At 36.3% G+C, this 68857-nt stretch overlaps 12 protein-coding genes and 1 non-coding gene across 16 annotated transcripts; 4 read left to right on the top strand and 9 right to left on the bottom strand.

Annotated features, from left to right (window-relative positions):
* The first annotated feature begins 12216 nt into the window (after positions 1-12216).
* On the top strand, positions 12217-13222 carry LOC140894303 (glucosamine 6-phosphate N-acetyltransferase). The gene is made up of 2 exons (XM_073302811.1): positions 12217-12468; positions 12738-13222. The coding sequence occupies exon 2, from the start codon at positions 12744-12746 to the stop codon at positions 13215-13217; it is 474 nt and encodes a 157-aa protein (XP_073158912.1). The 5' UTR covers positions 12217-12468; positions 12738-12743; the 3' UTR covers positions 13218-13222.
* Positions 13223-13980: 758 nt separating this feature from the next.
* On the bottom strand, positions 13981-16131 carry LOC140894044 (myb-related protein 2-like). Of its 2 annotated transcripts, none has more exons than XM_073302763.1 (7): positions 16032-16131; positions 15735-15953; positions 15574-15647; positions 15407-15464; positions 15260-15332; positions 15087-15156; positions 13981-14727 (listed from the first exon to the last, which is right to left on the bottom strand). In XM_073302763.1, the coding sequence occupies exons 2-7, from the start codon at positions 15943-15945 to the stop codon at positions 13990-13992; spliced, it is 1224 nt and encodes a 407-aa protein (XP_073158864.1). In that variant the 5' UTR covers positions 15946-15953; positions 16032-16131; the 3' UTR covers positions 13981-13989. The 2 variants fall into 2 exon arrangements, with proteins under 2 accessions (XP_073158864.1, XP_073158858.1); XM_073302757.1 differs by having other exon boundaries at positions 15574-15650.
* A 4313-nt stretch (positions 16132-20444) lies between these two features.
* Positions 20445-23863, top strand: LOC140874825 (uncharacterized). Its single transcript, XM_073278250.1, has 12 exons — positions 20445-20800; positions 21563-21627; positions 21771-21843; positions 22000-22018; positions 22173-22292; positions 22450-22519; positions 22752-22795; positions 22887-22928; positions 23010-23069; positions 23164-23231; positions 23389-23446; positions 23571-23863. The coding sequence occupies exons 1-12, from the start codon at positions 20511-20513 to the stop codon at positions 23658-23660; spliced, it is 999 nt and encodes a 332-aa protein (XP_073134351.1). The 5' UTR covers positions 20445-20510; the 3' UTR covers positions 23661-23863.
* A 1669-nt stretch (positions 23864-25532) lies between these two features.
* Positions 25533-26471, bottom strand: LOC140866937 (uncharacterized). Its single transcript, XM_073272001.1, has one exon. The coding sequence runs from the start codon at positions 26469-26471 to the stop codon at positions 25533-25535; it is 939 nt and encodes a 312-aa protein (XP_073128102.1).
* Positions 26472-28128: 1657 nt separating this feature from the next.
* Positions 28129-29678, bottom strand: LOC140876075 (replication protein A 14 kDa subunit B-like). The gene is made up of 2 exons (XM_073279931.1): positions 29275-29678; positions 28129-28418 (listed from the first exon to the last, which is right to left on the bottom strand). The coding sequence occupies exons 1-2, from the start codon at positions 29531-29533 to the stop codon at positions 28354-28356; spliced, it is 324 nt and encodes a 107-aa protein (XP_073136032.1). The 5' UTR covers positions 29534-29678; the 3' UTR covers positions 28129-28353.
* A 169-nt stretch (positions 29679-29847) lies between these two features.
* Positions 29848-34338, bottom strand: LOC140890166 (ABC transporter B family member 29, chloroplastic). 2 transcript variants are annotated; one of them, XM_073297934.1, is made up of 10 exons: positions 33048-34308; positions 32856-32942; positions 32653-32760; positions 32277-32543; positions 31875-31958; positions 31337-31553; positions 31129-31214; positions 30545-30732; positions 30341-30470; positions 29850-30238 (listed from the first exon to the last, which is right to left on the bottom strand). In XM_073297934.1, exons 1-10 carry the CDS (start codon positions 33648-33650, stop codon positions 30101-30103), a joined length of 1908 nt encoding a protein of 635 aa, XP_073154035.1. In that variant the 5' UTR covers positions 33651-34308; the 3' UTR covers positions 29850-30100. The 2 variants fall into 2 exon arrangements, with proteins under 2 accessions (XP_073154028.1, XP_073154035.1); XM_073297927.1 differs by having other exon boundaries at positions 29848-30238; positions 32856-34338.
* Positions 34339-34723: 385 nt separating this feature from the next.
* On the bottom strand, positions 34724-36429 carry LOC140890181 (probable small nuclear ribonucleoprotein G). Its single transcript, XM_073297939.1, has 4 exons — positions 36300-36429; positions 36185-36207; positions 35058-35179; positions 34724-34953 (listed from the first exon to the last, which is right to left on the bottom strand). The coding sequence occupies exons 1-4, from the start codon at positions 36332-36334 to the stop codon at positions 34891-34893; spliced, it is 243 nt and encodes an 80-aa protein (XP_073154040.1). The 5' UTR covers positions 36335-36429; the 3' UTR covers positions 34724-34890.
* Positions 36430-36605: 176 nt separating this feature from the next.
* On the bottom strand, positions 36606-36685 carry TRNAL-UAG (transfer RNA leucine (anticodon UAG)). The gene has a single exon. It is a non-coding gene; the product is annotated as a tRNA-Leu (tRNA).
* A 1206-nt stretch (positions 36686-37891) lies between these two features.
* On the top strand, positions 37892-38738 carry LOC140876064 (protein S40-7-like). The gene has a single exon (XM_073279918.1). The coding sequence runs from the start codon at positions 37923-37925 to the stop codon at positions 38577-38579; it is 657 nt and encodes a 218-aa protein (XP_073136019.1). The 5' UTR covers positions 37892-37922; the 3' UTR covers positions 38580-38738.
* Positions 38739-40248: 1510 nt separating this feature from the next.
* On the bottom strand, positions 40249-43712 carry LOC140885518 (vacuolar protein sorting-associated protein 55 homolog). 2 transcript variants are annotated; one of them, XM_073292513.1, is made up of 5 exons: positions 43522-43712; positions 42278-42329; positions 41372-41411; positions 40940-41024; positions 40249-40684 (listed from the first exon to the last, which is right to left on the bottom strand). In XM_073292513.1, the coding sequence occupies exons 2-5, from the start codon at positions 42308-42310 to the stop codon at positions 40501-40503; spliced, it is 342 nt and encodes a 113-aa protein (XP_073148614.1). In that variant the 5' UTR covers positions 42311-42329; positions 43522-43712; the 3' UTR covers positions 40249-40500. The 2 variants fall into 2 exon arrangements, with proteins under 2 accessions (XP_073148614.1, XP_073148604.1); XM_073292503.1 differs by lacking the exon at positions 43522-43712 and adding an exon at positions 42407-43515.
* A 1343-nt stretch (positions 43713-45055) lies between these two features.
* On the bottom strand, positions 45056-48133 carry LOC140875382 (peptidyl-prolyl cis-trans isomerase CYP18-2). The gene is made up of 6 exons (XM_073279048.1): positions 47979-48133; positions 47804-47899; positions 47643-47704; positions 47128-47261; positions 46682-46766; positions 45056-45417 (listed from the first exon to the last, which is right to left on the bottom strand). The coding sequence occupies exons 1-6, from the start codon at positions 48045-48047 to the stop codon at positions 45372-45374; spliced, it is 492 nt and encodes a 163-aa protein (XP_073135149.1). The 5' UTR covers positions 48048-48133; the 3' UTR covers positions 45056-45371.
* Positions 48134-48503: 370 nt separating this feature from the next.
* LOC140875955 (small RNA-binding protein 11, chloroplastic-like) lies at positions 48504-50927 on the top strand. The gene is made up of 4 exons (XM_073279788.1): positions 48504-48728; positions 50162-50230; positions 50328-50434; positions 50539-50927. The coding sequence occupies exons 1-4, from the start codon at positions 48596-48598 to the stop codon at positions 50644-50646; spliced, it is 417 nt and encodes a 138-aa protein (XP_073135889.1). The 5' UTR covers positions 48504-48595; the 3' UTR covers positions 50647-50927.
* A 1894-nt stretch (positions 50928-52821) lies between these two features.
* On the bottom strand, positions 52822-54030 carry LOC140875086 (probable F-box protein At2g36090). Its single transcript, XM_073278631.1, has one exon. The coding sequence runs from the start codon at positions 54013-54015 to the stop codon at positions 52936-52938; it is 1080 nt and encodes a 359-aa protein (XP_073134732.1). The 5' UTR covers positions 54016-54030; the 3' UTR covers positions 52822-52935.
* Between the last annotated feature and the right edge of the window lie 14827 nt (positions 54031-68857).

Consider the following 68857-nt stretch of genomic DNA (forward strand, 5'->3'; position numbering starts at 1 on the left):
TATTGTTATTCACTAAACATATATTTTATCAACGAAGCAGCGTATGAAGTAATGTCAAAAGCATTCTCTTCTCGACAATTTTATCTCCTTTAAGGATATAATCAACGACAATTAAAAATATTAAATTATACATGCATTAATATCTATTTTTAAAATATATATCTCTAAATTTATTTGTGCATATAACACACCAAACTGTACTCATAAAAAAATTTACATGATTCTGAAATTTCAACCAGTTCAACCTCAAAAATCGCACTGATATTATTGATTTAACATGTCATATATATATATAAGTATCATCTATTAAGAATTCATCGATCCCATGGAACTAAAATCAATTTTCAATCATGGTCAGTTGTAAGTCACCGTTTCTAGAGTTACAAATCCTAAATAATTTAAAATTTTAATATGCGATAATGATGGTAACCAAAGAAACTCAACGACGAATGTCGTATTTAAACAAATTTTTCAAAATTTGTAATAATACTTTTACACAATTTTTTGATTTAATTAGAGTTAGTTTAGCTTTTGTATTTAATTTTAATTACAAACTCAAATTTTCATTCTTAATCATTTTATACACAATTTAAACCGTGCATCGCACGGGTGAAACATTAATAATAATTAATGAAAGAAATTTCTAGAAGTAGCATTCAGATAAAAGATACATTGGCGAGTCAAGTTGCTGGACCTAAGGTGTGCTATCTCATAATTAATTGAGGGACAATTTGCGAGGTAGGTAGTTCAAGACATTAATTATATATTGCATCTATGAGTACAAAAAAACATTGATTAAATAATTGAAGGAAAAAACTTAAAGCGGTGGAGCCAAAAACGAAACGAGTATGCACTGCCACTCAGTATAATGCATTATTTTTTTCTTTGTTTTTGTAAATTTACATATTATTAATAAAAATATATAATTTAAAGTTATTAAAATAATAAAATGTTCAAATAAATTTTCTCCTCAAAATTCCAAACTCCATTTTTCGAAAATATCTCGATGAAGTTTGCTTCCAAACAAGTCACATCTCTCATTTAATGATTCGATGCATCCATGCAAGAGTTGCAGCAACAAATGAACAAATGGCCTTATATTCTATTCTTATATATATATATATATATATATATATATATATATATATATATATATATATATATATATGTAAAATCAAATTCCCCATCATTATTGGTCCAAAATTATTTAATAAATACAGATCAACATCAACCTCACACACCCACAAAAAATCCTTTCCAATGAAAAATACGTCTCATTTTCTGTTTTCTTCTCTCACAAAATTCCACATGGGGTTTGTCCCTTTGTGGGATTTGATATTTAATTTAAATATATACGGTAAAATCGATGTTACCCATGAGATATTATCCATGAATAGATGTGAATCTCACGTGATTTGAACCAGTTATTAAGCTCCACGCTACCCATAAGATAGTACTCCATAGGTAGCATCCACTTTACCAATATATACATACAAACACTCTTGAAATTATATATTGCATTATGATAAATTCAACCGTTGGCAACAATAGTAGGAAATTGCTACTCCATGGTGCCTTTTGCAAAAATTCAATATTACCATAGAGTTGCTAATCAAGTTGTTCATGTATTCGATCTGATTTATATTTATAATAAAAACTAATAATTTGGACACATATAAACTAGTATATATTCAGGAGTCGAGTCAAACAAGAAATTTATTTCACAAAATCGATTTTTTTTAAGGGAAAAAAAAAAGGAGCGAGGACAAAGAACAAGTAGCAATTAGATGAAAAGGCAGCAGAAAATGAAACCACACAAATTGGAATCGAAAATCTCAGAAAAAGACACGTACACTTGTCGCCTACCATACAAAAAGCTACACTTTCCATTGACGTGTAACCAAACATTCCATTCGTTCCCCGTAGACACCCAAATCTCCCACACTCGATAAATTTTCGCATTCAGCTTCGGATTCAGCTTCAAATCTCGAATCTGTTCCATCCCATGCAGAAAGGTAAACAATCCGCGGCCATGCCTCTTCAGATCTCAACCGATTCCCGCAAAAAAATTGAGAAAAATCCTGGATCCGATCGAGCGACGGCGGATCCATCGGAAATCAAACCCGCGAAGTCGAAGAAGATGAAGTCAGTTGAATCGGTCGTAATCACTCCGCAATTGGCGTTGCCGTCTTCACCCTCGAGCACTAGATTTCCCAAGGACAAGGAGGGAGCGGCGAAAATCACGAGTAGCATCGCGCCGGATTACAGCGAAGAAACCGCAGATCAGGAGGGTTGCAGCGGGCGCGAGAGGCTAAAGAGGCACCGGTTCGAGGTAGCGGGTCGGGTTTGGATACCGGATATGTGGGGGCAGGAGGATTTGCTCAAGGATTGGACCGATTGCACGGCGTTTGATTCTAATCTGGTGAGCAGTAGCATCATGTCCGCTAGAGCAGCTTTGATTGAAGAAGCCAGGAGAGCTAATTCATCCCGATTCAGAATAGAGAACAGTTGTTGATTTGTGAGTTCGTCCATTTTTTTCTGGTTGAAATTAAAAATAAATCAAACTTTACATTTATTATTGTTATTATTATTTTTTCCTTGTGGTGAATATAATTAATTAAACTCTTGAAGAATGCATGTTACTCATTTTCTCATGTACTTTTCACTTTCTGTGGCCTACGATTTCACTTTGAAGGTATCATATGATATAATAACTTAAACAAATTAATCTCCATCAATCTTTAGAAGAGTTTAACACACAAGTAAACTTTGATGTTGCTCACTTTGTGTTACTTTGATATTGAGATATTTTTCTAAATATATGCAGTATATACCCTCTCAAAAAAAAAGAAGGTAATTATACAAACACAACAGCAAACATATTTTCCTATTGGCCGTGAAAGGACTTGTGCTAAAAACTTCTGCACTGCACCTATATATCTTCCATTATTTATCAAATCCGAAATTTCTAGTTCCATCCCTTGTAAGTTGTATCTTATCAACCACTGTAAAATTAGGATATATGCTCCTAAATGATATTTTACTTAATTTCTCCTCTGATTACCTCCACCTTTCATGTCCATTTACAGTAGTAGGCCCTTATCCTTATCAGTCAAAAAATTTCACATTTATACGAGTGTTTGTGGTAGTTTTACGCCATCATAGTGCTGGGTTTCTTGCTCCAACCTAGCCCTAGCGCTGTGTTGGTGCAATGCCACGGTGTTGTACCAGCTATGCCATACATTTTTCTCTCTCCTTTTTTTTTGTTTTTTGTTTTTTGTTTTTTGTTTTCTAATTTTTTATTATAATATGTATTAAGATTATTTATAATATAATTAATTATATTATTATGTAAAATTTTTAAATATTTATTTCAAAATTTTTATTTATTAAATAATCAACTAAATTTGCGTTTTGATTTATTCAGATTACTTTTATGTGTGATTTTAATTTTTATATTCAATTAATTAATAATTTTAAGTTTTTAAAATAATTAAATTTAAATTTAATTTTTTTAAAAAAATATCTCGTAAAATAGTTTAATTTAAAATTTTAATTCATTAATATTTATAATGAATATCTATATAGAAATTATTTTAGATATTATTGGTATTTTAATTATGATGTTTAAAAATATTTTGTGTAATAAATTAGTTGTTGTGAATAAAATAATAAAAAAATTTCTGAAAATATTTTTTTTAATGAAAAATTTAGAGTTAGTTAGTGTTACACAAATATACGTAATAAATTAGAGATGACATTAGTGAGTTTGATTTTGTTGGGAAATAAAATGAGAATTTGCTTAATTCGGGGCTTTTAATGACGTGAATATGAAATATGTGGCTTCGGCTATGCTTATTCGAACCGTCAATTTGGGTTAGGCCCGCCGAGTTGGCCCGGTCCGCCACACAATTTAACTGGGTTGGGTTGAAATTTTTTCAACCCAACAAAAAGTGAGCCTAGATGGGCCAACCCGCCTAGGCCCGCGACCCGCGCGGGTTGGCCCACTGCGGGCCAACGGTGCCTGAGTTGGCCCGCGGGCCTAGAGAATTAATAATTTAATTTTATTTTTATTGTTATATATGTATTTTTTAACAAAAGTTGTGAATTTTTTTTGTATTAATTATTTTATATAAAATTTACACACCTGAAATCAATAATTAAAATTTTTATTAATATGTTTATATTAATATTTATTTATGAAATGATTTTTATAATTAATTATAATATTTTTTATTTATTTTTATTTATTGTGATTCAACCCGCGGACCGACCCGCCTAACCCGCAACCCACCTTGGGTTGGGTTGGGTTGAGGATTTTGAGCCTGCCAGGATGGTGGGTCGGCCCGCCATCGACCCGCCAAAAGGTGGGTTTTTGGTGGGCCGGCCCGCCATGGGTTGGCCCGTTTAACAGTTCTATCCAGGAGTAGAGCTCTCGCCTATTATTTGCATGATGCGTGTCCATATAACACTATTTTTTACATTTAATTTTATATCTCATTTTTTAACTGGAGTTAAGCTTACTGGATAAAACTTTCCCACCCATTTAACATATATTCTTCCCAACTTCCCGCCACAGTGCCATTGAAGTTTCCATCACCGCCAGCCCACCCATTTAAAATTTAATGTCCTATAATTGCTAAATGAAAATGTATCTTATAATTAAAATCATTTTTTTTTGTAGAAGAATATGTATCTATTTGTGTATGTGTGAGTATTATATCGGTTAAATTTAATTAAATGATAAAACCGAATGAATTCAGAAATTCGATTGATGTTATAAAATTTCGATTAAATCGGTTAATAATTTGGTTCGGTTTTCAATCAATAATTTTTTTAAAAAATTATTATTTTTTAAAAAATTGGTTAACCGACAAAATTAACTCGGTTGGTTAATTTTTTTTAAAAAAAAGTTTGGTTAATTTCCTGTCGGGGAAAAACATGTATTTCTAATTTTTAGTTTTTATTATATAATTTGAAAAAATAATATATAATTTTAAAAAATAAAAAAATTGTGAGTTAGATTTTTTAACTTTACCTACTCTCATTTTCCGTTCATGGTTAGAAGAATTTAGATTAATTTATAATAATAATAATAAATAATGGACAAATAATGGACACATGTCACCATTTTCTCCCGGAGTGTATATCTACAGGAGTAGCATAGCATAAGCCGAAATATGTGGTATTTGCAACATGTGCAACGGGAAGTGCATACGATATACGTCCATGCATTAAGGTCAAGCTTTCCGCTATTGGAAATTGGAATGTGTATTCATGGACTCATTGATTTAATTTATTTATTTATTTTGAAGCCGATACGTCTATTCAATCATGATACTTTATTCTAAATAATAATAATAATAATAAAATATCTTTGGAAAATTCAATCATCATATCTTATCTAATCATATACTAGTCGTGTTTACACACATAATACGTGTGTAATTAAAATATAAATATTATTTATTATATATATATATATTATATTTTAATTTCAAATCAATTTAAATTTGAAAATAAAATGAAGGCATACAAAATTACAAACGGAGAAAATCACGAACAAATGAAGTTTGGAGTAAAGATAGAGATTTTGTTTTATTTTTTGGTTTTTTCGTAGGGTATTTTAGATATTTTATTTTGGACTTCACCAAATTAATTTTAGTTCGATTACTAAGTGATGCACTTTTTTAATAAAATAATAATAATAATAATAAGATAGTGCTACTTCGGTGTTTCACGAATAAATATATTTTTGTGATATTTTAAATTAATCTTCAATAAAAATACATGAATGCAATATTTGCATAATTTATATAATATATAAAGATAAATTAATATTTTAATTATTTTAAAAATTGAAAAAAGTAAAATATGAAAGATTATATTTATAAGTGATAAATAATAAATTTATTGAAATATAAAAATAAGAATATTTTTATCTATATATTAAAATGATCAATACAGTTTATTCATTCGACCGAAAAGCTCCATCAAATTTAACATTAATTAGATGCTAATATTCGTCGGAACATCCAAAATCCAAATGGAAGTTTATGATACCTCCATCCATGCACTTCCGATTTCAAATCTTTTTCTACCAAGCCGTTGATTTCAAGTATTTTTAGGACCATATATATATATATATATATATATATATATATATATATTTATATACATATATAGAGTTTTGATATGGTGAGCACCTATCATGTGCACTTATGTGTGCACCTGCTGATGTGATGTTCACCTATTGGATGTAAAGAATGTCACGTCAGCGGTGCACACAAAAGTGCACATCATGAGTGTTTATAATATCAAATCTATATATATATATATATATATTTATAAATATTTATTTATGTTGTTTTCAATTCGTGCTTGCGAGCTAGCATCATATCATTGATCTTTTTTTTCACTTTCAAAATTTGTTCCCTAGCTACTTCTTGTTTTTTTTTTTTTTTTTTTACTGCATTAGCATATATTATTGTTATCCATTATGTCGTATAATTAATTTTGACAATGAATAGGGAATTAATTAAAAATCAAACCCAATAAGAGTGAAGAAATAAAAAAACTTAATTAGACATTGTTGGTGAATTTTGCGTTTACCCATTCAGTTGAAGTGCAGCAGAAATGGTTGAAATAGTCTAGAATGGAAGATTTTCGGAATTGCAGAAATGAAATCAAAATTTCGAGCTCTTAAATTAGATATAGGCAGTGTTTGATAGAGCTTCTGAAAAACAGTACTTCTCAGCTTTTTTTTCATAAAATTTTAAAATTTTATAAAATTTTATTAAAAAAAAAACTAAGAAGTGCTTCTCAAAAGCTCTCTTAAACACTACCATAGAATCACATACATGTATCATTAACCAAAATCATTACACAGCCATGATTTCACTTAATCGTAATACCGTTTTCAATAGATGAGTATCAAAATGTAATCTATGTTTGGACATGATTTTTTTTTATCTGTATAAATAAATTAAATTAATGATGCCCATTCGCTACCGTGGAATTAACCCCGTCTAGGATAGTTAACATGCAATATTTTAGTCCTTCAAACCCGTAAATTTGGATACCTTTGGTTGCAACGACGACGTTTTGCCGGTCGCGCTTTCGATCGGTATGTTTTATGCTCTCTCCATAACCATTAGAACTGAATTTATCTTTTTGTGTAATCCTTGAGACTAGCTTAGCTTAGTTACTTGTGGAACATGCGTGTTATGCCAACTGAAATCAATAATTAACTCAGATTGCAATATCTATATCTCCACCCTCATCTTGTAAATCTTTTCGTAAAAATATCAATTTTCCAATTTTTTTAAAAATCAAATAATTTGTGAAATTGGAGTTAGAATCCCCGATTTTTGGGACGAGACGATTCAAGATATCATCAACCCAACTCATTTATGTAGAAACTGATGGAATAATATTTCTCTGATATATTCTCAAGAATGAATTCGTAGAAACTGATGGAATAATATTTCTCTGATATATTCTTAAGAATGAATACAAGAATATTTATATACAACTAGAAGACCTAAGAGATAAAAGGAAAAATATAATTACAAAATATACAAAAGATAATATAGAATATATTCCAAAATATATAATATATTCCAATAGGCCCCCTCAAGATGGTGAGCTCATAGAGACACCAATCTTGGAACAAAGTAGACGCAGTCGTGTACTGGGAAGCGGCTTTGTTAGAGCATCAGCCAACTGATCAGAAGAAGAGAAATGAGAACATCGAATTTGATTACTCTGAACAAGCTCTCGAACAAAGTGGTAATCCAAGGAAATATGTTTCATGCGGGAATGAAAAATAGGATTAGCACAGAGATACATAGCCCCAATGTTGTCACAGTATATAGAAACTGGGGAGGACCCAACATCAACCCCAAGTTCTTGAAGAAGCGATCGAACCCATTGGATTTCGGCAACTGTAGAGGCAATGGCACGATATTCAGCCTCAGTAGAAGAGCGAGCAACAGTTCTTTGCTTTTTGGAGCTCCAGGAGATAGGAGTAGAGCCCAAGAACACAATATATGCACCAGTGGAAGTGCGATCATCAAGATCACCAGCCCAATCCGCATCACAATAGACATGCAAAACCAGAGAGAAACTTTTCCGAAGAAGTAGACCATAGAAACGTGTACCATTTAAGTAGCGTAGGAGACGTTTAACTGCACCCCAGTGAATGGAAGAAGGCGAGTACATGAACTGTGATAACTTGTTGACAGCAAAGGCAATGTCGGGACGAGTAAAAGATAGATACTGCAGACTGCCCACTGTTTGACGATACAGTGTAGCATCAGCAGGGGGAGAACCGTCCAGCAGGTGCAGAGACGTCGACGTGGCAAACGGAGTAGAAACTAGTTTGGAGTCAACCATGTTCGTGCGAGTGAGAACATCAAGTAGATATTTTTTCTGCGATAGACAAAGGCCCCCTTCATAGGGAGCAACCTCCACACCTAAAAAATAAGATAAGGAACCCAGATCCTTGACAAAGAAACGACTGCTGAGGCAATCAATGAAGGTCTGGAGAGCACCAGAATTATTTTCTGCGAGAATGAGATCATCAACATAGACAAGAAGATACATAGTAATGCTGCCAGAGCGAAAAACAAATAGAGAGGTGTCAGCAAGAGAGCAAGTGAATCCAACACTGAGTACAAACTGACGAAGCGCAGTGTACCAAGCGCGGTGCCTGTTTGAGACCATAGATTGCCTTGTTCAATTTACAAACATAGGCGGGGAGCGAATTATCAACAAAACCAGGCGGTTGCGCCATATAAACACAATCGGCCAGATCACCCTGCAGGAATGCATTGTTAACATCCATTTGACGAATAGACCACCCATTGGAGATAACCAGAGATAGGAGAATGTGAACAGTAGTGGGTTTCGCCACAAGACTAAAAGTGTCCGAGTAATCAAGACCAGGACGCTGATGAAAACCTTTCGCAACAAGGCGAGCCTTGTAGCGATCAACAGAGCCATCCGATTTTTGTTTAATCCAAAACACCCATTTGCAACCGACCACATTTTGAGAGACGTCAGAGGGAACAAGATCCCATGTGTGATTGAGAATAAGAGCATCAAACTCGTCAGACATGGCGGCACGCCAGCGCGGGTCCTTGAGCGCAGAAGTATAAGTGGTGGGTTCAGATGCAGTGGAGTCAGGAATAACCGCGATGGCAAAACTTGGGTTTGGTTTGAAGATGTTGTTTCTGGACCGGGTGACCATAGGATGAGTGGGGGATGTATGGGTAGGTGGCTCGGCCGTGGCGTTTGGTAGGGGTGGTGGTTCAGATGGGATAGGAGTAGGGGTCGGGATTGGGTTAGCAGGGGTGCAGATGGGGGGCGCAGGGCATGGTTCAGAGGGATAAGGTAGTGAAGGATCAGCAACCAGGGAGTCCTCCATCGGCACATCAGACGGCACACTCGGAGACGAGCCAACACCAGAACCACCACTGGCAAAAGAAAATTCAGACTCGACAAAGACAACATGACGCGAAACGTATATTTTGCCAGAAGAGAGCTCGTAAGACAGATAAGCACTCTGAGTGAGAGAGTAACCAAGGAAGACACAAGGGGATGAGCGCGAGGTAAGTTTTTGGGGAGAATATAGACGAAGCCAGGGGTACAAAGACAACCAAAGATACGAAGTTTAGAGAGATTGGGAGGGGCACCAAGCAAGCGCTCGAAAGAGGACTTGTAAGACAGGTTGCATTTGGGAATTCGATTTATGAGGTAAACCGCGGTGGCCAAGGAAAAGGGTCAAAACTTAGTGGGGACAGACGCATGATGGAGAAGTGCTAGACCAGTCTCAACAACATGACGATGACGGCGTTCAGAGAAGCCATTGTGTTCGGGAGTATGGGGAGGAGTAGTGAGATGAGAAATTCCATGCTGACTAAGAAAGTCTTTGAGAGCGAGGAATTCACCACCATTATCAGTGTAAAGAGTGAGGATGGGACGGCCAAAACGTTTTTCAACTAGGGACTTGAAACACCAAAACACAGAGAGAACATCCGACTTATGTTTTAAAGGGTAAAGCCAGATATATTTGCTGTAGTGATCAACAAAAATAACATAATATTTATAGCTATCACATGAGGTAATAGGAGATGTCCAGACATCAGAAAATAAAAGTTCAAGAGGAAATTGGGATTATAAAGAAGAATCATGAAAATGTAATTTATGACTTTTATTACACTTGCAAGAGTTACAATTAAACTGACGCAACGGAGAATTAAAGGATGACAACGATTTTGACACCACTAATTGGCGCAGGACTCGATCAGATGGATGACCTAAACGATGATGCCAGACAGGCAGAGACTCAACAGAGAAAGTAAAATCCAGTGGTGATGACGTTGGACGCTCTGACCAAGAGTAGACACCGTCCTTAAGTGGACCTTGATGGAGAATTGCCCCGGTGCGACGGTCCTTCTCCTGAAAAGCAGAGTAAGAGAAAACAACCAAGACGTCATTAGATTTACAAAGTTGTGAAACTGATAAAAGATTATTCGTAATGGACGGCACACACGTAAAGATAAGAGAAGCAGGGTTAAAGGGCGGTGAGAGACAACCCGTGTGGGTGATGGGAAGACCAGTGCCATCACCAACAATGACACCATCAGAACCTACGTAAGGGTCATGAAGGGAAAAGTTTGCAAGATCAGAGGCCACATGATGAGTTGCGCCAGAGTCAAGGATCCAGTCAGACGAAGAAGGTGAGGCAAGTGAGTAAGCAGCTGGTGGAGGAGATGGACCAGATGCAGAATACGACTGCCCAGAGGATGCTGCAGGTGCTGGCAGATAAGTAAAATCCGGGCAACGTTTAGCGGAATGCCCCTAACGGCCGCAAAGCTGATAGCACCCAAGATAGGGACGGGGAACACGCTGGCCGTTTGCCGATTGGTAGGATGGCGGCGGAGGCCGTGAAGCCCAGTCTCCCGGTTGGCGGACTTGGTGGGGAGACGAGACGGAAGGTGGAGGCGGGACGGGCGACGAACGACGGTAGCTGCCACCCGATCGGGCAGACGTGTTGGCGGTGGCTGGAAGGGTGAGATGAGTGTCCCGACGAGCAGTAAGATGCACTTCATGATTGAGGAGTTTATCATGCAGTTCCTCAAACGAGATTGCAGAATCACGAGCCTGAATAGCATGAGCAAGTTATTTATAATCATCATCCAGACCATGAAGAACTTTGATCGTAAGATCCTCGATGTCAACTGGTGAGTTCATGAGAGCCAGTTCATCGACTTTGGATTTTATGAACTGCATGAATTCGGTTATGGACTGAGAACCCTTCACAGGATTGCGAAGTTGCGTCTTTAACTGAGTTATGCGGCCACGGGAGGGCTTGCCATAAGTGAGTGTGATGGTGTTCCAAGCGGCTGCAGAGATGGTGGCAGTTGCAATAAACGGAATCAATGAGGGAGTCATTGATCCAATGATAATATTCAAAATTAGTTGATCCTGGCGGATCCAGGCGGTGTACTCAGGATTCAATGTAGTAGAGGTGGCGGTGGTGACGCTTTTGGGTGGACATGGATGAGAACCATCAACAAATCCAAGCAGATCATAACCAGTAAGAAGGGTCGTGAACTGCAGTCGCCATGAGAGAAAGTTGGAAGAGGTGAGCTTCAAGGGCGCATGAGCAGCATCATTGAAGGAGACCGGAGTAACAGGAGCAGCAGCAGAATTGGTGGTGGTTGCCACGGGAACGGCGGCGGTCGGCGCGGCGGAGAAAGAGGGCGGCGGCGGCTGCGTGTAGTAGGGTTAGGAAAATTTTATTGGCGTATGCCAGAGAGCTTTGATACCATGTAGAAACTGATGGAATAATATTTCTCTGATATATTCCCAAGAATGAATACAAGAATATTTATATACAACTAGAAGACCTAAGAGATAAAAGAAAAAATATAATTACAAAATATACAAAAGATAATATAGAATATATTCCAAGATATAAAATATATTTCAATAATTTATTTTGGGGCAGATTGAGAGTTGTTCATCCAAACCACCTATTTTAATTAACACAAAAATTTATGTGAGACGGTCTCACCAATCAATTTTATTTGACTGATTTTCTTATTTGAGTCACTAATGCAAAATGTTATTTTTTATTCAAAGATATTATTTTTATTATAAATATAACCATGTGTAATAAGAAAATGATAGTAGAAAAGAAAAAAGGCCAGATCTCATATTTCTCGGCCCAAGTTTGGAATTTCTCTGCCGAGCCCGAATCTCATCCTCGATCCTCCTCCCCTGGCTTCGAAATTCATCGGCTCTGGATTCTGGACCTGTTGCTTCATCTCTCACGGTCTCCCCACTCGTTCTCGATTCCTCCCGCAAACAATCGAGCTAAGTCGTGGCCCGTGAAACACTGAAGCTTCAAAACAAGTGACCCTCTGAAGCTGTACCCATTTGGCTCGCTGTCATACGGTTTCAATCTTTTTTTCTCTACGCTCTCTGACTTGTGACGCAATTGATGATTGTGTATTTTTTCCCGCTATTTTTATGATATGGAGGTCCCCTTTTTTTTGGGCTTTAAATTTTGGGTACCTGACACTTCCCGAAATGGAGCTAACTCAAACCTCAGTGTTTTGAATTTTGTGTTCCCTAAAACTAATCAAGATTTAACCTTTGGGGTCTGGAACCTTGGCTTTTACTACTTGGGATGTTAATACTTTGGCGTACATGTATGGGTGCAGGAAAAGATGCAAGCAACAAACTCCTTGGTAGAAGAAGATTTGTTTCAGGTCAGAAAATTAGAGATCACGGACAAAAACAAAGGCTTCATTGAACTACTTCAACAGCTGACAGTTTGTGATTCCATATCCGATGAGGCTTTCAAAGAACGATTTCATGAACTTGCTAAGTATGGGGATGAACATTTTATATGCGTGATTGAGGACTATAGTTCAGGTAAGATTGTTGCCACCGGGAGTGTGTTTATTGAGAAAAAATTCATAAGGAATTGTGGAAAAGTTGGGCATATTGAAGATGTGGTGGTGGATTCTGTTGTTCGAGGTAAGCAATTAGGGAAGAGAATTATTGATTTCCTCTCTGATCATGCTCGAGCCATGGGTTGTTACAAGGTGATTCTTGATTGCAGTGTTGAAAATATACCCTTTTATGAAAAATGTGGTTTCAAGAAGAAGGAAATTCAGATGGTGAAGTATTATGTTTGACTCGATGAGTTCTGATTAAAGGAATTGCTATGCATTTCAGTTTCTTCTTTTTTTAATCTATGTAGATTTTGGAAGGGACTGCTATATCTCAAGATGATCCTAAACGAGCTAATTTGCGACAATATTCCTGTATTTGTGTGTTTTTTTCCTTCAAATCTTTATCTATGTTTTCTGGTGTTAACAGTTGTAGTCGCAAACAGTACTGATCTCGTATCATCCAACAATTGCAACTAATATTCACGTGTATCCATGATTATTTGGGGTTCTAACTATTCAAATTTGTGGAGTAGCAACACCTGTACTGTTATCCTTATTGACCATGCGTATCCTATTTGCATTATTTTGCTTGTGGTTGTGTGATTGGTGATAGAGTCCTACAATGAACAATATCAAAAGATTTTTATGCATTTTTCTCTTTTACACTCTCAATATCGAAAGTCTCCCCTTCAAAAACTTCCATCCTTTTCTTTTCAGTTTGTCGAGCTATCAAAACAGGCATTGCTTGTTTGGTAGAATAATAAATTCTGTTTTTTATAACCTCCAATCGATCACAGATTGTCAAGAAACATCTTGTGCTGTTATCATTTCTAAATGTTACTTTAAAATATTGGGCAAGCACAAATCTTATCATTTCAAATCGCTCAAAATTGCTGGAGCTTTTTTTATTTGACTAACTATCCCTCTCAACCAATGAAAGCACATGGTCTCGTGCATTAATATCACTTTCTATTTGTTATGAATTTCGAGCAGTGGCTCTTGCAAAATTTGTCTCTCAGCCCCAGCTGAAGCCATTTAAATCCAATTGCTTGCAGTTTGAGACACCATCATTTTCATCATCAGTGTTCAGGTCCAACTTTGTAGAAAAGAACGGAAGTTTCGACTCTGGCGATTTCTTGTGATTCTGTGAGTTGATTAAACCATTGCTGTCAGTATTCTTGTTGAAAAAATTAATATTCGTTTCTGCCCCTTTAAACCTGTCCTCTAAATGATTGCCACTACCATTCCATTTGCTTCCTTCATGTCCAATGCTCATTGATAAACTGCCGGCCCTAGTTTCTGAGACAAATGCATTGTCGTTTGCCCTGGGGAAAAACCCTCCGCTTTCTTTTATTTCTTCGTGCCATCTGTTTTCAGTTTTCCTTAGCTCATTGTCCCTTGTCTCCTTCTGCGTTCTAAATTTTATAGGGCTCAATCCGATCGGCATATTGTACATTTCTTGGTCCCTCGCAGAACCGTCACATGAGGTTAAGCAGCTCTCTATTGAACAATCTGCCGGCTGAGTTGTTTGTGTTTGCTGTAGGCACGAATTTGACAACTCTTTCACTCCTGGATATACAGAATCCAGGCATTGTGTTGAAACTTTGGACACCAAGTCAGATAAATGAACCTTGGCAGCTTCCAGACTTATGGTTCCGACATTCTGTTTTCCAAGGGTTTCCTGTGCTTTCTCTAATACACCTTGCAAATATTTACCTTGAGCCTCTATCCGGAGCTGTAAATGACGCTGCACCTATGCATGTGGAAATGAACTCGTTATGACCGAGGCATAGAAATTTCCAAGCATTTTAAGATTGAACTATTTAGCAGTGGAAGAAAATGTGAGAGAGAATTGAAACCTAAAAGATATCAAAACATCAATAATAGACATGCTTTGTAAGCATTTGCCTAAAAAATTGATTGAACTGTAATGCGTTTTGTAGTTGAAGGTAGATGTTGTAAAAATTGTGGTATGACAAGCTTTACCAATACTCTCTGCTCGAATGTTGGGTTCTATTGTTAGTGTATGTGCCAAGCAGGTCGAGCATGGTGGGAAACATCAAAATCGAATTTTGTTTATCGAATGAGAAGATGCATATCCATGTGTTTTACCTCCAGCTGTTCATGTAACCTTCGCTGCACTTCAATCTGCATCTGTATTGCTTCACCTAAATGCAAGTTTCTGAGACAAGAATCACATAATAAAATTGTAAGTTGCATGCTGGTTTGAGTACATATAACTGAAATGAAGAAACAAATATCATGAAATTTTTTTTGTCTCATACTTTGTCGTTTGGGTTTCAGTGTTATGATTGCTCATATGGGTTGCACTTGCTTCATTTATTCTTTCTCCTGTGGCTGCAATCAGTTTACCACCAATAAGTATACTTATCTTCAATGGGTATTTACTGGAAATTTTTTTTAATTCTTACCTGTTTTGTTGTTTCCACTATTAGCTTGTCCGTGGAGATTTTTGCTGAGTCTATATTTCTGGCAGAAAAATGATAGAAACTTGAGGGCTTCATTTCACATGTTAAATGTTAATTCTCAGTATATTTCTGCAGAATTTTAGTGTGAAATTTCTTGGTTAAGAATTAACCTGAAGGTGACTCTTTAAGTGGTATAAGGTTAGTCCTTGAATTCCCATCAGTTTCAAAACAGATTTTGGGGTAGCTTCTGCACAGAAGGAACTATACTGTTAGCTGAATGTTAGAGCACGCTATTTGTTGCAGCTGAACTTGTTACATTTGATATGCTTACTTTCTGCTCCCCCTAGTTGATTTACTGCTTCTATGAATCGTTCATGGAGATCAGGAGTCCATTTAAGTCTTGGCTTTGCATCAGTTGAAAGCACAAGTCCTGAATCTCCAGCTCCATTTGTTCCATGAAGGAACAAGTGCCTTTCAGCTGGAATTGACATTCTCGATGAAGGTTGGACGATCTTTCCTTGGTTGTGGTGTTGGCGGTACATTTTCTTTCCTAAATATCACAATTTCTCATGATCAACTCCATGTCAAAGCTGAAAGGAAGCAATTAAAATGAGAAAAAAAATGGTACCTGAGAACGATATCAACACTGTTTAAATGCCAATCTTCATATACTTTGAATGCGAAGTATGATTTTGCTGTCTTGCAATCACGATGCTCTTATTTGTTACGTTTTCTTTGACTAAAGTTGTGCTTGGGGATGCTTATAAACAGATGAGGATAGAGAAGTGCGGGAACGAAGCATAGAATCTTGCATGGGCCCAACAGAAAATCAGATTCAATCCAATCTTCACAACGACGTGAAAAGAGATGTTGTCCTTCCATTTTCAAGCATCTGTGAGTGGGGTCCTCTCTTCTAGTTTCCCTTTTTATTCTTACACAGCAGCACTAGCTATTTTTTCACTTAATACCTTACAGTATGTACAAGAATAGATCCACCTTAGTCACCCATATTCGTTGTCTGTCAAAGTTTAGGAACCTTATTCCTGGAATTAATAGTGGAATTTTGTTCCCTTTGATGTGAATATTGGAAGAATCCACTTTGTATGATGTTCCAAAACCGTTTCATTTTTTTTAACAAGAAAGATTCTGTTGACTGGAGCATCTACTTAGCATTGGAATGTCTCTCTCTCTCTCAATTTTTTTTAAAAATATTTCGGAGGGTTAAAAAAAGTGTGCGAAGAGAGATTGATCACACGCTAGCAGTTCTTTATGGAATGTCACGTCGTCCATGTTGTCAGTGACTGGACATGCATATTTCAACTTTTGATTTATGGTTGATGAATTTGAGCCTAAAAAACTCAGCATTCACATTCTATCATGTAGAAATATCCATTGTTCTCAAAGATTAATTAAATTCATTACGTGGTGAGGGTGTGGAGAATGGGATGTTGCTTCTTGGCTTCATTTGAAGGTCAGGAATGACACAGCGAATACATTCTTTTTTGTCTCCTTCAGTAAGTTTGGTACTTATTCATTCAAGCAAGACACGGTTCATAAAAGAGTGAAAAGAGGTGGGAATAAGATCTTTTCAAATTCTTCAAATAGCATAAAGAAATTGGTCCCAATAGTTGGGACCCCTTTAAAAGAAAATGAATAGGATTGTACTTACTTCTATACTTGCATCGGACACAAGCGTGACAAGTCATACCAAGAATAAGACCACTTGCTTTCACTTTGTGTTAAAATTTCATTGGGATTCAGATTCTTGTGTGTGAATATACTTTCTTTGTTACTGTAAATGACTATCTTTTAATAAGCAACTCATTATAAGTTATGGTGAAATTTATCTCTGCGAGTGAAAAAGATTGTCGACGACTTCTAGATGCATCATGGCATTGGCACAACCACGGGAGAATACAGACTGTTTCCACCTCAAACGAAAAATTACAACTGTTAAATTTGTTCTTCTGACTCTTACTATTGCTTGGCATCAGATTACTAATGATTTGATGGACTTAAATAATATTACTCTCTTGAACACTGTCCGTGCATTATTCCAACCAATCTTTTCAGGAAGGATCATTTGATTCTGATATGCTAACATATTTTACGCGGTCTGGAGGAATCTGTGGGAACCTTTATGCAAAGTGGTAAAGCTAAATTCCTCAACAGTTTTTGCTGGCATGTGGATATGTATGAGTAAAGAAGGGTATGTTTTGATTTTATTCATTCCACATAACATTTATGTTTGTCTCTGTTAATGCCACCAGGTTGTGCAGGCTAATATTCCGATGATTACTACTATCGAACTACATATTTGAAAGATTAAGGAAGAAAAAATAAGTGGTTTGATATAAATCATATTTCGTGGCAGACAACGGTTGCATTCACTGTGTCGACATTCTAGACGATCATTTACCATTGTTAAACAAACATAATCCAATCCATTGTTATTTAGGTACTATGTTACATACAAAAACAATCAGACATGGAATGTTGAAGGAGAACAGCAGTTATCATATCATACTTTTTTGCCCCCTCTATTTGTTTATTTAATATGTTATTTCAGTGAGATGAGTTAGAATATTTTAGGTGTCACTACATTATTAGAAGATAACATATATCCTATCTCTACTCCTTATTTATGCAAGGCAATAAATGATATCCAGTACTAGGCCTGTATTCTGTCTTCTGAAAGCTTTCCTTTTTCGGAGATTCTTATGTTTGATTGCATAGTTTCCCCATACTTAAAAAAGAACCTTAAGTGCATATAAGAATCATTACATGGAGGATCCAATCATCATTACCTAAAACTCATGCATGTTGGAATGACCAATGCATGATTGTCTTGTACTCGTGAAAACCAAATTTTGTTTCTCAAATTTATGATTTTGATTAAATGTTTGAATGCTACATTTACTATTTAGGATGTGTGACGTGGCAAAACCAAGATTACAAAAATGAAATATTTGACCCGACCTAACAAAGAATAGTATGATAGAAATGAGGAGGGAATGTTATTCCATGCCGGGCTAAAATAAATTTAAAAAACAAAACAAAACAAAAAAAAAAAAAAAACAAAAAACAAAGATCAGTGAATGGGGAGGAAAGTGAGATTCTTGAGAATCTCTGAACTGTACTAAGACTAAAGCTAAAGGGCCATATTCTCGAGGCAAGAATCTTAGCTTATTCTTTGATAAAGGCCACAAAAAATGGGTTCCCAAGTTCTCCCTTTCAATTTTAATATATTCTCATCCTCACTACGTTTACATTTCTAAGTGATATGCATTCGCACATCTTATGTGTAAAATGTAATCTTTGTGTAACATGTATCGTGTGGCAATAGCAAATATACATGGACTTTTGTACATCTATTGTTATGATAGTAACTACGTATACATGTATCTTTGCATGTCTTCTTAATTGGCTTTCCCTTCTTCATTTTCCCGATTATGATAATTGGTTACTTTTTTCTAAAATAATGTGACACTTTCAATATTAATTAATATAAAGATCAGTAATAGTACTAAAACATTGTGAAATGATCACTCCATATATAACAGTAAAAAAAAAAAAAAGGAAAGAATGAAGTAATATTAATATTTAATATTAATTATCGACGCTTGGCCAATTATGGGTATTTCTTGTTTACTCGTGGTTATCTTTGCTTTCATGTATGCTCAAATCCATTTAGTCAATGCCACTTTGGTCTCCAAAAAGGTGACGCGACAGCTTTACCTTTAGGTGCAAATGCAATGAATTCTAAGAGAAAAAGAATATGTCATTATATAACACGCAAGCATATATATAATAGACTTGCAATTTTGCATGCACCATTTTTCCTTATCATGCAAATAGTTACTATTACATCCTTTTTTTTTTTTTAAATAACTACAAGTATTTTAATGTTTTGCACATAATTTGATAAAAATAAAATTCAATTTATATATTTATATATATATATATTTTAATAATGAAGTGTTAGAATTCTTGAGTTCGGATTTAATTGTTTTCCATACAATCTCTAGGGAATATATGAGCTACAGAGCTAGGGAATATAATCATATATACAGTGAATTAACACCAAATCATTCGTGACTTTGTCTCACCAATTACTCTTCGCTTTGTCAATATCGAAAGAGTGCGCGTGTCAATTGTAAATGAAGTATGTTTAAAGAATAAGTTTACTATCCATTTTTTTTTAAAAAAAAGTAAAAAAATTCCTAATCGATGTTATCTTTTATAGTTATTGTTACTATTAATACATATTATCATTTTTATATAGAAATAAAAATGGATATTATTCCTATGAACCAACAATAGAAAGTTGGAATAATTTGGAAATGGAGGCATTTATTCTAATGCAAATTCAAACGGGAATAAAAAAATTCTTCATTAACTAGTCTTGTCTAGATTTTTTGAATGTGGGGTATTTTCACTGATAACCCTTAAATTATTCGCATTTCGTAATCGACAATAGCAGTTCCTCGGCATTTGGTGTCCCTCCTCAGTCCTCATGACTTAAAAAAATATAAATTTTTTATGTGTTAGTGAGTGACATCTGTCATTATTTTCTATTATTATAATTGTTATTCCCTTCATTTTAAAACAAATTTTAAGTTATATTTTCCATAATTTGAAATTAAATACTACCCTAATAGTTATATGTTTGAACCAAATATAATGTTACAACTTACAACAATTAACTCAAATTATTGAATTTTTTTTATAGCAAAAGGCAAAAAATTGAAGAGAAGTAACTATTTTGATCTAGAATAACTGACGAATGGAGTTAAACATTTGCAGTGAACAATCAATTTGTTTAAGATTTTTGAAATTACAAAGACTAGAAATTAAAAGCATTTAAATTAAAAATGGTTAGTAATTAATATATACATTAGTGTTAGTGTGCGTGTGTGTGGGCTGGGCCAGTTTATTTTAATTTGTGAAGGCCGAGTCCTTACTAGTTGGGCCTTGAAAAATATAATTATCCTTTTTATATATATTATTACTGTTGTTGTCCAAAATAACTAAATTACCTGTCTTAATTTTGCCCACACATATAAACCGCCGCTGCCTTTCCCGGCATCCAGCTAAGCAGGAAACCATGGCCGGAGTGTTGAATCTCGCCGGCGCACCTATTTTCAGTCCACTTTCACGGCGTAGAACATCGAACCACACCCGGTTTTCTGTAAAATTATCGGCAAATACTTCAGAAAGCCCGCTGTCGGCACGGACGGAGGCAGAGCCCAGTTCCGGAATCTCAGTATCTGCGCCGCCCAACTTTAGGGCTCCGGAGCCCAAGCCATTTTCGGTTCGACCCGATAAAGTTTTGGACATTTTGGGGGCTTCTCTTGCTCTTATCTTTCGCCTTACGACCAGTGTCCTTGTTTCTGGGTATTTATATATCTATTTATATTTTTGAGATTGGTGGAGCATTCGTATGCTTTGTTTCTGTTATATGTTGGAGTTAATTGCTTATTCAGATTGTAGGCTGCATATTTGCAGATGTCACTTTTGGAATGCATACTATGAAGCTTCAGCCTTCATTACACATAAACTGCCCACTTATTTTTTGTTTAGCCTTAGTTTACGTTTTCGCCGAGGTTTTTACTGTCCATCATGTAGCTAACAAAATTAATGGATAGTTCGACTGGTTTGAGACTCTTTGAAGGGAGAGGGAGATTTGTGCAAGTCTTGGTGTAGCCAAGACAAGATAAGAAGATCATGTTCAGACAAGGTTTTCGATTTGATTAGGGATAATTGTTATACTAATGTATCAACAACAGTTAAACAAAGGAAGGAGGGATATCTTTGATCATTTTGTTTTATGAATTTTGCGATTTGTTGGTGCCTTTCTACTTACTTCTGATAGAAGAATTGAAATGAATCATCTGTCAGATAACTCAGATCCTGTGGTTAATTGAGATAAATATGGGGAATGCATATAGATTTTAGAGGAGGAATTACGCAATTAAGTCGACACCTAAGATACCGAAGAGGTCAGGTGTTATTAATTTGCTTCATTGTGTTTCTCAGGAAAATTCAGTTTCTCTTCCCTAACATGTAGAGTTTTTCCACTGAATACGTTTTGCTGTTTTTCTTTAGTACTAATCCATTTGATAATATCATTTCCAAATTTTGTGTCCATTACTGCAGGTATTCAGTGTCAGTAGTGTCCAGTAAAGACATTCCATCTGATCAATATGCCCTAGGATTTGCTGGTAATTACTGACTGATAACATAATCGGATACTATATTTTTAGGTTGTTCCAAGAGAAAACGTTGATCAGAATTGTTCTCTGCAACCTTCTTTTGATTGTCAAAATTTTAAATTGCATTGTTCTAAGAAGACAAATTCTTGCAGGTTTTAAGTTTAAAGAGACTTCGAAAGTAGGCCCTCGCCCTGAGATGCCGATTGAGATATATGAGTTTGAAGGGTAATATGAACTTTGTGCTGATTGGAATTTGTTCTTTTGAATTCCAAATTGACTGTAAATGTTAACTCATCACCTGTTTTGTCTTGTCTGCTATTGTATTAACATGTAAGACTAATTACATATGGACTTTGATGGAACATGTGAAAATGCCTCTAGCTGCCCATTTTGTCGGAAGGTATGGTGAGGAAAACATATTCTTGCTAATCTTGTCATATCATTTACTTCTATGATGATTTATTGCTCAACTAAATTGCGTATTGACGTTCCCCATAGTGTATATCGTTATGGCATTTTCTAACGTTTGATATAATTCATTGAGGTTTTCACAGGTTAGGGAAATTGTTTCAGTTTTAGACCTTGATGTCCTGTATTATCCTTGTCCAAGAAATGGCCCAAATTTTCGTCCCAAGGTTGCAGAGATGGGTGGAAAAAAACAGTTCCCTTACATGGTTAGTGTTTTGGATGCTTTGACATGAATTTATCTTGGTAACTAATTCTTCATTTCGTATGATTTTAGATCTTTGATTCGATTCCAAACATATTATTCTAGGAGTATTATTTTTGTTGAGATTGATGCATTAACTCTTGCATTTGCTTCTGCTTCAGGTTGATCCAAACACGGGAGTTTCAATGTATGAATCTGATGACATAATTAAATACTTGGTTGGGAAATATGGTATGCTGCTTCTATTCTATTGATGGCCATTTTTTTTTTCTCCATCTTAAAAAAAATGTCATATTTGTTCATGAGTTTTACGATGATTAAGTTTAAGGCATAGCTCTTCCAACCTAGCATCCATTCGTACATTAGGTGTCTTTGTCTCACTTAATCTCATCGCGATCTTTACCGTTTCTTGTTGATTCAGCAACAAGACATTTAATCCACCATGTTGTTTCCATTTCTACAGGTGATGGAAAAGTCCCATTCCTACTCTCTCTTGGCCTATTTACTGTAAGCAAAGAAGCAATGAATCATATGCTCTAATTCAAAAGCTTTAATCGAGAATAACCCATTTTCAACCCTTCTCCTTTCCCTCATTTAGACTTTAACCGAAGGGTTCGCAATGATCGGACGCATGGGAAAGGTAATCAGCCAAAATGCCCTCCTTAACTTGTTCTTTATCAACATATCTCTAAATCAGAAAATTCTCTTTAAATCACTGCAGGGTTCGTCTTACACTCCAGCAAAGCTGCCGCCCAAGCCTCTCGAAATATGGGCATACGAGGTTAGCTTATGGTTTCATACTTTCATTAAAATATGTAAGATGCTCTTGCTTCGTATGTTTTCTTAGCCAACTAAAAACATGCACATAAATTCAGGCCTCTCCATTCTGCAAAGTTGTACGCGAAGTACTCGTTGAGTTAGAACTTCCACACATATTGCATAGGTAAATCACATTTCTAATCATATAAATACATCCCCACAGAATCAAATCTTCCCTCAGACTTGGAATAATATGCATGCCATGTTACTCCACATCCTCATGAAGACACGCTGCATATTGAGTATCTAACAAGTGCTCAACTATTAATCTTTGTTCGCAGTTGTGCACGAGGCAGCCCGAAAAGACAGATACTCTACCAGAGAGTCGGGCATTTTCAGGTTTTCGTTTCTTTTGTTATAACTGATACACATACAGGGACAAACCCCATGATTTGCCTATGTTTCTAGGCACCATGACAAAATATTTGGGACGCATAATTAGAAGGTTCCAATTTGTTGGCAGGTTCCATATTTAGAAGATCCAAACACAGGAATCCAAATGTTTGAGAGTGCAGATATAATAGAATATTTAAGGGCCACATATGCTGTGTGACAGTGACAGAGTTGGAAGATTTCAAGGTAAAATGTCATTTATACCAGTAATTGTAATCAACTCATTCAACAATATTGACACAGTCAATTATGAAGGCTGCAAGTGCTTTTGCCTTTTGCCTTTCAATGGGTGGGCCTTGGACTCACAGATTTTGAAAAGGAGTATCATAATTCATACATAGTGGAATTTAAATTATGAATTTATTGATCAATCTGAAATTTTCTATAAATTATATCTTAAATTTGATGATTTTCTTTCTTCGAACTTGCCTAGAATTATCGTACGTGGACTATCTTTACTCCTTACTCACTTCCAAATATAAAGAATGCTCAAGTATATAGTCCAGTGTATATTAAGTATTCCCTTGTCCCAATTATATATGCTTACTTTTTTTTGTCATCTCAAATATATGATAAAGTTTTTACAGTATAGATAACATTTTTTCTTGTTTTTTCCCCCCAAATTAATACATATCATGATAACAAGTCTTGAAAAATATGTAGCTATTTTTTGAATGAATTAAATAAATATAAAATAGCTAGGTAGTTTGCTTGCCAACATTATCTGACCATTTATCCTTAATTTTTGTATACCTCGAAAGTCTAAAGCATTCGTTAAAGGTAACATATATTTTTTTCTTTTGTGAATTTTGTTTTCTGATAATTTTTTAAAAACAAAAACTCATATGAAATTATCTCATGAGTTAAGTCAAAAAATATTAAAAAAGACATTATTAATTATATGTCAAAAATTTTATTATTTTTTTACTGTAAGTATAAATTGGGTCGATCTATCCCTGTAAATTCATGAGGTCTTTTTGTTTTCTTAATTCGTATTAAAATACAGATAATAAATCTATATATATTGGACCGAGGGTGTAAAAGATATGAATTATACTATATTTTTATGAGCTATAATACTTTATCCATTTTGCTTTTTAAAATTTTTTTTTTTCCATTGACCAAGTACTGGATTCAAGTGTTTAATTAAATCGATATATAAAATTTAAAAGCTTGGAATTATGTCTTTACGACTTCCTACCCAGCAAGCAAACTCGGAAAAAATTAGTGAGAGCAAAGCCTAAAATTTCTAAAAGATGATTGTTTAAATATTATTATTTGATGGATTTTGAAATTTATTTGAAAGAGCTAGTTACGACCTTATGTCAAAATTAGTTCCTCTCCACTCATCTAAAGAACGTGGAAGCAACTAGATTGTGATGTATTTGAGTCCATGTTCTTAATCGACGGCACAAGCAAACAAATTAATTAGGCGTTGAACACTTCTTCATATTATATATGCTCATTCCTGCTCGATATTCATAATAATGAAAAATAAAGATGTTCGAATCGATAGAAAATATGTGAAGAGTGAAGACGATGTCAAATGATTACGGATTTGATCTCATGATTAATATAAAAAATTCTCGTATTAGGTTTGTCTAGTGCAATTTACTCAACCGTCATGATTTACATATTTGTTAGGTTAAATTTCGGAAGTATTGTCAAAATAATAATAATAGCACCAAAACAAAATTATATGGTAATTAGATTGTGACGTATTGGAGTCCATGGCATGGTCTGTTGTCATGCGAAATATATATATAATTTATTCGTCTCTCTATATTTTGGCTTATTTTCTAACAAAAAATTATTTTGGCTGATTATGTTTTTGTTTTTTTACAACGGCTAAATTTGCTTTTACCAACTAAATATATATCTCTACCAATTTTTACCTATAATGTTTAAAAATTGAAATAATTTATGAAATGCTACATAATTATTATCAAGATTTTCGATTAAACACACAAAGGATTACACAGTAACACAGCAATTATAGTACAGCCAGCCGCTAATCCATCTAGCAAAGCCATCACCTTCTACCGGTGATACACACGCGCCGATCAAAATCAAGCGGCTCCGGGTAAACCTGGTTGAGATCCTCCGCCAGCCAGGAGCCAGACTGCCGCCCCGAAGCAAAACGCTTCATCCCACCCAAACACGGCGGCTCCGGCGCCGCCTTGATACTCGCACTCTTTAGCAGCGCTTCCACCGCCGCAGGCTTTATCTCCACTACTTTCCGACTATAGGAACGCGACGGCGGTTTTTGACTCGTCTTCTTGGACCGGAATATGCTCATTACCTTGGAGTAAAACCCGGTCTTCTTCTCCTTCTTCCCAACACCTGTTTTTGATTCCTCCGCTGGCGGCTTCTCATGGCTGCTGCAGGCTCTAGACTTCTGATCCGCGATTCTTTTCGACGAGTTCGACCTCCGCCGGCCACGCTTCGACCGGACTCTCCCCGTACACGAGACCTTCGGAGAACCCGGTTCAGTCACGGCAACCGTCGATTTCCCCGTCCGTTTGGGGAAGAGCCTTGCATTGGTGGAATACTTACAAGTCCTCCTGCAGCTGGAGTCTGCAAAAGTCGCCTTCTGAGTCTTGGGCAATCCGATAATGGAAGCCTTGGACTTCAAGTTAGCAGAAAACCTCTGAGAATTGTGGTTAGAGGTACCGTTTGTTGTTGGTTTGATAATATTGTGAGGATTCAAATTGGTAGAGTTGGAGTTGCCTCTGGTGGAATAATTTCGCTCGTAAAAGGCGTTGCGATCGATCCAATCGTATTCGGCATCTTTCGATACCCAGAAAGATTCCGGCGGGTCGTCCGGATGCACGATATCGTATTGGAAACCACCGGGGATATCTTCATCATCTTCCGACGAGTACTCTTCTTCATCCTCCAGTGTTTTGCATGATATTTTCAGGTCGTCGCCTTCGCCTGTGATTAAGGCGTCGAAATCGACCTGAGGCATCGGAGAAACCGGGGGGAAATGGCGTAGGTACGTGAAGATTTATGTTTCGGGAAAGAAAGTTAAGATGAGGGAGGGAGAAGTTGATGGTGGGAATGGAAGACCTAAATAGTATATATGCAACATTTCATGTTTTCTTCGCATTTATTTATATTTAATCTTTTATCCAATATAAAAATCTAAAACATATATTAATTAATATTTTAAAAAATGTATTTTAATGCAATTATGAGACCTTAATATAATATAAGGTACATTGATTCAAAATAATAATAATAATATAAGGTACGCTATATTCAATTATTTAATTTTAATTTGTTATGTGAAGTCACATATTTCTATGGATGTCTAATTCAATGTTGAACACTTGAATTTAACATTAAGATATTGTTTTTTTGTTAACAAGGACTCACCGAATTAGACAACGATTTATAGATAAACTTTACCGTCCGCTTCTTAGGATTAATAACAAAATTCTAAATAATTTTGTTAATTGTGTTTCACAAAAAGACAAATGTCATAAATTGGCGCAAAAAATCCTAGATTTCAGCCTTTTTTTTTTGTTTTTTTCTCTCTCTTTTATTTTTCCATTTCCTTTTTCTATCAAGATAATTATTATATTATGTATTGTTTGTGTGAATTTTCAGATATTAAATGAGTTTTTTTTTATAAAAAAAATTCATTTTGCACCCATATCAAAATATGTAAAGGCATATAAGTGTTAAATGCATAATATATAGGTAAAGGTAAAGGTAAAGGTAAATACAAAACAATCATCAATATTAAAATTTTTTTACATTTTTATTTATCAAACATTTGACTCAAGCTCAATAAATAATTAGAGTCAAACATCATTTTGTTATCAAATAAATTGTTACTCGACGAAAAGTTTGTTGTTTTACCACAAATTATAAATATTGATAAATATGCAACTTCAATCTTTTAAACTACAAAATATCACTATATAAAGATAATTATTACACCAAAACATATTATTTTATCATTCTTATATTATACGTAATTGGATATGTTATTGCACGGAAGCAAGCAGTACCTAACCATAATATTTTTGGATACTTTTGATGAGAGCTGCGCCTGCTCCTTAAGTGTAAATATTTATGGAACCGTTTTTAACTTTTGTTTCACTTTCTTTTTGTTCACACCTACCTTTCTATAAACAAAGGGGAAAGAAGGTTCAAATTTCTATGTTACCTAAGTCAAAAGGTTTTTTTGTTATATTCAAGTCTACAAATTACAAATGTCCATTTCAGCTTTTTTTATATTTTTAGGTGGGGTGGGAGCGGGGGATTTATATTAAACATTCCAAAATAACACTCCAAATCATCTTCTTACTTCCAGATTATAATTAGGTTAACGATGCTCGCTAAGCATCATATATTTTGCAATTGTTTAGAACATGTTCAATAACGTGAAACACATCCAACATTAATGGTCCTGAGTCGGCTAATTCAGATTCCGGCTTTTTAAAATATATATATATATATATATATATATATATATATATATATATATATAAACCACAACATAATATTATTTTTCAGAATTTTCGAAGAAAAGACTATGTTGTTAGTTACTTGTATAAAAGAATACTACCCCGTATATATGGATGTTTTATTTCAAATTTGAAATCGAGCTATCAGGATAATACCCTAATTCAACGTAGTAAACCCAATCATGTCAAGTGGTACAAATTCCACCCGAAAACGTGGAACACAGCCAACATTCATAGTTGAATAATGAAATTTTGATTAGAAGAAAAGAGACTCCATTCCTTACATTAAATATAACCAAGCAGGGTACGACAATTTGAATGAAATCTGAAACAGATAGTGTCTGAAACTCCACACCATGGAAAAACAGCTGCTCAAATAAACAAATGTTTAAAATCTCCATTGGCAAGTTGGCATACGGAGTTGTAGCTGCTTGTATCTGCATACAACAATAATGAAGAATCACTTGTACAATATTTTGAATAGGCAACCACGCAGCTTCATCAACCAAGACCAGGAACACAACCACAACTTAGGCTGTATATGACATTTTTCTGACATAAAAATCCAGCAAAAAGCTAATTGTGCATAAAATTAATATCATTGACAGTTAAAGATCCTGGAATTTTTACTCACTTTACATCACATACCATCTATAAAATATTAATAATCAACAATGGAAATTAGAAAGGTCCCTCACTAGCTTTCTAGTGACCACGTAAAAAATTCAAATTTAAGCGCGGGTCGAATGGTTTACAAGCCAACTTCCTTCATTCTAGACCCCTTGGCTAAACTAAGGTTGCTGCTGTAGAATATTCTTGAAACCAGTTGATTGGGGTAGCCATCATAATCAATTACAATCAAGATTATCACTTGTATCCTATGATACACGTTCTGAAAATTGATCTGTTCTGGGTTGAGATATGCCAAGAACATAGGCACAACTCTAAACTGAAGATCACGCTCTCTTACTAGAAAGGAAAGAGTGTCCAATCGTCCATCATTTTCTGGAGATAAAATATGTAGGCAGGGCATGTGCATTTGAAACGGGAATCGAAAGGTGGTCATACTCTCTACTCTGAAAATTTGACTAACATTTTCGCATATGATAATCAAATATAATCAGTATATGTTCACCAAAATACCAATGGCAATATGAAACTTAATAGAACAATTATTATTTTTTTTGAAAAATTAATAGAACAATTAATGAACCATAAGACAGCCTGAAAATTCTCAAATAAACTAAGCAGGTTCAAGGAAACCCCAACAATGAGACAAAACATTTCACATACCTAGATTGTCGCCGAAGTTGGTCCATATCTCAGCCTGAATCGATTGGTTGCTATCAGCAACACCGATTACCTCAATGAAAGTCGTAAGCGGGCGAGGGGGGTGGCCTTTGATCACCAGCTGCTGTTCATCAGTGGATTTCCCGACAACTGAGCCGCCGCCGTCAGATCTCAGGACCTGAATCGCCGCCCTAACCCTCCGCCCCGCGTGCATCCGCAAGAGCTCCGCGTTCACAAATACCGCGGGGTTTGAAGTATCCATATCTACGCTTGAAAATTGTGTTCTGGAGAGAGACGACTTCTGGATTTGCAATCAAATGGGGAAATAATTTGGGGAGAATGGCGCTAAATGTTCCCGCCATCAGAGCACCGCCCCCTCTTTAAACCGACCTTGTTTCCTACTCCACTGGATCGACCCGACCCGACCCATCCCATCCAATTAATTTCGCCTTCAATTTCGAAATAATATACTAGTATTTAATACTTTACGAAAATTTGATAATTTGTAAAAAAAATTCATAATCACGTTTTGTAAACATTCACAAATACTAACATCAGCATTTATCGAGCCATAAGATCAATTGTATTTTTTTATTCTATTTATGTGCTCGAACGCATTTAATTTAAAATTTTCAATTGATTAATTCAATAGTATTTTTGGCTGAAAATAAAATAAAAGGTTTTTCACGGGAGCAAATTTCCATATTTTATTTTGAACTCGAAATTACTGATGTTTAAGCATGCATGCATGTCATTTACATGGGCTCTGAAGTGGCTTTGAATGAGGTATTTCAGTTTTCACTCAGGCTTTAGATGAAACAAGAGCATCCTAAACTACGAGCCCAGTTGATGCCAATGATCCATCCACGAGAGAGGCGCGACTGAGCTGTTGCAGCTTCCCGTTACTTAAAAGGAAAATTCTTTCAGCCATCAGAACCGTCTCCAATCGATGAGCAATGACCAACACCTGAGTGTATCGAAACAACCATTCAGAGGAAATTAGTCCCAACGATATCACATAAAACGCGAAGAAACATGGGCTATATAGGCACTGCAGTGATTGTCTTACAGTGCGGTTTTTCAATAGGCGCTGCAGTGCTTGTCTCACCAATAGCTCAGATCGGCTGTCAAGTGCAGAAGTTGCTTCATCCAAAATCAGAATAGATGGATTTTGATAGAGTGCTCTAGCAATGGCTAACCTGAGATGCGTATGACATGAGTGCAAATCTTAAATAATAAAGACCAATGTTACAAAATCAAGAAAATCACATACCTTTGCCTTTGGCCTCCGCTAAAATTTGAGCCCCTAGGTCCGACATTGGTTTGGTACTGATCAGGAAGATTTCTGATGAATTCATCTGCATTTGCAGTTCGAGCGGCAAGTTCTACTTTGCCCATATCAACACCATTAATTAGATCCCGGTAACCAATGTTCTCAGCAATAGTCCCTGAAAATAGCACCTGACATAGAGAAAACTCTCTCGTTACACAGCTTCTAGGAACTATCACAACCAACAAAATACTAACAATAATGATCTCACAAGTTCAAATAAATCAACTAATCCAGTTAAGTGTTAAATTCACTTAATCAAAACAAATACACATAAACTCATTCAATAATATAACCCTGATAGAGTGGAGATATACTTTTCTTTTTATTAATACAAGTAAACTTCTATATTTTCCTCAACAGTGGAGATAGAATTGGGTATGCAGGGTTTCGTGGAGGAATCTTGTTCTACTCAGCAGCATGGGCTTGTATTAAACAGCGGAAGTTTCTAAATCACATTTTCTTTTTTAATGGCTTTTATTGGGAATAAACAAAATGGAGAAATGTAGGTTGTACAAGTCGCTTACTGTATCTTGAGAGACCAGTCCAACATGTCTCCTTAAGCTCTCCAACCGCATATTTTTAATGTCATAGCCATCTATCGATATTGAGCCTGAAAATTTTTAAATTCAAATTATGCAATTGCATAATAACGTGTGAGATGCTATCAGTGGTTCTTTAGAAGAATAATTAATCCGAGAGACACTGCTGAGATAATGGGCTTGCAATGCATACCAGAACTAGGATCGTACAAGCGAAGAAGAAGTTTCACAAGAGTAGTCTTGCCTCCTCCTGATGGCCCAATGAGAGCTACTGTCTCTCCAGCTCTAATGTGAAGATCCAGATCATTTACTACAAGAGGCATATTATCTCCATATGAAAAAGATAGGCCACAAAATTTCACTTCCCCGGCAACGGAATGCAATTCAACTGCATCAGGTTTTTCAATCACCTGAACACGGCATCATTAGCAATAGGTAAGCCACACATTAGTTTGTATTTCTCATACTATTGAATACTCATTATTCAAGATCTCATTTCTATTTCCCGAATGGCAGTAGCAATAAAATAAAAATTGGACCTAACTTTTTTTATAGGACTTCTTCCCAAGCCCTATCACATTATGAAACAAGTAAAACCATAACAGGTCATGTAACTTCAGAAAGAAGGTTTTCATTCATTATCAAGTTTCCTAATTCGGGGGAAAATAAGAAATATCCCAAACTGAACCCAAAAAAAAAAAAAAAAAGTTTATTTGAACACAAAAATCTACCTGAGATGTAAACACGGGCAAATCAAACAACCTCTCAATAGCAGGTTCTCCTTGTTTTAACTCATTGTATGCCTTGCCCACATCCTGCGGAATTCTTTAATTTCAGATTGATACTTTAAGACAGCTGCACAGAAGAAAACCATAATAGCACATAAACATGGCATTAGAAATTTTTGAAACCTGAATTTCAATGCAAGATGACGAGGGTACCTAAATGACGAAGTAATTGGTTGTGCCGAAATAATAAAATAGGTTTAAAAGTTCAACAGTTGTTGGATATTGTTTTTCAGCAACTTCGTTATAAGGAAACCATAACAGAATTTTTGTAATAAGCAAAAGTATGTTCACAAAAGAAACAAAATATAAAGTTTCTTATAAGCCTCATTTAATAGATAGCAATACCTGAATTGGCTCGATCAACAACACCAGATACCCAATGAATGAAATCAAAGAAGCACATTCAAACAAGCCTCTTGAAACTATCAATGATCCAGCACTGAATACAAATAGCACCCCAAAAAACATGATTTGTACTATCTGAGGAATTAACACCTTCATTTGCTTCTTTCTCAAACAAGCAGACAGGTTGGTGTAAGCAAGGGACTGGAACCTCATTTTTTCACGCGATTCCGCATTATTGGCCTTCACAAAAAGAATTGAAGGAAATACCTGTAATAAAAGAGCAAAATGTTAGCTTTGTTCTGAACAATATATCAAAATAAAGACCTATAGTCAAGAAAAGAGTGAAACAAATTGAACAAAAGTTCACATGACGTACCTCGTTTAGGTAGGCTGACAAAGCAGCAGTACTAAGTTGCGCTTCGTTGGAAATTTTGCGGAGATTTTCTCCTAGACATCCAATAATAAGAGCCATTGATGGAATCACCTATGGTTAAAAGAAAACTTTGACTCCATAACTCTTGCATCAAAGTTGAGATGGATTGTCTCCGAAGAACATAAAAAATCACCATACTTCCTTACCAAAGAAGAAATTAATGAGAGAACACGGCTAATCATTAGCATCTGAGAAGCCATTGCCGATAGCTGAAGGGTGGTGGGTACAATCGTCTGTCGAACAAAATTATAATTGGTATGAGAAGCAACTAGTGTAAATTGTAACCTAGCAGTGGAGGAAGCAATACAGAATCCATGTTTAAAGCCAGCAATCCTCACATTCAGTAGAGAATATACGGTGTCAGTTACATCCGATGCCTCAGCCGTAATCCTATACGCGACATCTCCCGGTAAAATTCCATTTCCACCCTCAAAGAAATCCAAGTCCCTCCCCAAAACCCTATTAAACACATGAACCCTAATTTTATAGGCACAATTCAACGCTGCTTCCCATAAAAAGGCATGCTGCAAGTAATTCGCAACAATCCGTGCCAAAACAAGAACACCCAAAACCAAGCCCTCGTTTTTTAAACTCATTAAATCCGCAGTGGTCATCAGGGAAGTTAACCTTCCCACCAAAGGTACGATCTTGGAGAGAGAGTAGACAGAAACCGCGCTGCAGAGCCAGCCAGAGAGGATCGGGCGCCATTCCGACTGGAGGTAAGGTCTGATAGATGAGAGAGAGGCGAGTTTGATTGGTGGAGAAGGGAGATTTCCGGGGGAGGCGGCGGCCGCAGGAGTGTAAGAGGATTTGAGACAAACGGAGATCGACCGATTAGTAATTAGGGCTTTCTTGTGGTGTAATGGGTAATCGGATTTGAGGTGAAAGAGGGGATAAGAAAATGGAGGTGTGGTATGCATAGATAGAGCCATTGATTCCATTCCAGTTAACAAAAAGAAGACATGGACTTCAAGTTGAAATGAATTCTTCAGATAGATTGAAGAAGCTTTATGTTTGGAACTTTGGGTGAATTGATTAATCAGTGAAGAATCGAGAATTCTTGAAAAATGAAATAGAATCACCAGTTGTATCGACCATCCGCCAGCAATTTTTTTGCACTTGTAAGATTTGTACTGTTTATCCTGTGTTTATCTAGAATATATATATATATATATTTTCTTTACAAGAAAAACTCGTAATTTTCATTAACAAAATACTATCATATTACAAATTTTCTAATCAACCAGGAAAATTCTCAACTTCCAAACAAGTGGAGTTGGAAAAGAAGAAGCAAAACGAGCTGCAAATTTATCTAGTAATATATGTTTTACGTCCAATTTGATTTACCTCGTTAGTTTAGTTGCGTTTAGTTCGATGAGTTTAGTTCGATTTTATTCAGTAAGATTTTCCATTTCATAATAAAAAAAATCACAAGTCAACTATCATTGTAAGAACTAATACAATGTATTATTAAATTTGTTTTTAAATAAAATTGTTCTATAAGATTTAAATTTCAGAAAATAATGTTAAAGATGATTTGTTTTTCCCAAAACGTTTAAAGTTGAAACAGATGGATCCGACGGACTCGAAAAAATATATGATGCATTTATTATATTTTAAATATATATTTAGAATCTTTTATTTATAGTAACTCGTAAACAAATTCGAATACTTTGAACCAAACTCAAATTCAAACACGAAATTATTAATTTCGAACTTTAAATCAAACTCAAGTACGTCTAATTAAAACCAAACTCTTTAAATTTTTCTTCATATTCCATTCGATTACAGACTTAGAAAACAGGTTAGTCCCAACTTTTTTGTTGAGTTTAAAGATTAAAAATGTCCTTTACTAATTATTTCATCATTTATTATTCAATAAAATAAGTAGAAAAAATAATTAAAATTAGATTCCCACACGTAATTTTACCGGATATTCGCTAAATGTCACTCAATTTTTCAAACGAAAAAGAACTCACAGCTAGCTGCACATCTATGTTTGAAAACTTGAACGGAACAAAATTAGCTTTGACATTATATAAAAATTATAGCAAACAGGTTATCAATATCAAGAGTCAATTATCACAATCACAAGTTCATAAATGTAGGCTTACAACTTCAGCATCCAAGACAAACTGCAACAACAACTTTAGAGGGTGAATTCATACATAAAACATAGAATCATTGTGGCCTGGCAACGGGCTCAAGAGCTTCTACTGTAACTACACTGTTTCCCCTTATGACCTACAGTAGAAGGAAACATTATAACATAATCCATAAGTTTAACCGTACCGATTCAAATCAAGACAATTTATGCAAGAACATGGAACCGGTGGACAGACTCTTACCACCATGCCAATGTCGGTTTTCTCATCTCCATTAACATCGACAGTGTTGTCTATCACCAGGTTCATGAACTGATCAAAACCACGAAGGGTTCCAACCACAGTACGATTGGCATTCAGCTTAACTGCAACAACACAGTTTCATGGAGCTTAATTTAGACAAAAATTACTTGTGAGAACAATATCGACCAACCAAAAGAAAACTATCATATTCAAGCCCAAGCACGGGAAATTATATTCTACTAAGGATCAAAGACGTGCAATGCATGACAGAATATGATGACTTTAATGCATTTTCACACAGTAAGACTTTCAGAAGAACAAGGAGTTTAGTCAAAATTTTCAAACTCCAACCGATTGATGCACTACACAATTAACTGGTAGTGATAGAGACATGGAGAGTTGATGCTGAAAGATGACAATGTGACGTTGAATTACAGACTCGCAGTACACTTAGAAGGAACACAAATTATACAAGACCAAAAAGACGTGAACCAAGAGGAAATGGAAGAAAAATACAAAACAAAGTACAACACACAACTAAAAAGTCCCTCCATATCCAGAAATGAACCAGAGAACAATTAATCCTGAATTAATATTTGAGCAGAAAGGATCAACGAAATTTCATTCTAAGTTCTGTCCATCCAACTCCCACACTACTTCCAAAACCAAGGGGCAGACCGATATGATATAACTGCAATTCTATTAGTTAATTTTTCGAAAAATGGAAGCTTCAGCTGACAAATACCAGCATTAACAATTTACCATAAGTTAATATGACAAAAGGTTCTCATTTGAACGGGATCATCAACTGTCAGTTTGACTCAGTCAAGCTACGAAAGTTGGCTTTTCTGTCACACCTCTTGTCTAAGGCTAGAATATATATTAACATGGGTAATTTTCATTTAGAAAGGATATCATCCAAAATTCACACACGGATTCTTCACAATTTGGAGCTATCACTAAACTGATCAACCTAAATAAAAGAGAAAAAGATAATCCATTCTCACAAGCATGCCATATTACTCAATACACATAAAACCCAAAACTTGGATAGCTGGAGCACATTAATAACCAGTAAAGTAGATATTTCACAAGAAAATCAAAAGCGTGAATGACTGAACACTCACTCTGGAGCTTCTTGTCCATGTACCTGCCGTCAAAATAAAAGTAAATCAATTAAAAAGCAAAGCACCGGAGAAAATCAAAGTCGAAATCGAAAGTTCAAGAGCAAAGCATGATTACTTCTTGAGATCTGGAGGTTGACCTGATCTGCTCATCGTGAAATCGCAGTGAGAATCGGCGTTGGGGTTTTACAGCTACTCAAAAGCCCTAATCAACTGCGGGAAGAGATGAATGAAAACGACGCCAACTTTGCTTGTGAATGAAATAATAGTAGACCGGCTAGATATTGGTTGAACTGATTGGGCCCAGATTTTTCAATTTGGGCCACAATTTGAATACGTGATCCATTCCACTGTTTTTTCCTCTTTTTTGTTTTTAATCAAAATCAAATAAATTAAGTAATTACTATAATTAGTGAAAAATAAATGACAGCTGTGGGATTTGAACCCACGCCCTTTCGGACCAGAGCCTAAATCTGGCGCCTTAGACCACTCGGCCAAACTGTCATTTTTATGGTTATTTGTTAATGTAATATAGAGAATATTAATATAAATTTATTAATTTGATTTAATTCAAATTTATTATTCAACCTAATTATCCAAATCCACACACTTCGTATCATTTTTCCATCAAAGCACGACCTTGATGTCATTTTAATATTTTATGATATCGTGATTTTATTTTCCTATCCCTGTCATATTATATATTTTATATTCAAATTCAAATTTCAATTATTTTAATTTATGTTTTTAAATTTTCTAATTTTAAAATTTTTTTATTATTTTTTTTACATATTTAGTGTGATTATTTTTTAAAAAACTCCATTTTAATATTTTTTTAAAAAAAAACTTATTGCAAGTCATAAAACTTAGACAATTTCAAAAGAATAATTTTATGCACAACATCTTTATATTATACATATTTCATTTCGTTATCTCATCCATAAAACTATATCCCACTCTATGCATGAATACTTGTTTAAAAATTTTGGTATCAAATAATTTTTTTTAAAAAAAAATCGAGATACTATATTAAATTCTAAAATTTTTAAATTCTTTTCATAATAATTTGTATATAACGAGATATGATTATTTATTTAATTTAAAATTATAAATAAATATTTTATTAAGATATAAGATTAATATAAATTTAATAATAATTTACTAACATAAGTTTAACAATATTTTTTATTAAAGAACATTAAATTATTTTTTAATATGAGAAACAAATTATAATTTTTTAAAAAAAATCATGACACTAAAAGGTAATTATTATTATAAATATCTCAAATTTAGGAGCGACTTTGGAGTTTTTTAGCTTTAATATCCCTTCATGGCTTAGTAGTGATGTATTTTCTGACTTATTCAGTTGATATATACGTTTTTTTTTTATTTAGTCTAAAAAAAAATAAAATAATAATAATTGATAGCATAAATAATATTATAAATAATCCTATTGTTTACCGCTTAGATTCTACCCGGCACACTCCCCGCCGCGTCTCCGCTTCCGCTTTCCCCTTTACTATTCGCCACATCCCTGCGCACGTCATTGACACCTGCAGTCCAGCAGTATTATCTTCTGCATCGACCGCAGTGCACCACATCCATCGTAACCGTTCATATATTTGGTGGGCCCCAGAAATGATTGCAGATTTCATAATATATATTTATTTACTCTCTCGTAAGTAACTATATAGCTCATCACCACTCTGCCCCAGTCTCCCACTCTGACGATTGACGAAACATGAATCAAAACGGTGTCGCAGCCCACCGCCACCGACGATCTCCGTCCTACGATCGATTCATCGGCGTATTCTCTCCTCCCTCGGAGACTGCGTTCTCTTCAACCCCCTCCGCGGCCACCGGCGACGAATTAAACGAAGACGACGTCTTCTACAACGGCGACTTCTCCGAGCGGCAGCAAGGACATCCCTCCGGGATCAGCCACAGCCTCCGCCGCTCGGAGAAGTTCGGAATCCTCGCGGCGTTGCCGGAGCGCCAGGGGAATCTCGACGGCCAGTTTATAGTCCGGAAACCTGCTCTCCCTTCCTCATCAACCACGCCGTTCTCGCGTGTTATCCCTTCGATACCGAAACCTCACTCGTCTTCGGAGGTTAAGTACGCGCAATCACTTCCGGCGCGACGGTTTCAGCAATCCGCGCCGGTGAACGTCCCGATGTTTCCGAGGAAGCGGAGGAGTGGAGAGGCTTCCGACGTTGACTACGCCGATGAAGGCGACGACGATGAGATGCTGCCGCCTCACGAAATCGTGGCCCGCGGATCGACGCAAAATCAGAAGAACACCTTCTCGGTGCTGGAAGGCGTGGGGAGGACGCTCAAGGGAAGAGATCTGCGGCAAGTGCGCAATGCCGTGTGGCAACAAACAGGTTTTCTGGACTAGTAAGTAGTAATTTCAGCAAGCTTCTCTTTAATTCGACTTCCATTTTATTTTTGAGGTGGGGAATTTCGGACTCAGTTTCTGTTCATAATTTCCTTCTGCAAAAGATCAAAAAAAAGTTCGAGCGCTTGAAATTCTATGGAATCGACGATTTAAGATTTACAGTGTCGACTGGATTTGCTTGCTGGTAGTGGTAAATAGTAAATTCCCTGAGAGATATTTGTTCAAGGGAAACAGATTGTGAATCTTCTGATTTTTAACGAAGTAAAGGCTTTGTGTTTGCAGCTTTCCATTTTTCAATATTTGTTTTAGTATTTCGGATGAACAAATATCCTTTTCTCCTCGGTTTTTATTTTTTAACCAATAAGTTGAGCTCTCAATGAAAAAGATTCCTATTTTGGGATGTTACCCAAGTTGGGATTTGTTGTATGCACTCGGTCGTAATTATTTTATCGAGAAACCAAAAATGTTGAAATTTTTTTAACGTTTTAGGTTCAAACTTTATTTTAAAAAATGTTTCTATTTTTATTTTAAAAAAGTGTTTCTAGCTACGTGAAGATGAGATTAAAGAGAGCATCGTTTTTTTCCGATGGCTTTAAAGCTAAATATTCCAATCTCTTTTTGTTATTTACTATTAGTTTTTGTTTACTCCACGAGTAGTAGTAGGCCGACAGATTTATAAGCAGGTCAACAATTGCTCTACGATTGATTTTAACTTTTCACGAATTGGTCTTTCATGTTAAACGTTTCCACATTATAGGATCGATACCCATTTTACAAAAAAATAATGAGAAATGTTGTCACGGATCAATTTTATGACTCGAATATCTTATTTGAGTTTCGTGAAAGAGTCTTACAAAAATATACTTCGAATTTTAGGTCTATTTTATGTTAGTGCATACTTATTTTAAAAAGCAGTCACCATAGAAGTGGCAAAGTTAAAGTCTCAAAATTGGATTCAAATATGATAGCATCGATTGCGTGAGAAATTTAGTACTAGTACGTAGATTGAGTTTAAATATATATACAAAAATATTTGATCAGATAAACAAAGGAGTCAGGTGTGTATGTTAGACATTTTTTTGGTCCCCTTGTTTTCCTCCGACCAAGTGCAACATACAGTCAACCTAAACGATTGACAAAGAATCTTGATAGGATTTTTAAAAAAAAAAAAAAAAAATTCACACCGACCCACCTTTTACCTTTCGCTTTTCTTTTCCTCGTTTTCAAGAACTTAGAAAAATCTTTTAGGATTGCCATTCACCGATGCATAAAAGTGATTTTGAATATATAATTGGGCATTTACCTGAATAAATAATAATATAAAGTGGTGCAATACAACTCAAAACAAGAGGTTTCGAAATACCCATTTTGTCTTGCATCCTCAGCACTTTGATTAATCCAATAGACGAACCAAATTCTGCCCCACCTTAAGTCTGTGTATATACACGAATTAGTTGACATTTGTCACGGGCGCATTCTTTCATTTTCATCTTTGAGTTTTAGAGATGATTCAGCGCATAAATCACATAGGCAAGTCCGACAGGAGAATGAACCTGATACAATAATATCCACGCCAAAAACACTAAAACTAATCTGGACAATTCCAGTCACCACTATACCACAATGGTCATTCACAAATTATACCGCTATCTACCATTAAAATAGCATATACAATGATGCTTAAATTAATAGACAACAGAAGTTTTTTTATACAGGTAATTAATGAAAGACGGTCCTATTTCCCTATAAGTAAGCACAGATGCAAATCTTGAGAAACCTATTTCTCCAACGGAATTATTGGTTGCCACACGGTCGAGGGTAACTTAGAAACGAAGATAATTCAGCTAATACATGGAAAATTTTCCAAAACAGTCCAAATTTTAGACCGATATAGACTGTCGTCCTTCGTCTGTTCAAAACATTACCACTCATCATCAAGGCTGGCACGATGAAAACAAAGGACTGTGCACACAAATATGAAAAAGGAAGTGAATTCTATTATCATAGCTCCAGTTCCAATCAAGCCTGCGTGCCTGAGAATAATGGGAATGGCCATGCTCCCCACTGCTGATGCCCCAGTTAAGAACTTAGCTGCGTCCATCCATCTGCAGATGAGGGGCATTATACAAGAAAGGGGTTTCATTATAATGGGACCGAGTGAAACTGTCCAGAACTCGTAAGTCGTAATATGTCATATTGATATACGTTCTGAAAATGTATTGCCGAGGGTAATTAAAAAATATTCCCCAAAAATATGGCACAAGACAACTGATGCAGAATCGCATTATGAGATGAGTTCATTTTCTTCGCGAGGAACAAAACTAAGATAATCTCAACATCTACATGCTGAAAATACTTACCCATCACCATCACGACTAATCAGATACTGAGTGGATCCACCGCCAAAAAACAAACAAGGCATGGGTACAAGAACATACATGAGCGCTGTATAACAAGAAGCTTCGCCCAGTAAGTCCAGGAAAGAAATTAAAATTCTGAAATTTTATAGATTAAAGTCCCGTGAAATGCAAAACTGTCCCCCAAAAAAAATGTATATATCGTTATTAAAGGAAAATAATAATTTTATCTCAAATATTGAAATAAATGAAGACAAATAAAGAGCCTTTTATTTAGTAGAACAAAAAATTCACCCGACACATTCTTAGACAGGATTTTTAGAGGTATTTTAAAAATTATAGGGGATAGCGTGCGACGTGCATTTCACAGGGGTCATGCATTTCTGATTTCACCCATGAAACACAAGTAAAAATACACAAAAGCCACGGACTGACCTGAAAGAAGCGGCCACCAATTGCTGTATATTGCACAAGCCTGAAGAACGAATTTAAGTTGGAACAATAAAAAAAGTGCACCGTCAACATGTGTGTGTATACAAGTATTTTTACATTGCACGCTTTAGGCATGCAACAAATGTGAACATTTCAACGACAGAAAAGTAAGAGGAATGGATAAATAGAAATATGGTCGTTGAAAAGAGGCTTCGGGAGATCTAGCATATTTATGTGACTGGAAGTACAGTTTCCAACCAACAAATAGATGCCCACAAAGACGTAGCTTAGAGATAGCAAAAGTTTTTTTTTTTTTTTTTCTAAAGTCTGCATGCAAGAGACAGTTTGTCCAACAGGCTTGAAAAAAAATCATGGCAATACTGAAAAATATTAGAAGATATTCCTCGACTTGGTAAGATAGAAAAAGAATGGGCATAAAATCAAAACGTATTATTGAATGTTCTTGATAAGTAATGATCAGAGGAGAAGACATGATCATGATCTAGACAGCACAGATAAGGCTAAAGTGCCATACACCCTAATGCTCTGTTGAACAATGAAAAAGCTAGCAATCATAATTTCCTATATGCTCTAATTATATCAAGCAGATGGAGTTATATGCAACCCCGGGATTATTAACTAAAAAATTCCAGTCCCTTCCTTCCTAAGGTCACAATACTAGGTGTCGTAGAAGGACAAAATGGAAAGGGGACACAGAGTGACACCCAACATCCCATGCTAGCTAATTTTTGTATGGTGTGAGACAATAGGTTGTTTCCTTTATCGGATGGCAATGAGCCTAACGATAACGAAAGATGCACACCCAAATCTAAAATATAGTTGGTTAAGATGGATTGCTTACAATATAACCATTTTTGGGGCAATAAAAATGATCAAGGAGAAGCTTACCACGATCTGGAGCAGGATGCTGGATGAAAACATGAAGGCAAGTCCTGCAAGACTGATCAATAAATGTAATATGATTTATGATTTATAATACAAAAGAAAATTAAATTCACTTATTCATACTTCACTTACACTGCATTTATTGGCCAGGAAATCATTGATCAGCCACAAAAGATGAAGCATCAGGCCGGCAAAGGGAACAAAATAAAAGTTCAAATAAGAAGAACTAAGCTGTAAGTAACAACATTCTACTTGACAAACAAATATATTTATTACAAATTTGCTCAATTACTCAGTGCGCGATGATGTGAATAAGACATCAAGACTCTTAAACACTTTGGATTCTAAGGTTTTGCATGTAACTTCAACCACTGCCCAAAATCTCAATATGTATAAAGCAGATTGGTAGATGATTAAGTTTAAATTGATTTGGAACAAAGTTTACACAGAATGTAATTGTGAACTAAACGCCACTCGGTAGGATGCTCCAACAACCCAATAAGTCAAAACCACTGCATTCAAGTTCATAAATAAATAATAATCACCGTTTGCGTCGTCCTTCTAAAATGCCTCCATCAAACAAATGAATATGCATGCTGTGTCATCCATACTCGTATTTATTTCAAATCCGTGAACATAACTGCTCGTTCAGGCTCCCATATCAATCACAAGAATGTGAAAATCATTCAATCCCTCAAACTAAATAGCAATACCTATCAGATGCATGGCCAATACAACTTCATGAACCAGTCAGTTATGTAAGTGAAAGATATGTTCTTTGTTAGTAGCCTCAGAAATTGCAAGCAAACACTCAAAGGATGACTGGTCCAACTTCCTAACCCGACTACTTTAAGACTATTTCTGCAGTTGTCCAAATTTCCAAATGAAAACAAAACAAAACCAAACCTGGTTTATCATATTTAAGACAGAGAAGGCAAACACTAATAATAAACCAAAGCTCCGCAAATTCAGCAATAACTAAAAAAAATGCAATCAAAGCTAGGACAAAGCATTAGAGCCATTTCTGTGACAATTTATTGAAATCTACTTGCCCAAAAAAACCGTATAAATTCAAGGCCAACGTGTAATTTCACTGCTGGTTAAACATTTGCGAAATTCATCAGCAATTACTGCCTTTAAATACCAAAAATCTGATCTGGCTACTAGTTCACGACCTATTTTCAAATATAAGGCGGAGTAATGAAGTGATTAACAAGTAAAGAAGCAAAGGGCGACGGAAAACCTACCTTCAACCGTCATCGCCATCACCGCAAAGTATGTGTTATGATTTCGCTTCAATACTGGAAATTGAGAACGGAGATTTAATTGATTTTCGAATAATTTGAAAACTATTGCCGAATTCAAGAAAAATAATACAGAGAAATGAAATTTCGTAGTAGTAGGAAAACGTCGTATAAGCAAGCTCTACACGGGGAGTATTTCGGGTTTTTCAGTTAAATTTTTATTTTAATCAAAAAAAATTATTTCAATTTGTATCCCAGTAAACCAATATGGATAATCTGGAAACACTTTTACTTGTAGCTTCAAATCATTAATTATTTAACTTACATCAATCAAATCATTGAATTTAAATTAATATATTATCTCTTATAAATAATATTATTCATATTTTATTTATTATTAAAAAAATAAAATTATAATTTATCATTTTTTATAAAATTTAATCAATCAAATCAAATAAACTATAATATATCAATCAAATCAAATACTAGAGTTTTGCTATGCTGCCCATAGGGGTGGGCGGTTGGTGTCGGATAGTATAATTACTACCCGATCGGGTTCGGGTACCCGACAAAACCCGACAATATTTTTTTTTTTTTTTGAAAATTCAATATATATTAGTATGTATTATTCAAAAACATATCCTCTCTATTTTCATTATATTGCTCTCAACTAAAATGGTTGTTCATTTTTTTGGATTGGGTATACATACATCTATTGAGAAATGATGATTTTTTAATTTGATTTTCCATAGATTTCGATTATTTAATTGTTTGATAGAGTTGAGAATTTTTTTTTTTCAAAACTTATGAAAAATAAGTAAATATATGAGGGTAGAAGTAGCTCACAATCATAAATATATGTATTGTTTTTAATTTTCACATTCATCAAATTTGCAAAAAAAAAAATAATAAAAAAAATCAATCGGGTACCCGACCTTACCCGAAAAAATCGGGTACCCGATTTATTCGGATCGGGTTCGGGTAGTCAAAACGACTATCCGAAATGTCGGGTACTCGACATATCGGGTACCCGATCCGATGAAACCCGACCCGCGCCCACCCCTAACTGCCCACCTCTGGTGCCCACCTATGAGGTAGCACTCATCCATTGGATGAACCATTTGTATATGATTCATCTCATTCATTGGATGAATATCACCTCATAGGTGGACATGGAAGTGGGCACCGAAAGTGGGCAACATAGCAAAACTCTCAAATACTATATTAACTATCATTTCTCATTTATTTTTGTTATTACATTATATCTTATTTATTTTTTGTTGCATTATATTACTTATCTATGTATTATTCATATCATCACTCAAACCAATCGATACCGTTTGATATTCACTTTCTTCCATATAGAGATAAATATCAAATGCATGAATTACCAGAGACGCGAACGCAGTTAACTCAACCCAATACACAAAATTTGCAAATCTTTTAAACTCGTTTGACTTCATTCTAGTTATGGTTAAAATCTTGTTAAAACAGTTTAAAAGGATACATTATGAGTCAATTTAACAAGATATGCTGCTTTGGTTACGTACTTACGTTTTAACATAATGCATCATGATTTGCCAAGTTATAAATATTAATCAGTAGGCACAGTGCATAAGCTTACAACCAATTTGGTCCATAACAAAGGGTAGTGACTAACAAGAATAGAAAACCCTGCGCGTATCCTAAATCCTAAAAAACAATAACAGAACTAAACATCCAAATATTCAATCCAGAATACCCATTGAAAAACATTTCACAAGGCACTTTGGTTGTTCCCTTTCTGCAATAAATGCCAAATGAACAAGTCATCTGATGGCTTCAGCAGCTTGAGAATTCAACATGATGATTAACTAATCTTTGACGGTTGCCCGAAGGATCTTCACGTCATGTATAGGCCTGCATTCACAAAGAATCGTGATATTTCAAGAGTATTCCAAACTTAGGGATGCCACACAGCAAACTTGAAATTGTAGTAAGGGGAAAAAAACCCAGAAGCTTTATTAACTAAAGGTGACAAATAATGGTTACGGAGTAAGTGCCTGCACAGACATGGATGAACATAATAGCTGTCGCCTGTCGGAATTAAAACTCACTGATTACATGAGCGGAAAGTTGTGCAGGATTGCAAAAATAGTCACAGAGCAGGCAGTCATCGATTCGTCTTACACTCTTTTATAGAGTTAAATAGTTAATCATCAAAGAAAAAACACAAATATCATACTTGGGCGCTCAACAGTCATACTTTCTCTTGACTCTCTATAATTTGTATCCAAGACTGTATTGACTATCGTGTTAGTTCATATCATGCAAATCATGGTTGTAAAAGGTAAGTGCCTGCAAAGTGCAGCCCATTCGCCTGGGAGACCACCCAGGTATGCAGCTAGTCACACCTTTCTCTGGGTGCATGTTGCGCAAAAGGCGGGATAAAAAGTGCCTAAGAAATTGAGGTCCAAAAGTGCTCATTTCTTTTAGATATAAATAAAAAAAAATAAAGCAAAGGTCGCCCAATTAGATGAAACCAAATACCCAAAGCCCAGAATGCCTGCGGTGTGGGTTTTTTGTTTCTTTCTTCTAACAGCAGTTCGTTTACTTTGTTTCCTTCTTCTTTTGTTTGTTTTTTTCTCAGAATTCAATGTTTCAATTCCTTTTTTTTTTCCTATAACAATTTATAGGCCATTTATTCAGTGATCAACTCTTTATTTACATTATTGCTTAATATTTATGAAATATTTTTTTGTTGTAATGTATATTACAGTGAAATTCACTTTACATCTATACATTCTAAAACTTTCATCCCTAGTGCCATTATTCTAATAAGAAGGATGCCAAGTGCGCTTTGTGCATAAGCCTCAATGACATTTTTGCGCCCTTCAGTCTTCAATCTTGAATTATTATAATGTAAATATAACATTTGAATGCATAGATATATAATAGACATAAATTGCAACAATATATATACACAATTATATATAATATAAGTATTATATATACACCTATATAAAGCATTTGTATCCTTGTCATATCCTAATTTTTTAGATTGTGTCATCGAATCTGTACCCGCCAATCGCCATAATAGATCGTTGATACGCAATCACACAACATTGTTAACTATAGAGAATATGCTAGAGAAGATTATCAAAAAAACAGGTATCAGGCATACCTATCAGTGTTATCAGTTTGAACACTGCCGAGCCTCTTGACAATTTCCATTCCTCTACATATCCTTCCAAATATTGTATGTTTACCTGTAAAACAATTTCAGACATTTATGTCATTAACATATTATATAGTAGCGCTTTGAAAGCATTAGAATCATAACACGCAGCTCGTGAAACATAGACACGCAAAAATTTAAACTGCCAGGTGAAACATCGAACAAGAGATATTATAATGCCCCATTTTCAGCAATTTTCAAGAGCCAAATATCTTATTAGAGAATTACTTCGTAACAAGCGAAATTGCAAATAAAAATCAAAATCAATAACATGGATGGTGTGGAAATTAAAGAGAGTAGAGAAAGCTGTAACCATGATTGTAGAATACCACAGTTTGAGGTCTCCGAAGGTATACAAATTATAGTTAATGCAAAAGATAAGATCAATTTACCATCGAGTGAAGGTGCCGGTGCCAAAGTTATAAAGAATTGGCTCCCATTTGTATTTGGACCCGCATTTGCCATGGATATAATACCAGCTCCTGTATGCTTCAATTCCCTCCGTATCTCATCATCAAAATGCTTACTGCAACAAAAAAATCAGTAAAACAAAATCCAGGTCAGGTTACAAACTCGAAATATTGCTACCTCATCACCTTGCCAGACAATTTAAGGGGTGGGTTTGGATATAAATGGAGAGACCTCAGAAAAATACTTTATTAAGCATGGTTTTAAGAGTGATGTCTTAACATAAATACATGAATTTTTAATCTTTTGATTCGTAGTTAAAGAAACATGTCTCTAATCTTTTAATAAGAAGCTGAAGCAGAAACGCCAGAATTTACATCTTCTGGCTTCTTAATTTCTGCCATTTCAAGGCTCAAAAAGAGCAAAGCGGATATATGCAATGGACGATGTTGTGGGGAGATAAGAATAACCTGATGAATAGATTAAAGAATGTAAATACCCATATATCGATTCGCCACCTCTTCCAGTACCAGTAGGATCACCTCCTTGCACAACAAAATCCTGAAACCACAATTTAGGGTAAGCAAACTCAACACTACTAGAGCACATAATTGCAGCTTTCGGAGGTAAAAAAAAAAAAACAAAAACAAAAGGAGAAACCTTGATGACTCTGTGAAATTTGACATTGTTGTAATAGCCCTTGCGAGCGAGCTTCACAAAATTATCGCAGGTTCGCGGCGCGTGGTGATAATACATCTGCCGTTGTTCCGACAAGAACAGTATTACAATATAGACAAATAATAAATACATAAAAGGAGTGGAGAAATGAGAATACCTCGACGGTGATGGCACCCATGGAGGTCTCGAGAGTGACCTCCGGCGGCCCCCCGTCCGTATTCGACATCGACTCTTTTACGGCGGCGGTAGCGGATCCCTGTTTTGTGGATGGAAGGGTCGGGCCAACTGAAGTAGTAGGGGTCTGAGGGTCTCTCTCTATTTGTTTATTCTGAAAAAATACCTAAATATTTTCAATAAATATGTTTTAATTTAACAAATTTTCATGATAATATAATTTTAGCATTCGAATGGATATCAAAGAAAACACGATTAGAAATTGAAAAACATATCATTTTCTCAATTAACAAAGTTGTCCTTTTGATTTTAAATTTTTTTTTTTTGAAAACTTTTGATTTTAATATTTGAGAAATATTATAATTTATATTTATAATTTATATAAATATAAAAACACGCAATAATAAACAATAATAATTAATTAAGCAATGACATGAATTAAATGTACCAAAAATTAGATTAGAGGATGCAAATTCAATAATACCCTTGTAATTTACAAATTCGGCCCCTCTCCAGTTTTGCCATGAAAAAAAAGGCAGAGTAAAAATCGTTTCCAAAGGCCCCAAACAATTCCAAATCTTTATACCTTGAGAAGCAAGCATGGCGGCCATGAGAAATCTATCGAAGAACTTCATGTTTGGTTGCATTTCTAATCCCATCTCCAGCTTTTTGTCATCATCTCCAGCGATTCTAATTTCTTGCCGAGGCTTAGCTTCCAAGCTTTTCGTCGGAGGTAGGTTTCTCAAATCGTTCGCATTTATTGAGCTGAATGGAATTGGATGTTAATTTTAGATATCTGCCTCCTTTTTGGTGATTTTATTCCATCGGAGGTTTAAGAAGGGTTTATGGAAATTTGATTTTTGGCTCTCAAATTCGTAGTTCTTAGGCTAATTTACTGCCATCTGTTTTAGCCATTGCGTTATGTTTTCACTGCTTGAATTTGGATGGATGGAATTAAGTGAAGGATTTGATTTGATAATGGATATCAATTGAAATTATTTGAAATCATCGTAATTGTTAATAAAATTGTCTAAATTAGATTACAGTTAAATTCACCTAAATTTGAATCATCCAAATAAATCAAATTGATTAAAAATTATGGATTTAAGATCCGTGATTTCAAATAACTCGATTCAATCAGCTTGCAAGAGATTTTGAAGATTTGGTCGAAAAGTAGAAGAAAAAATTGAGTGTCAAAGCAATGCCATACGGTTCACTTCCAACTGTTTAAAATACAAGCCTAGGAAACATTAATTTACCAGAGGACTAAACGATTCCGTATTCAAGCTTTCATTGAATTTATGTATCTTGATTTAACCGAGAGAGCATGTGAGGACAGAAGGTCTATGCCTTGCCCCGATTCAAACCCAAAAAAATTTAAACCTTTTCAAGTAATTTCTAAAATAATCATCTTTTCAGCCTCCAAGTATCCATTATATAAGCCCCTGATAGTTGGAATCCTTAGTTCCACACTGGACGAGACTACCCTGGAATCTCCTGATGCGGGACATTCTGGTTTAGCGGAGAGAAATTCAGTGTCTATGCATCAAGTATGGTCACTACATGAATATGTGATAATTTGTAGAAACATGGGGTTGAGTTCTTATGTGTGCACCGGGTAAGTGCCATCCTCTATCAAAAGATAGCCTACAGCAAATTTATCATGTTCGATTGAGCTGACAATCGCTATGGTGTTGCGCATCCCAAGTATGCTAAATGTGAGTTAGAAAGTCAGCTGAGAACTGTTCAAAAGTTGATATTTGATTAGAATGGCAATCCGTCATTCTTACACCAAACATTCATTTCATTATTTGTTTCTGAATGATAATATCATGCCTTCTTTTGGGCTGCCATTGATCAAGCTCGAAACTAGTTGACATAAGATTGTATTGACTTAATCGTGTGGCTTTTACTACCTATAGACTATTGATTTCCGTTTGTCGTTTAATCCATTTACATTAAGTACTTGAGTTTAATTTTTTGTAGGTTAGAGAACTTGAGATTTCAACCGAAATTTCACACAAAATATAGAAACAATGGTTGGCATGAGTCTTTGCACAACATTCGTTTTCATTTCTGATAATATCATTGACCTTTCGCACTCGTTGTAGCTGAGCCCATTTTAAAGGTGCTTGTGATGTCTTAATGAATACAAATTTATCACAGGACTTTCGTATCATACCACAGAAGAGGGTTTATCAGAGGCCTTTTCTGAATGTGGCCAAGTTATAGAAGGTACATTTAGAAACTAGCTCCACTTACATAAAACTCCTCCACAATGTAGCCAAACTAATGTCACCCTCTCTCATGTCTAAATTATTTGTTCTGGCAGCCACAATCGTGATGGATCGAGTATCAGACCGATCAAAGGGTTTTGGCTTCGTTTCCTACGCATCTGAGCACGAGGCGGAGAAAGCCATCACAGAAATGAATGGAAAGGTTGCCCTATGCTGTTTTCTCTCTCTGATTTCATCATAACATTCTTAATCTTTTTCTTTTTCGTTTTTCATTACATTCTTAATCTTAAACCAACCAATCTGTAGGTACTAAATGGACGCCTTATATTTGTGGATTATGCTAAGCCCAGATCAGGTTATGGTGGCGGCACGCCTATAGCTAGAGGACCCCCGGAAACAGCGATGGATAATTGATGGTCCCTTGAGTCATATAATGAGCTGCAAGTGTGAACTGTGCCATAAAAATGAGTCGGGTGGCTAAGCTTACATTTAAGTTGGATTCAATGCCTGTTATAATAGTGGTACGGTGATGCATGATACATAATTACGCTGGACAAAATGTAACCACATCATGAAAGAAAAAAGTGACGAGGGTACATGTGGCTGTTTACACCAATGTGGCAATGTCTGAGCCACTGTTTTCAGTGTTTGGCTAGTTCAAGTGTTTGGAGAAATAATTCACACTTGTTTTCTTAGGGCATCTCCAGTCATGAACTCAAAAAATGGGTTCATTTTTGCCACCTGTACTGCCACATCAAAAGTTTAAAATTCATTACTTTTTAAATCTTTTATCACCAATCATAAACCCAAAAAACACAACGGGGGTTCCGCTATCAAATCAAACATTAATTCTTTCATTTAATTTACTATTTTTATTTATATATTGTGCAATTACATATTTAACTAAATATATATTTAGGTAATAATTTTTATTTACGTAATTAGTTAATTAATCATATATTTTTATAATAATTTATTAAAATTTTAAAAATTATAAAAACAATATTAAAACGAAGACATTATAGAATTTTTATTTATAGCTTTCAAAAAAAAAAGTAGACTTAAAAAAAATAATATTTAGTTTTGTTAATTAAAATATTTTATATTTGATATAGAGTATTATGTTATATTTGTTAAAAAAATTACTTAAATGAAAAAGACATGCTACTAAGTGTAGCATACACATATAACAAAATACGCTACAAAATTTCAAATTACAAGTTTAATAAAATCATAATTTTTATAATAAAAATAATCTTTCAACTAAATATTAATTAAAATATTTTAAATTTGATATAGAATATTATGTTATATTTTAAAAATTAAAAAATTTTGTTAAAAACTACTTAAATGAAAAAGGCATGCTACTACCATTTAATAAAACATACTAAATTTCAACTTTAAAAAATGTCATTGAATTGTTTATAATAATAATTTTAAATTATGTTAAAAGGCATGCTACTACCATTTAATAATATTGTTAAAAAATTTAAAACAATAAATATGAAGATAACGTGATTGTGAACAAAATTTAAAGAAAGAAAATTTGTTTTAAAAAAACAAATTATTAAAAAAAAAAAAGGAAAGGATGCAAAATTACCCAAAATATTTCAGAAAAAGTAAATTTGAACATGGTTCATACTTTTGAAACATGTTTAAATTTTAAACCATGAACTCACTACCCACAATGTAAATGGGTTCATTTTTTTTGGTTCAAAATTTGAACCTCAAATTTAAACCTCCCATTGGAGATGCTCTTATAATTATCAGTTTTTACATTATTTGCCAGTACACGTTAATAACAACACTTTTTTAGCGATATTTAATCATTATATATACACACATATGTATATATTGGTTCCATATAGCCCTTTAAAGACCATTAAGAATCATAGTCATAGAAGTATAAATATCCAAAACATCTCAACTCATAGCAACCATTAAGGGATATGGTAGGGGTTCGTTCAACCCTACCCCATGAGTTTTACCCCATGGGGTAGGTGGCAGCATGTGAGTGATCCATTTATGTGGGGCCCACATCAATAGGGGTTCGTTCAACCTTATCCCATGGGTTTTACCCCATGGGGTAGGTGGCAGCATGTGAGTGATCCATTTATGTGGGGCCCACATCAATTGATGTGGGATTCACATGAATTGGCCAATCACATGCCTACACGTATCCATGAAGGTAAAACACATGGGGTAAGACCAAACAATTCATATGGTAGAATACGTAGAGCAGCTCTAGCTATTATATGTCATCAGACACACACACATACATAGGATGAAATATTGTCTTATCAAAAGATCTTGTGGTGTAATTTATTTTTGAAAAAAAAATTATTATCTGAAGAGTAATTAAAATCATACTCCACCCATTCCAATTAAAAGTTTCGTTTTCAAACGCGATTGCCTGTTTGATCAAATCTTATAATATTTTAAAATATTCAAATCCGAGCACATGGTGTATTAATAGACGACACTAAAATAAATCAACAAAATTATTTATTAAAATGTAAAAATCAAGTCTACTCGAAGCTAGATATATTTTAGTCACAATCTATTTTCCAGTGAACCAAATCAAAGTAATAAATCAATAAAAAATTGTGTTTTTTTATTTTAAAAAAATGAAATGATTTTGTACAATAATATTCTTTTCTTCGCTGTGTCTATATCTTAATATTATATAGTAAGATATCTACTCTATCTGCAGAAAAGGAACAAGAAGAAGGCAAGCACAATGGAGACCCCGAAACCCAAGCAGAACATATCCAAAGCTTCTTCAGTCTTCACCTTTCTCTCTTTTCTCTCCCTCCGCATCTCCAAATAATCCTCGTACCTCAATCTCCGGTCGCCGCCCTTCTTGCCGTCCAAAGCACGGTGGAGACTGGCCAGGCTGTCCTTCCCGTTCAAGTGGACCCCATCCATGTCCTCCATTTCCAAGCTTACTTCCGTCACCTGCATCTTCCCGCTGTCGGATCCGCCGCAAGTTACGGCGGCGCTGCACATTACGTGGCCGTTTTCGGCGGCCAGGATTGAAGCGAACTTGATCTTCACTTCCCCGGTGAGCCAGTGGCGTTGGACTGTGACGGGTTTGTGGGATGAGAGGTTCACTACTCGCCGTTGAATCGGGTCGATCAGTATCCAGCTCAGACTCATGCCGTCGACGATATCCGTGCAAGTTTCGTCTCCTTCGGGGTGTTTGATCGGAGTGGGGACGAATTCTTTGGTCTCCAGGAGATCTATTCTGAACGGCGAGCAGCGGAACCAGTCGCTTACCGATTCCGTTTCCTGGTGTTTCGAGAGGATCAATTTGTCCCTGTAGTGGATATCCACGGCTGAGATCAGTTCCGGAGGCGGATTCGCTGCGGAGGAGCTGATCGGATTCTGCTGAGCGTTTGTGAAAGCGTGCGAGAAAAAGGCGCGAGGGCCGCCGCCGGGGAAGGTGGAGATGATGTGGGTCGCGCGGGGAGAGGTGGTGGAAGGCCATGTGGAGTGGCATAACTCGGTCCAGAGGTGGTTCTGGGAGGAAAGGTAGCGGAGTGCGGCGGAGCAGCTGGCGGCGGAGGCCAGTGCTGGGCCGTCCAACCGTGTGAGGACGTGGGATTCTATGATGTGTGTAGGTAAGGTGGAAAAACCGGTGGTTCCTATCGTCTCCTCCGCGGCGTCAGCGGCGGTTGGCGGCGGCGAAGTCATCTTGCTCATCTTCCGACTGTGGCTGATTTCCTTGAGCTGAAGAATGGTTGGTGTTCTTTGATAAACTTTTTGCTGACATTTGGTCATTATATATAGTCTTGAGAAATGTGGGTGTTGAATTACCGAATTACCCCAGACTGGTCTGCTCTTTTGTCTTGTTTTTGTTGGTTATTTGGGGGCCTTCGGGGTCAAAACTCAAAAGCGCCGTTGCACGTGTGAAACGTGTTAAAATATGATAGCTACAAATTGATTAATTAATTTTATGCATCCGTAATGGTACATATTGATAAAATTGTCGAATCAATTATTGATTTTTGTCGGTGAAATTTCGAAATTTCAGATATAAAACAACCATTAAATTCATCTTAACAATAAAATAGAATTAGTAAAATTACGCCTAATATTGAAATATGAATAACAATAAATCTACTTTAATTTTTTAACATATGTATGTGTTGAAGAAAGTAAATTTGGTTTTAGTGAGTTAATTTGCAAAACACGGCTTCCGCTTATGAAAGTAGGCGTGGTCAAGTCTCAAAAAAGCCATTCAGCAACTGCGTGCCGTAATTAAGCGTTGAATTTCTTAGACTAAGATTAGATTTCGTTAATGAAGCATAGTTTGTTTACATTCTTTATAAGGATTTAAATTAATGTACTTATTAATTTAATTAATATATTGTGTGCTTCCGAAAAAGTCTACAAGCACAAGTATTTCCATTCCCACGATATGTTCATTTGGTCTGCTTGACCGAAATAGTATGAGCTTTCAGTTTCAATACCATGTTTCGAAGCAAATATGGTTATATATTAATTAAATAAAACTCAAAAAATTATGTGACGAATGCTTTTCTTATTGTTAAAATTAGTTTAATTAAAAAAAATTAATCGGTTTTCGATTGCATTATTTTGTTTGCTATATGAGTCAAATATACGAACTCGTGATAAACCAAACAATTATGTGTTATAATAAATAGGAAAATAATTGTTGTGAAAAAGTAAAAATTTATGGTAAAAAGTAAAAACTCTAAAACTCAAAATATATCAAACTCTACACTTTATAATATTTTTTTCTCAACTCAATTGTATTTTTCATCACAAATGAAGACCTATTTATAAATCCACATTTGAGATTAGTCCAAAAATAAATACATCATCATCTACATCATCACACACTAATTTTCCACATTTTACAACTCAATATTCAACATTCAACGTTCAATATTCAACATAATATTAATAATAATAATATATTTTTCAACACTCCCTCTTGTGATGATGATCGTGATATGATGACTGTCTTCATTACGTGTTTTATACTGCCTCGTTAAAAACCTTACTAGGAAAAACCCAGTGGGATAAAAACCATAGTAAGGGAAAAAGAGTGCAGCCACGTAAACTCCCCCTCATGTTAACATGAGTGATTCTTCACATATTCCGTAGATTGCGCATCCCAATGTTGTATATATGCTTTCTGAATATCGTCGTGGGAAGTGCCTTTGTGAAGAGATCTGATGAGTTCTCACTTGATTGAATATAACAGATATCAATATCTTTATTCTTCTCAAGCTCTTGAGTGTAGGCAAAGAACTTTGGGGTATATGTTTTGTTCTGTCACTTTTGATGTATCCTTCTTTCATTTGAGCAATACATGCAGCATTGTCTTCATACAACGTCACAGGCTTCTTGTCTACTGATAATCCACAAGAAGTTTGGATATGTTGTGTCATTGATTTTAGCCAAACACATTCACGGCTTGCTTCATATAGCGCAATAATCTCAGCGTGATTTGATGAAGTTGTTACGAATGTTTGTTTCTGTGAACGCCAAGAAATTGCGGTGCCTCCACGAGTAAATACATATCTGGTTTGGGAACGTGCCTTACGTGGATCAGATAAATATCCAGCATCGGCATAACCAATGATACTTTGATTGGTGTTTTTTGAGTACAAAAGTCCCAAATCTGTTGTTCTTCGTAGATAACGAAATATATGTTTAATTTCGTTTCAGTGCCTCTTTGTTGGATATGAACTGAATCTTGCCAATAAATTTATAGCAAAAGATATATCTGGTCTAGTGCAATTTGCAAGATACATAAAGGCACCAATGACACTTAGATATGGTACTTCTGGACCAAGAATAACTTCATCATCTTCACATGGACGAAATGGATCCTTTTCTATGTTTAATGATCTTACAACCATTGGAGTACTTAATGGATTTGATTTATCCATATTAAAACGTTTAAGGATCTTTTCTGTATAATTTGTCTGGTGAACAAAAATTCCACATTCTTTTTGTTCTATTTGCAAACCCAGACAGTACTTGGTTTTTCCAAGATCCTTCATTTCGAATTCTTCCTTCAAGTACATCATAACCTCTTGAATTTTTTTATTCGTTCCAATGATGTTTAAATCATCAACATATACAGCAATAATTACACATCCGGATGTTGTTTTCTTGATGAAAACACAAGGGCATATTGGATCATTTACATATCCCTTTTTCATCAAGTGCTCACTTAGCCGATTATACCACATTCGGCCGGATTGCTTCAACCCATATAATGATCTTTGCAATTTTACAGAATAAAATTCTCTGGGTTTTGAACTTTGTGCCTCAGGCATCTTAAATCCTTTAGGAATTTTCATGTATATATCACTATCAAGTGATCCGTATAAGTAAGCCGTAACAACATCCATCAGACACATTTCCAAATTTTCAGACACTGCCAAACTAATCAAATATCGAAACATAATTGCATCCATAACAGGAGAATACGTTTCTTCATAATCAATTCCAGGCCTTTGAGAAAAACCTTGTGCAACAAGTCTAGCTTTATATCTTACTATTTCATTTTTCTCATTTCGCTTTCGAATAAAAACTCATTTGTATCCAACAGGTTTTACACCTTCAGGTGTGAGGACTATAGGTCCAAAAACATTGCGTTTATTTAGAGAATCCAATTCAACCTGGATGGCATCTTTCCATTTTTCCCAATCATGACGAGTTTTATATTCACCAAAGGATTTTGGTTCATGATCCTCATTTTCATTTATGATGTCACATGCCACATTATAAGAAAATATCTCATCAATATCTTCTATATCTCTTCGGTTCCATATTTTTCCAGTATTAATATAACTGATAGAGATTTCACGATTCTCGTCAGTTTGTGGTTCTGACAGAAAATTTTCATCATCAGGTATTTTTTTCTGGAACACCATTTTCTATTTTATGATCATCGTGTTTCTCTATGCCTTTTCTTTTCCGAGGATTTTTATCCTTGGAACCGACTGGCCTTCCACGCTTCAAGCGTTTTATGGCATCATGAGTGTCTTCAATTTGTTTTTTTGGAATTTCAATTCGAGCAGGGGCATTTACAAAATGTATATATGATTTTGTTACCCTTTTTGTGTCTGCAAATGCATCTGGCATTTGATTTGCAATTCTTTGCAAGTGCACAATTTGTTGTACATCTTTCTCACATTGTTTGGTCCTTGGATCCAAATGTAACAATGATGGTACATACCATGTGATTTCTTTTTCGATGTGTTTCTTTTCTCCCCCTAACATTGGGAAGATTTCTTCATTAAAATGATAATCAGCAAAACGTGCTGTAAACACATCGCCTGTCTGAGGCTCAAGATATCGAATGATTTATGGGCTATCATAACCGATATAAATACCGATTTTTCTTTGAGGATCCATTTTTGATCGTTGAGGTGGTGCAATAGGCACATACACCATACATCCAAAAATTCTCAGATGAGAAATATTTGGTTCTTTACCAAATGCAAGCTGCAATGGGGAGAATTTATGATATGCACTTGGTCTGATGCGAATTAATACCGCAACATGTAAAATTGCATGTTCCCATATAGAAATAGGGAGTTTTGTTCTCATAATCATTGGTCTAGCAATCAGTTGTAGACGTTTAATCAATGATTCAGCTAATCCATTCTGTGTATGAACATGAGCAACAGGATGTTCAACAGTAATTCCCATTGACATACAATAGTCATTGAAAGTTTGGAAAGTAAATTCTCCAGCATTATCAAGTCTTATTTTCTTGATTGTATAATCGGGAAATTGATTCCGCAATTTTATTATTTGAGCCATTAGTTTTGCAAATGCCACATTCCGAGTTGACAATAAGCATACATGTGACCATCTGCTGGAGGCATCGATCAATACCATAAAATATCAAAATGGTCCACATGGTGGATGAATTGGCCCACAAATATCATCCTGAATACGTTCAAGAAATATGGGTGATTCTGTTTGGATTTTAGCTGGCGATAGTCTTATAATAAGTTTTCCAAGAGAACATGATTTACATTGAAACTTATTATTCTGAAAGATCTTCTGGTCTTTCAATGGATGACCATGCGTATTTTCAATAATTCTTTGCATCATTATTGAACCAGGATGTCCCAATCGATCATGCCAATTGATTAATATTGAAGAACTATTAACCACCATATTTGATTCGATTGACCTTATATGTGTATAATGCAATCCAGTAGGGAGTATTGATAATTTTTTAACCACATATTTCTTTTCTGATTTATATGTGGTAAGACACATATATTTCTGATTTCCATCAGTTATCGTCTCAGTATCATATCCATGAGAATATATGTCATTAAAACTCAACAAATTTTTTTTCGACATATCCATGAGAATATATGTCATTAAAACTCAACAAATTTTTTTTCGATTGTGGTGAATATAAAGTATCATTTATCAGAAATTTTGTACCATTTGGTAACATAAATTGTGCTTTATCACAACCTTCAATCAAGTCTACAGGACCTGATATTGTATTCACCATTGTTTTTGTTGGTTTTATTTCCAAGAAATATCTTTCATCTCGCAGAATAGTGTGCGTTGTACCACTATCCGGTATGCAAATTTCCATGATATTATTTCCATGTTTGCTCATAGCATTTTCCATATCAAACTTCACAAAAATGCAATAAAAAAAAATTAAGTTCAATACAAATGCAAAATATAACATGCTTTATAATACAAGAATGCATGAAAAATACAAATTTGTTACAATCTATATGAGACCCCGTTTTTAATCATCTAAACTCGAATAATTAATCATAATCAAACACAATAAGCCGAGAAAAACGAATCAAAAGTTTTTTTTTTTTTTTAAAGAAGCCTCGCGCCCGCGCAAGGTCATCACCTCGCGCGCGCGCAGGCTACGCGAACAGAGACTCACGGAGATACTCACGCCCGCGCGAGAAGGGAGCTCGCGCGCGCGCGGGCAAAATGGGCATAGGGGGTCGAGGAGCCTGCGAACAACCAACAAGGCAATTCTAAACATTCCAAGTTCAAACATAATACAAATCAATATTTAGAACATACCAAATCTAGGTTCTGCCCAAAATACAATAACCAGTCGAGTTTCATAAATGAGTTCCACCGACTCAACAAAACTAATACAATTCCAAATAGACTCGACCCTACGACCCGGAGTCTCACTTCTATCAATCTCACCCCCAAGCTAACCAGGACGACTCGGTCCAGCTCCTGATCCTCCTGTTGCCAAGTTACACATACAAAACAAAGACAACAGCCGGAATAATCCGGTTAGAAATATAATTTCTAAGTAAAAGAGACATGCACCCAATATCAAATAAACACCTCAATCGAAATGTGACAACATAAATCATAACATCGAAATGATATTGAATGAATGCATGAATTTAAAAGTCAAGATTATCAAGTCAAATAATCATAAAATCGATCGGTACTCGGTTGGGATCCCAGGGTCAAGTTTTCACGACAACTCACCGACGCACCCTTTCGGGGTAGAAGTCGATCAACTCGATCCCCTAGACTTCAGAGCAACTATAAGAAGTATTCTGGCAATTGAAAAAACTCGAAATCCAAAGCTACTTCAATATAGTTCTCTAGAACGTCTCATTTCAAAACGAATCGAAAGTCGGCTCAATATGAATGCAAGTGCATTAATAACTAAATCAAGTTCACGCAAGCAAATAAACAAACGGTATGTGATTTTTGGGAACTCGAGAATAAGTCGATCTCGAGTATTCTTTCCCATTCATTTCAATGTCGACTTTTTACCTTTTTCTCGAAGCTTCAATCAATCCTGTCAAACAAGAGACAACTCGATTCAAACTCTAAACAATTCGAAACTCAAAGTCGATAAATCAAACAATCTATACCTTCTTCCAACTCTTCGATTGGTAACCGATCTCCAAGTCCTTCAATTCCAATCTCTAACCAACTGTCAAAACATCGAGACACGGATTCGATATCAACTCGGAGTTCAAACTCAATCAAATTCGATATACAAATCAAACCGAACCAAAACCGATAACTCAAACTCGATTTCGACGGCATAACGGCTATAAATCGACTATCCGGAAAAACTCAAATCATCCAACAACATCACAATAACTCAATCATCATCACAATCCATCAAAACAACTCAAATCCAACCTCAATCAAAAATCACCATTTTCGAAAATATGCCTCTAAAATCATATAAAATCCAAACTTCGTTCTTTTTCCAAACCGACTTCGAATACACGATCTATACTAGCTCAAGAACGACATACTCCAATATTATCAAATTCTGACAACTCAACAAAATCGAAGTTCAAGATATCGAAGAAAAACTTACGTTTAAACGAAGCCCTCGTTGTGGTGATCGTGAATCTCAACTCGGAAATGAAATCTAACGGTCGGATCGAGCGAATCGAGCGGAGAGAAAGATTGAAAAAACGATTTGGCTATGGCTTCTTCAGTACGTACGAAATGGGAGGAAGGAAAAGAAAGGAGAGGAATGGGTCAAGGTGATGGGAAAGCCAACTTGCATGAGATAATATATTAAATCCAATATTTGCATTTCAGTCCTTTATTTCTCCAATCTTGCAAAGTAACCCCCTGCTAAATAACAAAACAATCCTCAATCACTGAAAACCCTGATTATCTCGATTAAACTCAATTATAATAAAATCGGGGCATTACAATTCTCCCCCTCTAAGATTCGATTTCGTCCTCGAAATCTGACAGATCACAGACTCAACAAGAATGAAACAAACTGAAGACGAACTCACCTCAATCGAACAACTCTGGAAATCGCTGCCTCATATCGGATTCAGTCTCCCATGTCGCTTCTTCAAATCCGTGACGACTCCACTGAATCTTCATCAACAGAATTGACTTGTTTCTGAGCTGCTTCTCTTTTCTGTCAAGAATTTGAATCGGTCGCTCGAAGTAACTCAGAGTCTCATCAAGTTCGGCCTCGCCCGGCTGAAGAACGTGAGACGGATCCGGATGGTACTTACGAAGCATCGAAACGTGAAACACATCGTGGATGCCTGAAAGAGACGGAGGAAGAGCAATCCTATAGGCCAGATCGTCTATCTTCTCCAGAATTTCATACGGACCAATGAACCTCGGAGACAATTTTCCTCTCTTCCCAAATCTGACAGTGCCTCGGAAAGCAGAAATCTTCAGAAACACACGGTCTCCCTGCTCGAAACACAGTGGTCTGCGTCTGACATTCGCATACTTGGCCTGTCGATCTTGGGCTGTCTTCATTCTGACTCGGATCAACTTCACCTGCTCTGCCATATCACGAATCATATCTGGACCCAACTCAGGTGATTCTGAAATCTCATCCCAAAATAACGAAGATCTGCACTTATTCCCGTACAAAGCTTCAAAAGTGCCATTCCAATGCTCGCCTGGAAGCTGTTATTGTACGAAAACTCCACTAGAGGCAAGGACTCCTGCCAACTTGATCCAAAATCAAGCACTACAGCTCGAAGCATATCCTCCAAAATCTGGATCGTACGTTCGGACTGACCGTCGGTCTGAGGGTGATACGCTGTGCTCAAGTGCAAACGAGTACCCAAAGCCTCCTGAAGACTGTGCCAAAAATGAGAAGTGAATCTCGGATCTCTGTCTGATACTATCGACTTCGGCACGCCGTGCAATCTCACAACCTCTCTGACATACAACTCGGTCATCTGATCGTGACGGTATGTCATACGGTAAGGAATGAAGCAAGCAGATTTCGTCAACCGGTCAATCACAACCCAAATCGCATCACAACCTCTGACTGAACGCGGTAGCTTTGTGACAAAATCCATTGAGATATGATCCCATTTCCATTCCGGGACAGGCAAACTGTGCAATAATCCTCCGGGCTTCTTCCTCTCAGCTTTCACCTGTTGACAATTCAGGCAACGGGATACAAACCTCGTGACGTCTCCTTTCAACTATTTCCACCAGAACTGAGTCTTCAAGTCATTATACATCTTTTGGCCTCCTGGATGAACACTGAACCGACTGCAATGCGCCTCCCGAAGAATGCGCTGTCTCAACTCAGAAACATCGGGCACAACAATACGGCTATTCACAAACAAAATGTCATCCCGACCTGAAACTCTGACTGGTGACCTGATCGGACTCTCTCTATCGAACTCTGAATACTCGGATCTGATATCTGAGCCTCTCTAATCGACTGAAACAACTCTGGCTTGGCTTGAATCGCAAAAACTCTGATGGATCTCCTATCGGTCTCAAACTCCAAACCAGAAGTACAACAATCTTCAATCAATCGAGAGACACCAATCGTAGAAAGAGACAAAGAACAAAGCTTCCGACTAAGAGCGTCTGCAGCTGCATTCGACTTTTCAGGATAATACTTGATTTCGCAGTCGAAGTCCTTAAGCAAATTCATCCATCTCCTCTGTCTCATATTCAGCTCGGACTGGGAAAACAAATATTTCAGGCTCTTGTGGTCAGAAAATATCTCAAACGACTCGCCATACAGGTAATGGCGCCAAGTCTTCAAAGCAAACACGATTGCAGCTAGCTCGAGATCATGGATCGGATAACGAGTCTCGTGAGGCTTCAGCTGCCTCGAAGCATAAGCTATGACGTGCTTCCTCTGCATAAGAATACATCCAAGACCATGGTGAGAAGCATCGCAGTACACAGAGAAACCTTCAGTACCTGATGGAATAGACAAGATCGGAGCGCTGGTCAATCTCTTCTTCAGCTCAATGAAACTAGCCTCACACTGTTCGGACCAAACAAACGGTGCATTCTTCTGGGTCAACTGAGTAATCGGCTTTGCAATGGAAGAGAATCCCTCGATAAATCGGCGATAATACCCCGCTAAACCCATGAAGCTTCGGATTTCTGGCACTGATGTCGGTCTCTGCCAATTCATAACTACTTCGATCTTACTGGGATCCACATATATTCCATCTCCTGATACAATGTGACCTAGGAAAACCACTCGGTCCAACCAAAACTCGCACTTCGATAGCTTAGCATACAACTGTTTGGCTCGCAAATTCTGCAACACAATCCTCAAATGCTCGGCATGATCAGAACGGTTCTTAGAATAGATCAGAATGTCATCGATGAAGATGATGACGAAGTCATCTAGATACCGCTGAAAGATACGATTCATCAGATCCATAAAAATTGCTGGAGCATTGGTCAAACCAAAAGGCATGACTATGAATTTGAAATGCCCATATCTGGTTCTGAAAGCTGTTTTCGGCACATCCTCGTCGCGAACTCTCAGCTGATGATACCCTGATCGCAGATCTATCTTCGAATACACTGAAGAACCTTGCAGTTGATCAAAAAGATCATCTATTCTTGGTAGAGGATACTTGTTCTTGACCGTCGCTTGGTTCAACTGGCGGTAGTCGATGCAAAGTCGCATAGAACCGTCTTTCTTCCTCACAAAAAGCACTGGTGCACCCCAAGGCGATACGCTAGGTCGGATGTATCCCTTGACAATCAATTCTTCTAACTGTTCCTTCAATTATTTCAACTCTAAAGGAGCCATACGGTAAGGTGCTTTCGAAATAGGCTGAGTACCTGGCGCAAGTTCAATGCTAAATTCGATGTCTTGAATAGGCGGTAAACCAGGAATCTCATCTGGAAAAACATCAGGAAACTCGCTAACCACCGATATCTCGGACAACTCAGGGCTAAACTTCTGAATATCCAAAGCATAAATCAAGAATCCCTCTGCTCCTTTCTGAAGTAAACGAGACATGGTTAACACCGAAATCAAAGGAATTTTGGATCGAGAACCCTTACCGAAAAACTTCCAATCATCTGCCATCTCAGGCCTGAAATGAACAACTTTCTGGAAGCAATCTACTGTCGCCCTATACTTGATCAAAACATCAATCCCGACAATACAGTCAAAATCATATAATCCAAGAACGATGCAGTCAATCTCAATCGAATTCCCTTCGGATTCTAACACACAGTTACAGACCAATCTCACCGAAACAGTCTCTCCACCCAAAGGTGAAGTAATAGAAACAACATCAAATAAAGGCTCAACAATTAAATCATGCATCACAACAAATCTTTCAGAGATGAAACAGTGGGAAGCACCCGTATCAATCAAAACAAGCGTAGGATAACCAAAGATCAAACAGTTACCTGCTATCATGTCATTCGGAGCTGCATTGGCTTGATCCTCTGTCAAGGCAAACACCCTCGCCTGCTGTCGTGGAAGTTGGTTCTGGTTCTGATTACCTCCCTGACGATTCTGTTGCTGAGGCGGAAAATAATGGACTGCAGAAGTTGATCTCTCGGGATGAGCTGGCGGTCGTGAAGAACTGCCGCTCTGAGCTCTATCGGATCCTCGCTGAGGACAGACTCTAGCAAAATGACCCGGCTGCTGGCAGATGTTGCAACTACCAAACACGCCTCGACACTGATCACTCGGGTGACGTCCTCCACACTTGCTGCATGAAGCTCCAGAAAACCCAAAATTCTGTCCAGAACTGAACTGTCTAGAGCCACTGAAACTCGATGAACTGTTACCAGACTTCTTAAAATTCTTCCCCTTCGACCGATACTGATCTCGCCTGTTTCTGCCACTGTTGCCTCCCTCATACATCTGAGGCTGATTCGACTGTTGAGACGGTTGGTACTGATACTGAGCCTGTTGAGGCTGAAACTGAACAGGCTGGTCCTGAAAAGATCTCTGCTGCTGCTGAGGAGCTACCTGATTACCTCGTTGCATCAAGAATCCGGCTTCGGCTCCCTTTGCTTGATCCATAGCATCAGCGAAGTTGTTGGGTCTTCCGGTATTTACCAAGTTAAATATCTCAGGGTTCAATCCATTGATGAAATGGTCGGCCTTGGCTTCCTCGTTATCTGCAACGTGAGTTGCAAACCTCAAGATACTGTCAAATTTGCTCACATAGTCCTCAATGCTCAAGTTCCCTTGTTTCAGGTTCGCGAATTCGGCACCCTTTTCCTTTCGATAAGAGACAGGAAAGAAACGCTTGAAGAACTCAGTCTTGAACAAGCTCCAAGTGATGGCGGTGCCTCGGTTCTCATTCGCTCTCTTGGTTGTGGTCCATCAATTCTTAGCAACACCCTGCAACTGATGACTGACTAACCTGATCATGCGGTCATCGGTATAGTCGAGGGAATCGAAGAGCTCATCCATTTCATCTAGCCAACTTTCACAAGCAACAGAGTTCTCGGTACCCGTTAAAGTAGGCGGTCGAAAAGATTGGAATCTCTTCAGAAGAGTCTCCATCGGGGTCGGGGTTGCATCAAACTGATCCACTCCTGTACTATCCTGATCATTCGGAGGAGTAATAACTGGCGGCAGATTCTCAATAGAAGGAGGAGTCAAAGGTGGTTGATTCCTTCTCAAAGATCATCGCGGTGCCATCTGATATCAAGGGGTTAGGATACAATATCTCAAACTCAATCTCAAAACCTCGGTATCCAAAACTCTGCTCTGAGGACTCATGAATCTCAATGATATACAATGACAGATATATATATCACATAATTCATGCTTTATAAATTAAACCACAACTCATGTAATTCAATTAATCCAAGAATCAATAAAGCATGTTCGCACATATTTAAAAATAATCATTTAAATAAATCAATCACATGCGAGAGTTCAATTCATGCGGATTCGATCTACCCCGCTCACTCTAGTTCAAATCCAAGAATCTTATGGCTTTGATACCACTTAATGTGAGACCCCGTTTCTAATCATCTAAACTCGAATAATTAATCATAATCGAACACAATAAGCCGCGGAAAACGAATCAAAAGTTTTTTTTTTTTTAAAGAAGCGCGCGAGGTCATCACCTCGCGCGCGCGCAGGCTACGCGAACAGAGACTCGCGGAGATACTCACGCCCGCGCGAGAAGGGAGCTCGCGCGCGCACGGGCAAAATCTCCCGAGCTTCTCAAACTCCCTGCGCGCGCGCGAGGTGTTGCCTCGCCCGCGCGCAGACAAAATGGGCAGAGGGGGTCGAGGAGCCTGCGAACAACCAACAAGGCAATTCTAAACATTCCAAGTTCAAACATAATACAAATCAATATTTAGAACATACCAAATCTAGGTTCTGCCCAAAATACAATAACCAGTCGAGTTTCATAAATGAGTTCCACCGACTCAACAAAACTAATACAATTCCAAATAGACTCGACCTTACGACCCGGAGTCTCACTTCTATCAATCTCACCCCCAAGCTAACCAGGACGACTCGGTCCAGCTCCTGATCCTCCTGTTGCCAAGTTACACATACAAAACAAAGACAACAGCCGGAATAATCCGGTTAGAAATATAATTTCTAAGTAAAAGAGACATGCACCCAATATCAAATAAACACCTCAATCGAAATGTGTCAACATAAATCATAACATCGAAATGATATTGAATGAATGCATGAATTTAAAAGTCAAGATTATCAAGTCAAATAATCATAAAATCGATCGGTACTCGGTTGGGATCCCAGGGTCAAGTTTTCACGACAACTCACCGACGCACCCTTTCGGGGTGGAAGTCGATCAACTCGATCCCCTAGACTTCAGAGCAACTATAAGAAGTATTCTGGCAATTGGAAAAACTCGAAATCTAAAGCTACTTCAATATAGTTCTCTAGAACATCTCATTTCAAAACGAATCGAAAGTCGGCTCAATTTGAATGCAAGTGCATTAATAACTAAATCAAGTTCACGCAAGCAAATAAACAAACGGTATGTGATTTTCGGGAACTCGAGAATAAGTCGATCTCAAGTATTCTTTCCCATTCATTTCAATGTCGACTTTTTACCTTTTTCTCGAAGCTTCAATCAATCCTGTCAAACAAGAGACAACTCGATTCAAACTCTAAACAATTCAAAACTCAAAGTCGATAAATCAAACAATCTATACCGTCTTCCAACTCTTCGATTGGTAACCGATCTCCAAGTCCTCCAATTCCAATCTCTAACCAACTGTCAAAACATCGAGACACGGATTCGATATCAACTCTGTTGGGATCGGTTCAGAGGGTAGAGGGGGGGTGAATACACTCTGAAACTTATTTTCTTTCTTTTCAAAATGATCAAGTGAAGTTTAGTTCACTTAATCTGTTTTCTCAACTTCTAAAACGGTTTGAACAACTTAAATAGTGCGGAAATAGTTCAGAGGTTTTAGTGATGCAAAGGCAAGTTTTAACACGATGTATGAGCAATATATAAGATAAATATGCAGTAAATACTAAGGCACGATTTATGGAAGTTCGAAGGCTTAATCCTTCTACGTCTCCCCTTCTTCCACTTAGGAAGGAATTCACTAGAAAACTTTGGTTATTACAACGTCTTGCAATACACCCACTTCAGACTTAGGACTTATCCAATGCCTAATCCGAAACTCCTAGATTTACACAGATAAGATTCTCAGTTCTTATCAGACTGGTGGAAGCTTTCAGAGTAGCTTCAAGTCTCTTCAATAATGAATACAGTCCGGTTGAGCTTCTCAAACTGCAGAGCGGTCGAGAGGCTTGGAAACCCTAGGATGATCCTTGAAGATCAGATATGTAAACTGTAGGCGAGGGTTTATTTGAGCAGCAAGTGAATGATCTTGTAAGTGTGCTCAAGTATTGCTTCAGTATATCAGATGAGGACTTTTGATAGTATTCAAGTGATTGAGTTGATTGAGATTTTTCGTGTTGCTTGTCTTCCTTGTCACTTCTTGAGCAATCTTCCCTTTATATAGGTCAATCACCAACGTCTTTATTTTGAACGTTCTGATGCTGCATTGAATGCAAATTTAATGCTTCATAAATGCATTGATGATTCTGCATGAAGATCGTACACTTCTTTAAATGCACACAACTTCCAGGGTCCAAAACTGGTATAAACGGTCGAATGCTTTATCTGTAGCCATTCTGCGTTTTTGCCATTTTAGTGCAACCTGTTGTCTCGATGCAAGAGTCAACAGATCTTCTGATACGCCGGTTCTGCTTTTGATAAAAGATCTTGCAATGAACGTCTTGTCTCAAGTATTTGTCTTGAGATATCTTGATAGGCAGTTGACTTTCTACCGGTAGATAGATTTATCCTCTGCTGGTTTGAATAACCAGTCGATAGGATTGTGACTGCAACCGGTCGAGAGACAAAGGCGGTTGACAAGCTTCCGGTAGATAACTTGAAGGGTTTAGACGGTTGCGGTAGGAGTTGTAGTAGATTCCTAAAATACAAAAGATTGGCAGCACATTCCTATACAATGTGTTGTTGTTTGTTATCACCAAAATGTCGGATTCAACAATTTCCCCCTTTTTGGTGATGACAAAACTTAAGTGCTCCGAAAACAGTATGAAAGCATTAAAATGAACTTCATTGAGAGAATGAATTTCATTAATTACAATAAGCATTCTTATTACACCTACGGAAGAAAAACAAAATGAGATACAGCTGCGATAAGTAAAGAAGAGACAAGTTGTTCATCTTTTGAACCAACTGGCTCCTCCTGACCTATCGCCTTCTCTTCTTCTTCTGTCGGCTTCTTCCTTTCTTCTGGATTCTTCTTCACGTCTTCTTGCCTCTGCTGCTCTTCGTTGCTCTTCTTCCCCCTTTTTGGCATCACCTTG

Source organism: Henckelia pumila, chromosome 1, assembly GCF_033568475.1.
Source record: "Henckelia pumila isolate YLH828 chromosome 1, ASM3356847v2, whole genome shotgun sequence".
Classification (NCBI taxonomy): domain Eukaryota; kingdom Viridiplantae; phylum Streptophyta; class Magnoliopsida; order Lamiales; family Gesneriaceae; genus Henckelia; species Henckelia pumila.

Excerpts from the sequence above, each read along its gene's own strand:
- LOC140894303 (XM_073302811.1), top strand. The coding sequence starts at position 12,744 with ATGCAAGCAACAAACTCCTTGGTAGAAGAAGATTTGTTTCAGGTCAGA.
- LOC140894044 (XM_073302757.1), bottom strand. The coding sequence starts at position 15,945 with ATGTACCGCCAACACCACAACCAAGGAAAGATCGTCCAACCTTCATCG. Across the intron at positions 15,333-15,406 it reads TAGTGGAAACAACAAAACAG|CCACAGGAGAAAGAATAAAT; the intron begins GTAAGAATTAAA and ends AACTGATTGCAG. Across the intron at positions 14,728-15,086 it reads GGTTACATGAACAGCTGGAG|GTGCAGCGTCATTTACAGCT; the intron begins GTAAAACACATG and ends CCACATGCATAG.
- LOC140874825 (XM_073278250.1), top strand. The coding sequence starts at position 20,511 with ATGGCCGGAGTGTTGAATCTCGCCGGCGCACCTATTTTCAGTCCACTT. Across the intron at positions 22,520-22,751 it reads ATACTTGGTTGGGAAATATG|GTGATGGAAAAGTCCCATTC; the intron begins GTATGCTGCTTC and ends CCATTTCTACAG. Across the intron at positions 22,929-23,009 it reads TGATCGGACGCATGGGAAAG|GGTTCGTCTTACACTCCAGC; the intron begins GTAATCAGCCAA and ends AAATCACTGCAG.
- LOC140866937 (XM_073272001.1), bottom strand. The coding sequence starts at position 26,471 with ATGCCTCAGGTCGATTTCGACGCCTTAATCACAGGCGAAGGCGACGAC.
- LOC140876075 (XM_073279931.1), bottom strand. The coding sequence starts at position 29,533 with ATGGATACTTCAAACCCCGCGGTATTTGTGAACGCGGAGCTCTTGCGG. Across the intron at positions 28,419-29,274 it reads CAACTTCGGCGACAATCTAG|ATACAAGCAGCTACAACTCC; the intron begins GTATGTGAAATG and ends TGTTGTATGCAG.
- LOC140890166 (XM_073297927.1), bottom strand. The coding sequence starts at position 33,650 with ATGGAATCAATGGCTCTATCTATGCATACCACACCTCCATTTTCTTAT. Across the intron at positions 31,554-31,874 it reads TGCCCGTGTTTACATCTCAG|GTGATTGAAAAACCTGATGC; the intron begins GTAGATTTTTGT and ends TGCCGTGTTCAG. Across the intron at positions 30,471-30,544 it reads AGCGGAGGCCAAAGGCAAAG|GTTAGCCATTGCTAGAGCAC; the intron begins GTATGTGATTTT and ends TACGCATCTCAG.
- LOC140890181 (XM_073297939.1), bottom strand. The coding sequence starts at position 36,334 with ATGAGCAGATCAGGTCAACCTCCAGATCTCAAGAA. Across the intron at positions 36,208-36,299 it reads CAACCTCCAGATCTCAAGAA|GTACATGGACAAGAAGCTCC; the intron begins GTAATCATGCTT and ends TTTTGACGGCAG. Across the intron at positions 35,180-36,184 it reads CATGGACAAGAAGCTCCAGA|TTAAGCTGAATGCCAATCGT; the intron begins GTGAGTGTTCAG and ends GTGTTGTTGCAG.
- LOC140876064 (XM_073279918.1), top strand. The coding sequence starts at position 37,923 with ATGAATCAAAACGGTGTCGCAGCCCACCGCCACCGACGATCTCCGTCC.
- LOC140885518 (XM_073292503.1), bottom strand. The coding sequence starts at position 42,432 with ATGATTTCCTGGCCAATAAATGCAGT. Across the intron at positions 42,330-42,406 it reads TCCTGGCCAATAAATGCAGT|TCTTGCAGGACTTGCCTTCA; the intron begins GTAAGTGAAGTA and ends TTTATTGATCAG. Across the intron at positions 41,025-41,371 it reads TTGGTGGCCGCTTCTTTCAG|CGCTCATGTATGTTCTTGTA; the intron begins GTCAGTCCGTGG and ends CTTGTTATACAG.
- LOC140875382 (XM_073279048.1), bottom strand. The coding sequence starts at position 48,047 with ATGTCGAATACGGACGGGGGGCCGCCGGAGGTCACTCTCGAGACCTCC. Across the intron at positions 47,900-47,978 it reads TGGGTGCCATCACCGTCGAG|ATGTATTATCACCACGCGCC; the intron begins GTATTCTCATTT and ends GAACAACGGCAG. Across the intron at positions 47,262-47,642 it reads GGTGGCGAATCGATATATGG|TAAGCATTTTGATGATGAGA; the intron begins GTATTTACATTC and ends TTTTTGTTGCAG.
- LOC140875955 (XM_073279788.1), top strand. The coding sequence starts at position 48,596 with ATGGCGGCCATGAGAAATCTATCGAAGAACTTCATGTTTGGTTGCATT. Across the intron at positions 48,729-50,161 it reads TTCCAAGCTTTTCGTCGGAG|GACTTTCGTATCATACCACA; the intron begins GTAGGTTTCTCA and ends AATTTATCACAG. Across the intron at positions 50,435-50,538 it reads TCACAGAAATGAATGGAAAG|GTACTAAATGGACGCCTTAT; the intron begins GTTGCCCTATGC and ends ACCAATCTGTAG.
- LOC140875086 (XM_073278631.1), bottom strand. The coding sequence starts at position 54,015 with ATGACCAAATGTCAGCAAAAAGTTTATCAAAGAACACCAACCATTCTT.